Source organism: Gossypium arboreum, chromosome 3 (assembly GCF_025698485.1).
Source record: "Gossypium arboreum isolate Shixiya-1 chromosome 3, ASM2569848v2, whole genome shotgun sequence".
NCBI classification, from domain to species: domain Eukaryota; kingdom Viridiplantae; phylum Streptophyta; class Magnoliopsida; order Malvales; family Malvaceae; genus Gossypium; species Gossypium arboreum.
Window position 1 is genome coordinate 120173957 of NC_069072.1, and position 72089 is coordinate 120246045.

Consider the following 72089-nt stretch of genomic DNA (forward strand, 5'->3'; position numbering starts at 1 on the left):
ATTTTAATTATTTGAACTTTTAATTAATGTATCAAATATAAACATATTCTTACTAACATCCACACTAAATAAAATGGCCTATTTTCCTTATAAGTCCACTCATATTTCCTAATAAAATCATTTAATTATTATAATTTAATAGTGATGAAGTTTTACATTTATTACAGTTAAGTCCTTTTTCCTTAATTAACTAGTCAAACATTAAAATTTCTGAATCGAACCTATTAGACCAATATGATAACTCTGTAAATATTTAATACAATAAAATATTTACGAGTACAGTTTATAGAAACGAGATCTCGATACCTCATTTTTCAGAACCACTTGACTTTAAGGATAAACCACTTATACATAACTATGTGTTCAATTAATTAAAACTTATCAAATCAAAATTCAATATAAACTATATTTGGCTCAGATAAAATAAATAAAATTATAGACTCATTGTCGATTTGTGGTCTCGAAACCATGTTTGAAACCATCAAAATAGGTTGTTACAACCACCGTCAATGGGCTCTTGAGTTATACTCCAACTCGTGTCCGTACATTAACACTCGTCAAAATACGAGCCGTAGTTATACTTCAACCTGTGATTGTATAAACACCACAAAGTCTGATCTCGAGTTGTAATGTGATGGGCTTCTATGGCAATGGTTCCATCCCAACATGGTAGATGAAATGTATGGGTCTCTGGGCACCACCGCATCATCATGAACTCAAACACATATTAAAGCTAGCATATTGTGTAACAGCCCATTTTTAGGGTTAACCGGAACAGTGGTTTCGGGGCCACCAAATCCGACAAGTAGGTTTGTAAATATTATATTTAATATTTACGAGTTAATTGTGTTTTTAAAATGTTTTGATATTGTGATATTTGTTTTATAAGTGATTTATTAAGTTCAAGTGGTATGACCCTAAGGTCAAGTGGGTTTAGGAAATGAGGTATCGGGACCTCATTTATATAATCCGAGTCGTAAATATTTTTATAAATATTTACGAGTGGCAAAAGATGGTATTAAAGTTTCGTTGAAAAATTTTATCGTTTCGATAGTTAATTAAGCAAAAAGAACTAAATCGCGTAAAATGAAAAAGTTACATTCTAATTGTTTAAGTGTTTATTTTCCATGATTTACTAAAGTATAAGTCCCTATTTATCAATTAAACCATTACTTTATGATAGTGGAGATTGGTGGTTTGGCATATATGAAATTATGTATTATTATAAAGGACAAAAGGTAAATGGAATATTAAAATGTATTAAATAAAATAAAACATAAAATGGCCATGCAAATTTTATCTCTTGGCTGAATATGGACGAGAAAAGAAAGCCATTGAAGCTTCCTTAGTTTCGCATTTGCATGAAGTGATTTAGGTATGTTTTGTGTTCGGTTTTGATAATTTTATGTTTTTGAGATCGTTGCTTCAATTCTAGCTAGCTTTGTATCTCGATTTCAAAAGCTGTTAAAGTATTTGAATGCTGCCATTGTTGAGTGCATGAGTATTTTGATAGTTGATGATGGAAAATAAATTATTGTTGTTGGATATACATGTTTTGTAAAGTGAATTTTGGTAAAATGTCAATTTTGGATTAAATTGTGAATTATTGAAATTATGTGGTTGAAAGTGTGAATAAATGAAAATATGGGCTGTTATGAAGTAGTAGTAAATTTGTCTAGGCGTGGGTTTGGCCAAAATTGAATGAATTTAATTTTTCGAGCTTAGGGACTAAATTGTAAAGAAGTTGAAATATCGGGGCAAAATGTAATTTTGCCATAAAGTAATTTATGGGCTGTTTTAATACCATGAATATTCGGTTAAGCTTAATTATGGTTAAAATAGTTAATTTGCATTTTTTGAGCTCAGTGACTAAATTAAATAAAAGTAAAAGTTTAGGGGTAAAATAGTAATTTTACCAAAATATGAAATTGAGTTAAAATGAATACAATATGAATTGTAATAGTTGAATTTGATTGATTAGATCAAGTTAAGTCTCGTACGAGTCTATATCGAGGAAAAACGAAGTATCGATTCGTCGATCTAATTTATCGTTACCATGAACGAGGTAAGTTCGTATGCAATAAGCATTGTTAAATTTATGTTTCTAATGCTTTAATATCGTATAAATTGTATATACGTGAATATTTTAACGTCTGATGACATAGCGACAAAATATGAAACTTAGTGTGCGGGGCAATCAAATATGGTACTTAGTGTACGAAATATTGAGAATGGCACTTAGTGTACGAAATATTGAGAATGGCACTTAGTGTGCGAGATATTGAGAATGACACTTAGTGTGCAAAATATTGAGAATGGCACTTAGTGTGCGAGATATTGAGAATGACACTTAGTGTGCAAAATATCGAATGATTCAAAGGGAAATTATAAATTGTGATTGAATGATTAAATAGAGCAAAGTGAACAGGTATACATGCTACATTATATAAATTGTTTATGAGACGACTTTATAATGGTGATATTTGGGCTTTGAGCCTAGCAAGCTTTAAGCTGGTGAATAATATTATCGGGTTTAAAACCTAGCAGGCTAAATGCCGGTGATTTGATAAAAGTCTAAGACTATGAGACCTTGTGTTAAATCGGCAATTGAATTTGTTCAATACATTAAGTTGGCCAGGTATGTGATATATTCTTATGCATGTTAGATCGATTGGAATTGAATCATGAGCGTGAAATGAGAAGTATAGGTGAAAATACCTATGTCATATACGTGAGTAAGGGCAAAACCATCGTAAATTATCGATAAGGGTGGACTATGTGCAGAATCATCTTATAATTGCTAATTTGAACGATTATGCGATTGTGTGCGAATCATTGAGCATGATGTATTGTATTGAGATTATGTTTGAGTGAAATTATAGATATGTGATGAAATTGATTGGTGATATACATGTTTAAATAATGTGAATGCAAAGAATGTGTGAAAGAGTAAATTTGTAATAAATCGCTTGGGACAAGAAGAAGAACGTGATTTTGGAAAATCACCATAAATTTTGGAGTTGAGTTAGAAGCTAAATAAATTATTTAATTAAAGATTAATGAGTCTCATTTCTTATAAAAGAAACAGTGTAAGCAAAAGAATTGCTGATAATGAGATATTTGAAGTGGCGTGGGATAGAGTCAAATGACTTCGGGGTCCCCTGTTCTGTTTTTAGAAAATCATAATAATTTGTACAAAAATGGTTATAAGAGAAAATTTATATGCTTAGACTCCTTAATGATTCTAGTTTCAAATTAAATCAAATAGAACATATTTTGAATTCTGTACAATGAGAAATTTGATTCGTAGTGAAGAGTGGTCAGATTAGTCAAACAGTGAAACAGGGGAAACTTTAAGAAATATCTGGTATTGATTGGCTAAACCTAAAATTCTGAAAATTTTATAGATGGAAGATATATGAGTCTATTTTCAGGGAAAATTAACGGCAATTGATTTGGAGTTTTGTAGCTCCAGTTATAAATAATTTAGTGACTATTGCTCAGGAAGACAACTTGTAGTGAATTTGTGATTATGTTGTAAACATTGATAAAACTTGTTAATGAGTTGCTTATTGTTTTCTTATGAACTTACTAAGCGTAAAGCTTACTCCCTTTTCTTTCCCAGATTCCCTAGGGTTGCCAAAGTTAGCTCAAAGTTGGAGGCCGTCGGAGATATTATCACATTGTCAAGTCTACGCTATCGGCGTAAATAAATCTTAGTGTTTGAGTCTATGGCATGTATAGAGTTGTAAAGTTGAGTAAGTAAATGATACAAGACTAAGATCTTGGTAAATATTTAATAATGCCTCATGAATATTTTGGGCCTTGTAAGCCCGATTAAAGGATAATATACGTGTGTATGAAAAGTTTAAAATTGATCAAAAATTTTTACTATGCGGTTTTATATAAATGGATGAGTTTAAATCGGTAGCACCTCGAACCTGTTCCGACGAGGAGACGGGTGAAGGGTGTTACATTTTATTGGTATCAGAGCCATGGTTTAGTCGGTTCTAGGACTACCATGGCGTATGTGAGTCTAGCTGTACATGCCATATTTGACCTGCGATAGTGTGATATCTCCTGACTTTGACGAAATTTTTTTGAATAGGACAGATAAGTCTTTCAATCAAGCTAATTTTAATAGTATAGAATATGTACTCAGATGTTCGAATGAAATTGTGTTCTATACTGATTTGATTAAATTAAAGTTGGCTCTGAAATGTTTAAGTGTTCATGAATATATGAATCCAAAGTTAAATGAAATGATATGTTCAAAGTGCACATATGTGATGTTTTATAGACTTGGTTAAGTCACTTCAATGTGCAACAACAAGTGAACATAGGCACTGTGTGTGTGAGTTCCGTAATCGAGCACTGTGTGTGCGAAATCGGTTGTTGAGGCACTGTGTGTGCGAGTTTCGTAACCAAGCACTGTGTGTGCGAGATCGGTTGTTGAGGCACTGTGTGCGCGAGTTCCGTAACCGAGCACTGTGTGTGCGAGATCGGTTGTTGAGGCACTGTGTGTGCGAGTTCCGTAACCAAGCACTGTGTGTGCAAGATCGGTTGTTGGGGCACTAAGTGTGTGAAATGAGATCATGTAAGACCTCGGCCAAGACGAAGGCATTGATTTGAAGTAGTGTATAAGAACGTGTCTGGGACACTGGCATCACTTATGATTCGTGTAAGACCCTGTCCGAGACAGTGGCATCGATATTGAATAAACTTGGTCAGATGTATGTAGTCCATGTGAAAATGAGACGTGATAAATAATGAGATAAATATATGCTATATGTGCTTGACATGTGTCCTTGTGGTTCCATGAATCAAACAGGAAAAATATGACATGTTTTGGTTGGTATGTATTGGATATGTGCAAGTTTTGTTCATACGAATGAATTGACAATTATCACACAATTTAAAATCATAGTCATAAGTTATTAGTAAATATAAATAAGTGAGGCTATTTAATAAGGTTATATGAACTTAAGAGTACTATGAATGTATATGCAATTGAGATTATTTTTCAATTCGGATTAGTGATATGGAATTTTCATAATCATTGAAATGATTTATTTGCTTAAGGCTTACTAAGCTTTCAAAGCTTATTCGTGTGTTTTCATAAGATGATATGCTTTCCAACCGAGCTAATTCGATAGTACGAATGTTATACTCAAACGTTTGAGTGAAAATGTGTTGGTGATGAGTTGAAACTCATAAAAAGGTATGAATTAGAATGCATGATATTCTGCTATTGATAAATATTATAATTATATGAGTATATGAGTTGTGATGTTGGGTATATGATTGTTGTGTGAATATTTTGATTTGGAATTTATGATTTGATTTAGCGTATGAGCTATGTGTTAAGTACCAAGTGATCATAAGTAAATGATTGCTAGATGTTTGAGAATGCGGAATTAGTAATTAACTGTTCGTTCATAATAGTATGTATGATGTGCATGCTTACGTAAGAGTTAAAATTGTTGGCTTTACAACCCTCACCCCCTCATTGGTAAAGCATTATAATGAGATCCGTACTATATGGCTTAAATAAGCTTACAAGTGTGGAATGACAGAGTCTCGTGATTGAAGGATTAATATTGTGATCAGATAAGAGAATGAGTCCGCAAGTGAAGACGATGATGAAAAAGATATTGGATCGTGTTGAAGGCCATTTGTAATATGTAAAGTCACCGTTAAAAGAAAAGTTGAATTAGATGAAACCAAATATTCGGTATGATATTTAAAAATATATTAACTAGAAGTTCTTCGAATTGGCCTCCGTTAGTGTTGGGATAATGAGAAATTAGTGATGTCAGAGATAGACAGTAGAATCATATTTGAATTATAAAGATATTTGAGCACATCAATTATAGTCGAATGGTTTACGAGAACTCTTTTGGGTATTCTATGTGTTCAATTATCCTCAGAGGTATGTGAAGCTGTATATTTTCAGATGAAATTCTTATCATATGAGAACGTTATCTATATATATTGATATATGAAAGCATTGTTGGGCTGTTCGGGTTACAATCAGCATTATTATATCTTTCTCTGGTATTCTATTTCATTTTATTGAAAGAAAAGATCGACGATTAAATCATGTGATGTTGGTATTCGCTCCCTCTTGGTTGTTGATCCGCTTAGTATACATGAAGATTATATTATGTCTCATTCTTGTTGATTCCGGTGCATATGAGTGATGCTTTACTACGGATTTCCTCTGAAACATCATTGAGGTATCTCATCATCCGATATGGGTGCTTTCTTAAAAAAGATTAGTATAGTGATATATTAGAAATTACATTATCTCGCTTTCTTATGATTCTATATGGTTATCTCGTGAAAATATCTATTGAATGACCGTAACTATATTTCAATTTCTCTTATGTTCAAAATGCATTATTGATAATTGGGATATTATATATCTATACGGTTGAAATGTCGACCTTATTATGGCACTATGATTTTAAATTATCTGATGGTTGTGGCTTCAGTATGGTTCAAAGCTTCGTTGATTAATAATTGAAAAGTTATTACTTGACAGTCGAGATCGATTCAGTTGTCTAGCTTGATTAGATTAATTGCTTGAAGGATTAATCGAGTTACTTGTATCTGAATTTATCCACAGGGTGGAAATAAAGTTTGAATGTTCACGGATAAATAGATGAATATTCTGAATGCATGATTCATATTCTAGAAGATATGATACAGAATTATATCCATCAGAACGATTTTATTGAGAAATGTTCTTATAGATCGCGATTGGGAAGTCTGAATGATGTGATAATTATCAATAAAGTGGTAAACAGTTGAAGAAATTGTTAATTGAAGCGTCAGTTCTCAGGTGAAGAGTTATTTGACACAAGAATTAAAGATGGTTTGAACTGTTGAAAGATTATGAGTCAGCGATTGATTATCAATCTGGACCAATGATTATAGTCTCGGGGTTCGGCGAGAATCTTTATGTGTTTTACGGCCGATAATCATGTGATTAATCTTATCAAATGATGAGTAGTTATTGGTGAGCTTGAAACTAAATTGATGTTTAATTAGCAAATTTGTGAGGTTAAGAGGTGTGTCGTTGAATTACAAGTTAAAAAGGGTACAACGTAAATTGATTTCGATTTAGAATTTGATTGGAACCTACAATTGTTCGTTATGTCGAGATAGAGTTCGTGTATTGAGAAATCCAGAGATTTTACAACAATTGTGACATCTAGCACGATGGTAATTATCTGTCCGCACGGGAGTACTAAAAGAGTGCTAGTTTTCATTGTTCAAATGGAGACACGAGGATTATATCGTGTTACTAAAATAAACTACTATGAGCTTTGGGTATGGAATTACTTTGTAACACCGTGTTCTAGAACTTGAAAGCAACCGAGAAAGACATTTATTGTTGGTTAAGTTTGCATATAATAATAATAGTTATGAGATGAATGTTAAGATAGCATTGTATGAGTGTGGTATGGTTGCAATTACTGAAATTCGTTGTATTGAATTGAATTTTTATAAAAAGAATTTCGGGGTCGATGTGATTGGAAAGACTGAAGGGAAATGAAAGTAATTCATGACCGTCTAAAAACGATTTGATTCTGAGAAAATATATGTGGGCTTGATGCGTAAAAACATTGAATTTTCAATTAGAAAATTGAGTATTTGTGAAAGTATTATAGTGGGAATAGAATTTCTCGATTTAGCTATAAAGAGAAGTTGAGGTCACAATTCATCGGACTGAATGAGATTATTATCAGAACTTGAGAAGAACCGTAATGTGTTTCTTATATATATGATGTGATGATACAAATAAGATCCTTTATCTATAGTATCTCTTACAGAAGTAGAAACTCAACTTGTTATGATGTATAGCAAAGAGCAGATCATAATCTTAGCTCATGAGATTGAGAAATCTGAGGCTAGGTGAAAAATTGTTGAGGTTGGTGAAAGAAAATCACTAATTTATTCTTTGGTAAGATTTTCGGGGACGAAAATCCCTAAGGGGGGAAGAGTTGTAACAACCCATTTTTAGGGTTAATCGGAACAGTGGTTTCGGGGCCACCAAATCTGACGAGTAGGTTTGTAAATATTATATTTAATATTTACGAGTTAATTGTGATTTTAAAAATGTTTTTGATATTGTGATATTTGTTTTATAAGTGATTTATTAAGTTCAAGTGGTATGACCCTAAGGTCAAGTGGGTTTAGGAAATGAGGTATCAGGACCTCATTTATATAAACCGAGTCGTAAATATTTTTATAAATATTTACGAGTGGCAAAAGATGGTATTAAAGTTTCGTTGAAAAATTTTATCGTTTCGATAGTTAATTAAGCAAAAAGAACTAAATCGCGTAAAATGAAAAAGTTACATTCTAATTGTTTAAGTGTTTATTTTCCATGATTTACTAAAGTATAAGTCCCTATTTATCAATTAAACCATTACTTTATGATAGTGGAGATTGGTGGTTTGGCATATATGAAATTATGTATTATTATAAAGGACAAAAGGTAAATGGAATATTAAAATGTATTAAATAAAAATAAAACATAAAATGGCCATGCAAATTTTATCTCTTGGCCGAATATGGAGGAGAAAAGAAAGCCATTGAAGCTTCCTTAGTTTCGGCATTTGCATGAAGTGATTTAGGTATGTTTTGTGTTCGGTTTTGATAATTTTATGTTTTTGAGATCGATGCTTCAGTATTCTAGCTAGCCCGTATCTCGATTTCAAAAGCTGTTAAAGTATTTGAATGTTGCCATTGTTGAGTGCATGACTATTTTGATAGTTGATGATGGAAAATAAATTATTGTTGTTGGATATACATGTTTTGTAAAGTGAATTTTGGTAAAATGTCAATTTTGGATTAAATTGTGAATTATTGAAATTATGTGGTTGAAAGTGTGAATAAATGAAAATATGGGCTGTTATGAAGTAGTAGTAAATTTGTCTAGGCATGGGTTTGGCCAAAATTGAATGAATTTAATTTTTCGAGCTTAGGGACTAAATTGTAAAGAAGTTGAAATATCGGGGCAAAATGTAATTTTGCCATAAAGTAATTATGGGCTGTTTTAATACCATGAATATTTAGTTAAGCTTAATTATGGTTAAAAATAGTTAATTTGCATTTTTTTGAGCTCAGTGACTAAATTGAATAAAAGTAAAAGTTTAGGGGTAAAATAGTAATTTTACCAAAATATGAAATTGAGTTAAAATGAATAGAATATGAATTGTAATAGTTGAATTTGATTGATTAGATCAAGTTAAGCCTCGTACGAGTCTATATCGAGGGAAAAACGAAGTATTGGATTCGTCGATCTAATTTATCGTTACCGCGAACGAGGTAAGTTCGTATGCAATAAGCATTGTTAAATTTATGTTTCTAATGCTTTAATATCGTATAAATTGTATATACATGAATATTTTAACGTCTGATGACATATCGACAAAATATGGCACTTAGAATGCGGGGCAATCAAATATGGTACTTAGTGTACGAAATATTGAGAATGGCACTTAGTGTACGAAATATTGAGAATGGCACTTAGTGTGCGAGATATTGAGAATGTCACTTAGTGTGCAAAATATCGAATGATTCAAAGGGAAATTATAAATTGTGATTGAATGATTAAATAGGGCAAAGTGAACAGGTATACATGCTAAATTATATAAATTGTTTATGAGACGACTTTATAATGGTGATATTTGGGCTTTGAGCCTAGCAAGCTTTAAGCTGGTGAATAATATTATCGGGTTTAAAACCTTGCAGGCTAAATGCTGGTGATTTGATAAAAGTCTAAGACTATGAGACCTTGTGTTAAATCGGCAATAGAATTTGTTCAATACATTAAGTTGGCCAGGTATGTGATATATTCTTATGCATGTTAGATCGATTGGAATTGAATCATGAGTGTGAAATGAGAAGCATAGGTGAAAATACCTATGTCATATATGTGAGTAAGGGCAAAACCATCGTAAATTATCGATAAGTGTGGACTATGTGCGGAATCATCTTATAATTGCTAATTTGAACGATTGTGCGATTGTGTGCGAATCATTGAGCATGATGTATTGTATTGAGATTATGCTTGAGTGAAATTATAGATATGTGATGAAATTGATTGGTGATATACATGTTTAAATAATGTGAATGCAAAGAATGTGTGAAAGAGTAAATTTGTAATAAATCTGCTTGGGACAAGAAGATAACGTGATTTTGGAAAATCACCATAAATTGTTGGAGTTGAGTTAGAAGCTGAATAAATTATTTCATTAAAGCTTAATGAGTCTCGTTTCTTATAAAAGAAACCGTGTAAGCAAAAGAATTGCTGATAATGAGATATTTGAAGTGGCGTGGGATAGAGTCAAATGACTTGGGGTCCCCTGCTACATTTTTAGAAAATCATTATAATTTGTACAAAAATGTTTATAAGATAAAATTTATATGCTTAGACTCCTTAATGAGTCTAGTTTCAAATGAAATCAAATAATTTTGAATTCTCTACAATGAGAAATTTGATTCGTAGTGAAGAGTGGTCAGATTAGTCAAACAGTGAAACAGGGGAAACTTTAAGAAAAATTTGGTATTGATTGGCCAAACCTAAAATTCTGAAAATTTTATGGATGGAAGATATATGAGTCTATTTTTAGGGAAAATTAACGGCAATTGATTTGGAGTTTTTTAGCTCTAGTTATAAATAATTTAGTGACTATTGCTCAGGAAGACAACTTGTAGTGAATTTGTGATTATGTTGTAAACATTGATAAAACTTGTTAATGAGTTGCTTATTGTTTTCTTATGAACTTACTAAGCGTAAAGCTTACTCCCCTTTTCTTTCCTATATTCCCTAGGGTTGCCAGGTTAGCTCGGGTTGGAAGCCGTCAGAGATATTATCACATTGTTAAGTCTACGCTATCGGTGTAAATAAATCTTAGTGTTTCGAGTCTATGGCATGTATAGGGTTGTAAAGTTGAGTAAGTAAATGATACAAGACTAAGATATTGGTAAATATTTAATAATGCCTCATGAATATTTTGGGCCTTGTAAGCCCGATTAAAGGATAATATATGTGTGTATGAAAAGTTTAAAATTGATCAAAAATTTTTACGGTCTTGTTTTATATAAATGGATGAGTTTAAATTTGGTAGCACCTCGAACCCTGTTCTGACGAGGGATACGGGCGAAGGGTGTTACATATTGTCTCCTTCAAACACAAATAAATCTTTCCATAAAAAAAATTCAGCATTTAAAAAAAATTGAGGGGAGAATATTTTAAGGTTGGGGGGTGGTAGCCTAGAGAGTTTATGGAGTAAGGGGAGGAAGCCCTCCTTTATATAGGCAGCTAGATGGGCAAGAACACATAAAATTAGTGCTAAATTAGTTTATCATATACTTCATGCTCTTTCATGATTCAATTAAAACCATTCATATAAATATATCTACATTTCATTACCTCAATACCATAATGAAACATTCTCGCATACATTTTATTACCTCAATACCATAATGAAACATTCTCGCATAATCATTCTTTAATACAAAACTTATAATAGATAAACATCAGAACTATCAAATCATTTTAACATTACATTTTAACATTAGTCACAAATTTTTGTAGCCTGATGAACTATAGTAACATGACTCGGATACTTGGGTAACCCAATCACATCATACAGCACCAAAGTGTAAATAGAGACACTGAAGTGCAAACTCGCATTCCAACCCTATTAGCATGCCAAACATATCCTAATCGTTTACTACGTTCAAATGGGCATTTAGTAGATTGTATCACATTAATAAATCAAAGGAACTTCCACATAAGTGATCCGTATACTGTAATAATTCATATTCATTCAAAAATCATATGATTCATATTTCTCAATATTCTACGATTCCCAAATCGTTACTTTCTTTATTGCACTTAATTGTAAATGATTTATAATTTGAATCTATTATCAACAACTCAACCACAATATAATTAAACCAAATCATAATAACGCAAGATAAAAATACATACATTCATCTATACTATGAACTTGCCTAATATATATACGACTATCGGTTGACTCGCAGGGACTAATATGTGATTTTTTTTTCTTTTCTTCGATAATCCTCTGTACTATTCAATTCTTGATATATATAATGATTAAATTCAATTGATCAAATTCAAATACATTATCGCACTTATTTTTATGCATATGACTATTTAAATTTTACACTTCATTCAATTTAATCTCTAAAAGCTGAAACTATTTAAATTTTTACATTTAACCCTAATACTCAAAACCAATTCTTATTACATCCATAATCAGCCTTCAAACACTTAAAATTACATGATTTTCATGCTAAATTTTACTTATTTTCATTTTAGTCCCTAAACTAAAACTAATCAAAATTCCTTTACAAAATAGTCTTAATTTAGCAACCAAGTTTACAAATTCATCATTTAATCTCAAGAATGCCTAGAATTCATCAATGTAAAGTTTCAAAGTTTTTAAAATTTTACAAAATTGTCCCAGTGTTAGCTAAATTAAGCTACAACTATCTCAAAAATATAAAATTTACAAGAAATGGATAAGAAAATCACTTACATGCAATAGTCTAAGCTTGGATGAATTGAGCTTTATAAATGGAGGTTTTAAGTTTGGCTTTTGGTGGAACAAAAAACAAAGAAGATGATGTTAATTTTTTAATTTTTGCTGTTTTATTTACTTATTTTAATTATTTGAACTTTTAATTAATGTATCAAATATAAACAAATTATTACTAACATCCACACTAAATAAAAATGGCCTATTTTCCTTATAAGTCCACTCATATTTCCTAATAAAATCATTTAATTATTATAATTTAATAGTGATGAAGTTTTACATTTATTACGGTTAAGTCCTTTTTCCTTAATTAACTAGCCAAACATTAAAATTTCTGAATCGAACCTATTAGACCAATATGATAACTCCGTAAATATTTAATACAATAAAATATTTACGAGCCCAATTTACAGAAACAAGATCTCGATACTTCATTTTTCAGAACAACCTGACTTTAAGGATAAACAACTTATACATAACTATGTGTTCAATTAATAAAAACTTATCAAATCAAAATTCAATATAAACTATATTTGGCTCGTATAAAATAAATAAAAATTATAGACTCATTGTCAGATTTGTGGTCTCGAAACCCCTGTTTCAACTCCACTGAAATTACGTTGTTACAACCACCGTCAACTGGGCTTTTGAGTTATACTCCAACCCGTGACCGTACATTAACACTCGTCAAGTACGAGCCGTAGTTATACTTCAACCAGTGATTGTATAAACACCACAAAGTCTGATCTCGAGTTGTAATGTGATGGGTTTCTACGGCAATGGTTCCATCCCGACATGGTAGATGAAATGTATGGGTCTCTGGGCACCACCGCATCATCATGAACTCAAACACATATTAAAGCTAGCATATTGTCTCCTTCAAACACAAATAAATCTTTCCATAAAAAAATTCAGCATTTAAAAAAAAATTAAGGGGAGAATATTTTAAGGTTAGGGGGTGGTAGCCTAGAGAGTTTATGGAGTAAAGGGAAGAAGCCCTCCTTTATATAGGCAGCTAGATAGGCAAGAATTGGAAAAAATACAAAACATGTATCAGGAGTATCTAAAATTATCTCGGGATTCCTGGGATGTCTAAAAATTGAGGACGGGGATGCCCGATTTCTGGAAAGTCTTCACAGCTTGGAGGGTTGGTTGAAAAAAGGAGGGGTGAAAATGTTCCCCACAAGATTCATTTTCAACTAAGATGGCAGAAACTCGCTAAAAACGAACCTTGGAAGACACATTTTCTCCCCTCCCTTTTTCAACAAAATCCCCAACTCCTGAAAACTTTCCAGAAATTAGGAATCCCCGCCCTCAATTTTCAAACATCCCGAGAATCTTAGGATAATTTTAGATACTCGAGGTACATGTTTTGTTTTGTTTTTTTAATCTAAACACTTCTAACAATACACTTTTTTTTTCAAATACCCACTCAGACTTGTCATGTCCAATTTTTTCGAACTGTTAAAGTTATGTTTGATATTCGAGGGTAGTATTTGGTATAAAATGAGTGCCTATTCTATTCGAGGTCTTTCATAATGAAAATTTGAGCAAACTGTAGTTATAATAAGATTTGTGTGAGGATAAGAATGTTTACGTTAAAGAGCCTAATTTCAAAAATTGACCTAACACACTAATTTAGATTAAGTTTCATGGTTGTTGTTATTGGATAATATGTACTCCTCTTTTCTACATAATGTTTTCATTTTAAACATGTGAGATAGGTTATCCAGTTGAAGATGAGTCGACGAGTTAAAGTCGTTACACTACAGGAAAATAAGGCTTTAGCGGCGTTTTATTAAAAAACGCCGCCAAAATTTTAAAATTCAGACCAATAGCGGCGTTCTAAAAAAAACGCCAGTAAAAACAGAACAAAAGCGACGTTTTTTACTAAAACGCCGCTAAAAACAGGGCATTAGCGGCGCTTTAGGTAAAACGCCGCTAAAAACCAGAGCATTAGCGGCGCTTTGGGTAAAACGCCGCTAAAAGCCAGAGCATTAGCGACGCTTTTGGTAAAACACCGCTACAAATTCAATAACCCCTAAACCTCAAAAAGAATCATAAACACTAATCTCTAACCTCTAAAACAATAATTATTAAAATTTATGATTATACAATATATTAAATATTTTCTTATATAATCATAAAAGAGATAGTATTGAATTTAAAATATTGAATTAATTATCATTATAGTTTAAGGTTTATGGTTTAAGATATATGGTTTAAGCAGGTTTAATTATGATCGTTAACTATGGTTTAAGGTTTAGGAGTTAACTAGTATTTGAAGGTTTATGATGAATTTGGGGTTTATGGATTATGATTTAGGGTTTAAAGGTTAGGGTTAAAGTTTAGAATGGGACAATTATTAACTTCTTAAGAGATAATTTCCTTTCTAGATTCTTACTTGGGATGCTATTAAGAAAGGGTGATTTTGAATGTGGAATTAGCATTTGTTGAACTATGTATAAATTCCAAGCTTATATAACATAGAAATAACTATGTATAAATTCAAAGTTATGTAACTTTGTATAAATAATAATGCTATTGTGTGTTTTAATTATCTATTTTTTGTTTAAATATATTTAGATTAAATAGAATGTCTGAAATAAAATATGTTAAAAATTAAGTTTAGGTTAAGGGTTTAAGGAAATGATACTATTAGCTAGAAATTAACTGAAGAACATTTGGATTTTACTAAGATTCATGTTATTTTGTATATACGTACTCATAATATTATTTAATATAAGAATATAAACATATATATATATATATATATATGTGTGTGTGTGTGTGTGTGTGTGTGTTTTAATTTGTACTACACTAACATTGGCCACATGAATTCCCAAAAATATGTTTATTATGGTTTAGGGTTAACAGTTTTTTAGAGTACTTTATAGTTTGGGCTTTATGGTCTAGGAGTTATGGTTGGTTTAGGGGTTACCGAATGGTTTTGGGGTTTAAAGTTTGGGGTGAGGGGTTTTGTGTTTGTGGTCTAAGGTTTAGGGTTTAGAGTACCAGGTTTAAGGTTTTAAATTTAGAGTATAATTTTGGATTTTAATTTAGAAGATAAATGTATATAAGATAAATATATAAAAATATTATTTTAAAATATATATAAATATATATATGAAAAGTGGTTTAGTGTGCAATTGTGTACATGAACTGTAATTTGATCTAGATCTTGTAAAATATTTACGTTATTGATATAATAAATGACATCATGTTTTTATTTAATTAATTTATATGCATACATAATATGTATTTTAAAATGTGTATTAAATCAAAATTAAAGTTTCAACTATAGTTAGGGTTTTAGGGTTTATATATAATTTAAAAGAAATTCTAAATATATAGTTTTAAATTTTGATCAATTTCTATAAAATATTCAGTATTAGTGGCGTTTATACATAAAAGCGCAAAAAGATAGAAAATAGCGGCGTTTTTTAGAAAACGCATACAAAATTCATTATACATTAGAGTAAAAGCGTCTTTCCTCTGAATAGTAGTGGCTTTAGCGGCGTTTCTATAATAAACGCCACAACGCGTATTAGAACGGCGTCGTTTTATAGTGTAGATAAAATAGGTGTTACTGGTGCTTTGCTGAAAACGCCGCAAAAGGTCTTATTAACGGCGCGTTAATGAAAACACCACAAATTTTTCTTATTTGAAACGGCGTCATTTTTTCTCTCCTGAGGTTTATGCCCTTTACCCGAAATCGAATTCATTTTTTTGCTAAGTCATTTTCCCCCATCTCGTCTTCCTTCCCGAAATCCCTAAAACAAACACCTCTTTCTTTTTCCCCAAATCATCCCCTAATTCCCCAAACCCGAAATCCCTAACATTTTCCCCAAGTCCCCTTTTTTTCCCTTAATCTATTCCCCCATTCCTGAAATCCCTTACTATTTTCCCTTTCCTCTCGTCGACGGTCAGATGCTTCATGGGTTTGAAATGGTTAGTTTTTTAGTCCCCTTTAGATTAATGTGTAGTTACTGTATTACTTGGCTTTTATTTTTTATTTTTGGAATTAAGCTTAATTGACTGAACTTGCTATTTTGAACAACCACTTCCTTTCTTGATATGTAGTGTATGCTGGAATTTTCTTACGTCTTCTTCTCTTGTAGACTTTTCTGTCATTCGTGTAATTAAATGTTATTCATGGAGAACTTGCAACTCGTTTTTAGCACATTACCTCTGCTCTGATTTGTTCAGTTGCTATAGTAGTCTGGGAGTGATTATGCTCTGGCCATGTTGCTTTGGCTTTTAATTATATCCTCCAATGGCAGCACTGGAAAACTTTTCCTTTATTTCCAAACATATTGCTCTTTATCTCTCTCCTTCCAATAAAGCATCCAAAAACGTTGACCCACCACGGATCGATTGCTTTTTCTTGACCCTTTCAAAATCCATTCCATTCAATTCAATTCCTCCCAATTCTTTGTAAGTTTTTTAATCGTTACATTCGATTTTTTTCTGAGAGATCTTCACAAAGTTTCAAGCTTCTTAAGCATTTCTTTGATCTAGAATGGATAGTAATTATTCAGCTATACCCAAAGGCTCATTTGTAGAATTACAAATGCATAATGAACACCACGACTTTAGATCCCAACAAAAATCGCTCATCTCTGATGATGGGAACCGGGTAAATCATCCCAAGGTTATTGATGATTTTGATGATCTTAATGATGATGATGATGTTGATACTGATGTTGATGTTGATCTCGATGATTATACCCTTGTTTTAAGTAAACCCAATACCGGGTCTGGTGTTTCTGGTGCTGTTTTTAACTGAACCACCACAATTATTGGTGCTAGAATCATGGCTTTACCTGCTACTATGAAGGTTCTGGGGCTTGTTTTAGGGATTCTCGATCAGTGGTTAGGACTGGTTCGGTTCGTAATGTCTGGGTGATGTTATTTCTGGTTCGGTTCGTCATATTGGGGTTCTCGATCAGTGGTTAGGACTGGTTTTGGGGATCATAGGAAGTTATTGGTTTTGGTTGTTATGGCTGTTTTTCTTGCTCCACTTTGCGTGTTAGATAGGATTAATTCATTGAGCATGACTTCGGCTGCTTCGGTAGCTCTCACTGTTGTAACACCCCGAACCCGAGACCATCGCCGGTGTTGGACACGAGGGGTTAACAAACCAAGTTCACTTGTTTTGCCCACCAATTTGACATTTCCAGTCAGGCTGGAAAACTGCATCACCATCGCCTTAAAAATCATATCTCGAGTTTCAAAACTCGGAAACTGGTTTCGTAAATTTTCCCTAAATTTAGACTCATGTATCCATCCATGGATTTATTTCTAGAATTTTTGGTCGGGCCAATTGGTACAGTTTATTAGTTAAAGTCACCCATGTTACAGGGATCGACTGCTCTGACCTTCGCGCGTTACAACTTGAATATCTCACTGTACAGAACTTTAATACTGGTGCCGTTTGTTTCTAATGAAACTAGACTCAAAATGGAATCTGTACATATAAGGCATGACTCCTAATTATTTCTGGATAATTTATAGCAAATTTTTAAAGTTGCGACAGGGGACCCAGAAACCGTTCTGGCCCTGTCTCACAATAGCTTTAATATCTCTTAACATGTAACTCCTATGACCATTTCGTTTCTTCCATATGAAAATAGACTCATCAAGGTTCATTTACATAGCTTATTCACTATTTAATACCATTCCTACAAATTTTGGTGATTTTTCACATTCACGTCACTGCAGCTGGCAGCATCTGTTTTTAAGGTAGGTCTTACCTATTTGGTAGTCTCCATGAACCAACTAGTCTTGCCATACATAGGTTCATATATGATCATTTTAACCATGCCAATGGCTGATCATGTGACCAACATTCCCATTTCCAATCCATGGTCACATCATGACACCAAATATATGCATATACAAACCGCAAATAGTCTAAGTCGATACTTCACTTTTACGAGCCATTTTCGCATGGCCGTACACAAATACATCACAACATATTTAACCAACAAGGGTAGTCCTATACATGCCATTTCAAAGTTCAACCAAAAATTTATACCAAAATAGAGACGTTGATAGTGTGGATGACTTGACTTTATTGATCCCGAATCCGATTGCTATCGAGCGAAATCTATAAAAGAGAGCCAAAGTAACGGGTAAGCATTTTTATGCTTAGTAAGTCTCAAGGAATATAATCAACTCTAATTACAGCAATACATTCACATAGCCAAATCGTCATTTCATTAATACACATTCTTACTTCACACTTCATCATTATATACTTTCACAAAGTATCAATCAATTCAATAACTGAAATTCATTAGTCGATTGAGCGAATGTTGCTCAAACATGTCGACTTTCAATGCACATATAAACGCATACCTTATTCTTTGGGCTTCTCGAGTGTACTAATTGAATTTATTACAGCAACCAACACTCACCTCCAGCCCAAGATTCTTGAATATAACCGGATATAAGCATGTGCACAAATGCCTTGGTCTTAGCCGGATAGAATGACTTCATACGAATGCCTTGGTCTTAGCCGGATATAGCCGCTAGCACAATTGCCTTCGGTCTTAACCGGATATAATTTCAACATAATTGTCTTGGGCTTAGCCCGATATCATTCAATTTCTCATGCACACATACATCAATAATCATTGGACATACATATTTCATTTTCGTTACTAAGGCTCAAACACAATTATAATCATTAGCATAATCGCCTTGGGACTTAGCCCGGTAGAATTCAATACTCATACACACATAAATCAATAATCAATACATCCATATTTCATTCCACATAATTCAATTAAGGTCACTTCTTGAGGACTTACCTCGGATGTTGTCGAGCGGCTTTTACGGCTATTCGATCACTTTTCCTTCCCTTGTCCAATTGTGGCCCTCTTAGCTCTTGAGCTAATTCAAACAAATTCAATCTATTAAAACCTCATTGTGCTAGCTTATGGCGAATATGACAAGGAGTTTAAATGGTCATATGGCCACTCTTTAGCTTGAATACACAATGGTCATGCACATTTTATACTACATCAAGCAATTCAATACAATTTATTCGAGCATCAAGGAAAAGCTAAGGCCTTCAATAGGCTACCCAAGGCCGAATATTCATGTACATGTTGAGGCCAATTATGCACTTAATACCTCACAAAAACAGCATGCATTTTACTAGTTAATGCTTTGCATATTGTTGCTCAAAACTTATAATATAGCATCGAGCACTCATATGTGTGCTAGGCGAATGTGCTTGCAATTTCACATTCATTCTTCAACATCTTCTTCTTTAAACAAACATATTCATCACTTAGTTCATAACCAAACATCATGTGCAAACATATATATACATATATGAGCATGGCGAATTTCAAGGTGTCCATAGCCATCCAAAACACAAATTTTAACTAACATGCAAGAAGCATGAACCATGCTTATGAATGCATCATGGCCGAATATGACAATCATGCTCCTTTTCAACTTCAATCATGATTAAACAAAAGGAAAACTCAAAATCTTACTCAAGAGTAGACAATCCATCATTGCATGCATCATCATCAAGCTTTACACTTAGCATGCAATGGCTTTATCACCATAACAACTTTGGCCAAATACCATTTCCATGGCATAACAAGGATTTGAGCCATGGCTAACATGCACATCAAGTTAGCAACCAAAACATGCTTGAAACTCCTAACGCAACCTCATACATACCTTAATCTTGATGCAAACTTAGCCAAATCTCCTTCTAGATCTCTTCCAACCCAAGCATGAAGCAAAAGTCCTCCCCCTTTTTCCTTAGTATTTTCGGCCAAGAAGTGAAAATGGATGAACACAACAAAAATTTTTTTCTTCCTTCTTTCTCAACTCACGGCAAGGGGGCATCCAAGCTCATCTTTCTCTTTTTTTTTTTTTTCATTTTTTATGCTTATTTTTATTATAATACTTCCTACATGACTCACTAGCCAAACATGTTGGAAACATGTTTTCCCTTGCCCATCATGCCCACCTTGGCGGCCATTATAGTCAAATTTGGGAATTTGACATGCAAGGACAACATTTTCCTAATGTGCATCAATAGGCCTCTTCAACATTTGCCTATCTCATTTCTAAGTTTTCTCACACAAGTCCTTTCTAGTGAAATTCACCTTTATAACACTAAATCAATCATCATAAAATGTCATACATGAGCACGCACATATTATAGGTATCAAAATAAATTTTTAATTATTTTTATGCTTCGGTTTTGTGGTCCCGAAACCACATTCCGACTAGGGTCAATTTTGGGTGTCACAACTCTCCCCACTTAAGAAATTTTCGTCCCGAAAATCTTACATAAATAGGTTTGGATATCGCTCTTTCATAGAGTTCTCGGTCTCCCAAGTAGCTTCTTCTATCCCGTGCTTGAGCCATAACACTTTCACTAGCGGAACCCACTTGTTTCGCAACTCTTTCACTTCTCGTGATAGGATACGAATCGGTTCTTCCTCATAACTCATATTAGCTTGAATTTCAATTTCTGATGGACTAATCACGTGCGATGGATCGGATCTATAGCGTCGAAGCATCGAAACATGAAAGACATCGTGAACCTTTTTGAGTTCAGGGGGCAAAATCAAACGATATGCCCTTTGGACCGACTCGCTCGGATATCTCATATGGCCCAATGAACCTCGGGCTCACTTGCCATTACGGCGAATCGAGTATCTTTTTCCAAGGCGATACCTTGAGAAACACTTTATCACCCACGATACTCGATATCCTTACGCTTCAGATCCGCGTCACGACTTCGACGATCGGAGGCTATCTTCGACTTTCACGGATTACTTTCACTTTCTTCAGCATCCCTAATCAAATCCACCGAAAATCTTGCTTTCACCAAGCTCGGTCAAAACAATGGTGTACGGCATTTACGACCGTACAAAGCCTCGTAGGGTGCCATCTTAATACTTGATTGAAAGCTCATTGTTGTGGCGAATTCAATCAACGGCAAATACCGTTCCCATGAACCACTAAACTCGAGGACGCAACATCTTAACATATCCTCAAGTATCTGAATTATCCGCCGAGATTGACCATCGGTTTGGGGGTGAAAGCGGTCTTTGAAATGCAACTTGGTACCCAAAGCTTCTTGCAACTTTTTCCAAAATCGTGAGGTAAATCTCGGATCTCTATCCGACACGATGGAAATAGGCACCCGTGTAATTTCACAACTCGAAAACGTACAATTCGGCTAATTTGTCCATTGAAAAATCCGTGCGTCGACGGGGACAAAGTGGGCCGACTTAGTCAATCGATCTACCACGACCCAAACCGCATCCTTCTTACTTGCGACAATGGCGGTCCGGATACAAAGTCCATTGTGACTCGATCCCATTTCCACTCGGGTATCGTGATTGGTGAAGTAATCTCAAGGCACGATGTTCGCTTTCACTTGTTGACATATTAAACAACTCGAAACAAAGTCGGAGATGTCTCGCTTCATACCATGCCACCAAACCGGCGTTTCAAATCATTGTACATCTTCGTACTCCCGGGTGGATTGCCATTCGGCTACAATGGGCTTCATTCGAATTATCGAAATGAGTTCAATTCTTTGGAACGCACAGATGACTTTTGAACCTCAAACAATCGTCATCATCGATTTGAAATTCGAGTCCTTGTTCGGCACACACTCAGCCGTTTTGCGCCAACTCGTCGTCGACTTTACGAGCTTCTCGAATTTGATGTATCAACGGTGGTTTGGCTTTCAATTCAGCTACTAATACACTATCGGATCGAATGCAGACAAGTGCACGTTCATCGCCGTAAAGCGAATAATGATTTACGACTCAAGGCATCCGCAACCACATTCGCCTTTCCGGGTGATAGTCAATGATCACTCATAATCCTTTAACAGCTCGAGCCAACGTCTTTGTCGCAGATTTAAGTCTCTTTGGGTCATCAAATATTTGAGACTTTTGTGATCCGAGTACACATGGCACCTTTCACCAAATAAGTAATGTCGCCATATCTTTAAGGCGAACACAATGGCGACCAATTCGAGATCATGGGTGGGATAATTTTTCTCGTGTGGCTTTAATTGCCTCGACGCATAGGCCACAACTCGACCTTCTTGCATCAATACGCAACCTAACCCAAGGAGGAGGCGTCACTATAGATGACAAACTCTTTGCCGATTCGGGTTGCACTAAAATTGGGGCTTCATCAAATAAGTTTTCGATTGATCGAAACTTTTTGGCATTTCTCCGTCCATTCGAACTTAACATCCTTTTGGAGTAGCCGTCATCGGCGTGGCTATCGTTGAGAAGCCTTTACAAATCGTCGGTAATAACCTAAAGCCCCAAAAGCTCGAACCTCAAGTAATATTTCTGAGGCTTCCAATTAAGTATGGCTGAAATTTTATTCTGTCGACTCGAATACCGTCTGAATACCACATGACCCAAGAAGCTAACCTCTCTTAACCGAACTCACACTTGTTGAACTTAGCATATAATTGCTTATCCCGTAAGATTTGCGGCACTAACCGCAGTGTTCAAAGCATGTTCGGTCTCATTTCTTGAATAGACCAAGATGTCATCAATGAACACGACTACTAATCGATCCAAATATGGTCTCAAGATCCGATTCATTAAATCCATAAATACCATAGGGCATTAGTGAGCCCAAACGGCATCACTAGGAACTCATAGTGACCATATCTCGCTCAAGGCGGTCTTGGAGTGCGTCCGAATCTCGGATTCGCAATTGAAAATAGCCCGATCTCAAATCTATTTTCGAGAACACCGATGCTCCTTCAGTTGATCGAACAAGTCATCAATACGTGGCAGCGGATATTTGTTCTTTATCGTCGCTTTATTAAGGCGACGATAGTCGATCTACAACCGCATGGTTCCATCCTTCTTCTTCACGAACAACACCGCCGCACCCCAAGGCGAAAAACTCGAGGCGAGCAAAACCTCTATCCACCAATTCTTGCAACCGAGCTTTCAACTCCTTTAATTCCGTTGGTGCCATACGATCACGGAGCTATCAAAATTGAGTGGTACCGGTACCAATTCGATGCCAAATTCTATTTCCGACAGTGGTAAACCCGGCAATTCTTGGGGAAAACATCCGGTATTCACAAACTACGGACACAGATTCGGGTTTCTTTTACGATTCCTTGTCATCGAAAGCACGTCGCAAGGTACGCTTCGCACCCTTTTCTTACATATTTACGGGCCACCATCGCGATATTATCACCGGCAACCCCTTTAAGTCCGTAGACTCAACCCGAATTATTTCATTATTCGCGCACCTCAAATCGATAGTCTTGCTCTTGCAATTTACAACCGCATCGTGCATGGTCAACCAATCCAAACCAAGAATAACGTCGAACTCATCGAACGGCAAAAGCATCAAGTCCGCCGGAAAACAAGAACCTCGGAACACTAGGGGACTTTTCTTGCACACTTTGTTGACAAGCACGTAATGACCCAAGGGTTTGACACCGAATTACAAACTCGAGAGACTCAATAGGCGAGTCTTCTTGGATGCTAAGGTTTCATATATATGAATGAGTAGAACCGGGGTCAATCAAAGCAATCACATTTGTATTGAAAAGAGTGAAAGTACCGTAATGACATTTGGGGAGGCAGCATCCTCACGTCGCGTATGGCATAAGTCCTTGCGAGAGCACGAGCCTCGGATCGATGGTAGCATCTCTAGATCCTCTCGACCGCCATCGACATTGCCCATATTTCTAGGTGGCCTACCTCGGCGATGGTAGCACCGGGTTTCCACTCGACTTACATTACTGTTCATGCATCCTCGGGCAATCCTTCATAAAGTGGTCGGCCGACCCACACTTATAGCGGAGCGATCACGAAACCAACAGCTCCCGAATGCCATTTGCCACAATGTGGACACTCGCCCTCTCTCGGCGATCATTTCCACCATCAGCGTCGAAGTGACTCGTGTGGTCACGGGGTCGATCGCGTCCTCGTCTAGAAAAGCCCGAACGCCTCTAGACCGGCTCGCATCATCTCGAAATCTCTTCGATGCTTGTTGAAGAGACTTTCCGAGGACCTCTTCGAATTCTCCGGTTCCCACATCACTTTTTGTTTCTCCTTTCTAAGCTCTTGACTTTACAAGCTCGCTCAACAAGTACTACGAACTCTCGTATCTCGAGAATGCCAACGAACATCCTTATATCATCATTCAGCCCATCCTCGAAGCGTTTACACATAATGGCTTTGACGAAATGCATTCTCGCGTCTGGCTAAGCCTCACAAATTTTCGTTCGTGATCGATGGCGACATAGAACCTTGCTTAAGGTCAAGGAATTCCCTTCGCTTTTGGTCGATGAATCTCGATGATATACTTTTTTGAACTCGGTTTGAAAGAATTCCCAAGTCACTTGCTCTCTAGGTACCACGAAGTCGAGTACTCCACCAATAGTAGGCGGACTCACGTAGCAAGGAGATGGTACACTTTAAGCACTCATCGGTTATGCAGGATAGCTCATCGAGCACCGGATAGTGTTATCCAACCAAAATTCAGCTCGCTTCGGCATCATCATCATCCGTAGCCTTAAATTCAGTGGCCCCATGTTTTCGAATCTCGTCGATTGGGGCTTACTTGACCTTATTTGGTCAGTCACTAGAGGTATTGTAGGTGCGGGGTTGCATTTTTCGGAATGGAGGTTGTGGAGCAGTAGTGTTAGTTCGAATGTATTGATTAAACCATTCGTTCATCACACTATAAAAGGCTTGCCTAGCCTCATCATTCGGATTGCTGGCCATAGGTTGAGAGTCCGCGGCGCTGTCCCTTCTTGCGCGGGAGCAGGCGCCACACTCTCCACATCATCAGCTATCGCTTCGGTTGGGATCGGGATCCATTGCTATAAACAAACACAAAGTCAAATTGTCAGAAATCACCACACTATCGATTCATCATTTAATGGCATGTATAGCTAGACCCCAAACACATCACGGTAGTCCTAGAATCGACTAAACAGTGGCTCTGATACCAATAAAATTGTAACACCCCGAACCCGAGACCATCGCCGGTGTCGGACACGAGGGGTTAACAAACCAAGTTCACTTGTTTTGCCCACCAATTTGACATTTCCAGTCAGGCTGGAAAACTGCGTCACCGTCTCCTTAAAAATCATATCTCGAGTTTCAAAACTCGGAAACTAGTTTCGTAAATTTTCCCTGAATTTAGACTCATGTATCCATCCATGGATTTATTTCTAGAATTTTTGGTCGGGCCAATTGGCACAGTTTATTAGTTAAAGTCACCCATGTTACAGGGATCGACTGCTCTGACCTTCGCACGTTACAACTTGAATATCTCACTGTACAGAACTTTAATACTGGTGCCGTTTGTTTCTAATGAAACTAGACTCAAAATGGAATCTGTACATATAAGGCATGACTCCTAATTCTTTCTGTATAATTTATAGAAAATTTTTAAAGTTGCGACAGGGGACCCAGAAACCGTTCTGGCCCTGTCTCACAATAGCTTTAATATCTCTTAACATGTAACTCCTATGACCATTTCGTTTCTTCCATATGAAAATAGACTCATCAAGGTTCATTTACATAGCTTATTCACTATTTAATACCATTCCTACAAATTTTGGTGATTTTCACATTCACGTCACTGCAGCTGGCAGCATCTGTTTTAAGGTAGGTCTTACCTATTTGGTAGTCTCCATGAACCAACTAGTCTTCCCATACATAGGTTCATATATGATCATTTTAACCATGCCAATGGCTGATCATGTGACCAACATTCCCATTTCCAATCCATGGTCACATCATGACACCAAATATATACATATACAAACCGCAAATAGTCTAAGTCGATACTTCACTTTTACGAGCCATTTTCGCATGGCCGTACACAAATACATCACAACATATTTAACCAACAAGGGGTAGTCCTATACATGCCATTTCAAAGTTCAACCAAAAATTTATACCAAAATAGAGACGTTGATAGTGTGGATGACTTGACTTTATTGATCCCGAATCCGATTGCTATCGAGCGAAATCTATAAAACAGAGAGCCAAAGTAACGGGGTAAGCATTTTTATGCTTAGTAAGTCTCAAGGAATATAATCAACTCTAATTACAGCAATACATTCACATAGCCAAATGCGTCATTTCATTAATACACATTCTTACTTCACACTTCATCATTATATACTTTCACAAAGTATCAATCAATTCAATAACTGAAATTCATTAGTCGATTGAGCGAATGTTGCTCAAACATGTCGACTTTCAATGCACATATAAACGTACCTTATTCTTTGGGCTTCTCGAGTGTACTAATTGAATTTATTACAGCAACCAACACTCACCTCCAGCCCAAGATTCTTGAATATAACCGGATATAAGCATGTGCACAAATGCCTTGGTCTTAGCCCGGATAGAATGACTCGCACGAATGCCTTGGTCTTAGCCCTGATATAGCCGCTAGCACAATTGCCTTGGTCTTAACCGGATATAATTTCCAGCATAATTGTCTTGGGGCTTAGCCGGATATCATTCAATTTCTCATGCACACATACATCAATAATCATTGGACATACATATTTCATTTTCGTTACTAAGGCTCAAACACAATTATAATCATTAGCATAATCGCCTTGGGACTTAGCCCGGGTAGAATTCAATACTCATACACACATAAATCAATAATCAATACATCCATATTTCATTCCACATAATTCAATTAAGGTCACTTCTTGAGGACTTACCTCGGATGTTGTCGAGCGGCTTTTACGGCTATTCGATCACTTTTTCCTTCCCTTGTCCAATTGTGGCCCTCTTAGCTCTTGAGCTAATTCAAACAAATTCAATCTATTAAAACCTCATTGTGCTAGCTTATGGCCGAATATGACAAGGAGTTTAAATGGTCATATGGCCACTCTTTAGCTTGAATACACAATGGTCATGCACATTTTATACTACATCAAGCAATTCAATACAATTTATTCGAGCATCAAGGAAAAGCTAAGGCCATTCATGTACATGTTGAGGCCAATTATGCACTTAATACCTCACAAAAACAGCATGCATTTTACTAGTTAATGCTTTGCATATTGTTGCTCAAAACTTATAATATAGCATCGAGCACTCATATGTGTGCTAGGCCGAATGTGCTTGCAATTTCACATTCATTCTTCAACATCTTCTTCTTTAAACAAACATATTCATCACTTAGTTCATAACCAAACATCATGTGCAAACATATATATACATATATGAGCATGGTCAATTTCAAGGTGTCCATAGCCATCCAAAACACAAATTTTAACTAACATGCAAGAAGCATGAACCATGCTTATGAATGCATCATGGCCGAATATGACAATCATGCTCCTTTTCAACTTCAATCATGATTAAACAAAAGGAAAACTCAAAATCTTACTCAAGAGTAGACAATCCATCATTGCATGCATCATCATCAAGCTTTACACTTAGCATGCAATGGCTTTATCACCATAACAACTTTGGCCAAATACCATTTCCATGGCATAACAAGGATTTGAGCCATGGCTAACATGCACATCAAGTTAGCAACCAAAACATGCTTGAAACTCCTAACACAACCTCATACATACCTTAATCTTGATGCAAACTTAGCCAAATCTCCTTCTAGATCTCTTCCAACCCAAGCATGAAGCAAAAGTCCTCCCCCTTTTTCCTTAGTATTTTCGGCCAAGAAGTGAAAATGGATGAACACAACAAAATTTTTTCTTCCTTCTTTCTCAACTCACGGCAAGGGGGCATCCAAGCTCATCTTTCTCTTTTTTTTTTTTTTTTTTATGCTTATTTTTATTATAATACTTCCTACATGACTCACTAGCCAAACATGTTGGAAACATGTTTTCCCTTGCCCATCATGCCCACCTTGGCCGGCCATTATAGTCAAATTTGGGGAATTTGACATGCAAGGACAACATTTTCCTAATGTGCATCAATAGGCCTCTTCAACATTTGCCTATCTCATTTCTAAGTTTTCTCACACAAGTCCTTTCTAGTGAAATTCACCTTTATAACACTAAATCAATCATCATAAAATGTCATACATGAGCACGCACATATTATAGGTATCAAAATAAATTTTAATTATTTTTATGCTTGGTTTTGTGGTCCCGAAACCACATTCCGACTAGGGTCAATTTTGGGCTGTCACAACTCTCCCCACTTAAGAAATTTTCGTCCCGAAAATCTTACTGTAAATAGGTTTGGATATCGCTCTTTCATAGAGTTCTCGGTCTCCCAAGTAGCTTCTTCTATCCTCGTGCTTGAGCCATAACACTTTCACTAGCGGAACCCGCTTGTTTCGCAACTCTTTCACTTCTCGTGATAGGATACTGAATCGGTTCTTCCTCATAACTCATATTAGCTTGAATTTCAATTTCGATGGACTAATCACGTGCGATGGATCGGATCTATAGCGTCAAGCATCGAAACATGAAAGACATCGTGAACCTTTTTGAGTTCGGGGGCAAAATCAAACGATATGCCACCGGACCGACTCGCTCGGATATCTCATATGGCCCAATGAACCTCGGGCTCGGCTTGCCCTTACGGTAGAATCTCGAGTATCTTTTCCAAGGCGATACCTTGAGAAACACTTTATCACCCACGATACTCGATATCCTTACGCTTCAGATCCGCGTCGACTTCGACGATCGGAGGCTATCTTCGACTTTCACGGATTACTTTCACTTTCTCTTGACATCCCTAATCAAATCCACCCAAAATCTTGCTTTCACCAAGCTCACCAAAACAATGGTGTACGGCATTTACGACCATACAAAGCCTCGTAGGGTGCCATCTTAATACTTGATTGAAAGTTGTTGTAGTAGCGAATTCAATCAACGGCAAATACCGTTCCCATGAACCACTAAACTCGAGGACGCAACATCTTAACATATCCTCAAGTATCTGAATTATCCACTCGGATTGACCATCGGTTTGGGGGTGAAAGGCGGTCTTTGAAATGCAACTTGGTACCCAAAGCTTCTTGCAACTTTTTCCAAAATCGCGAGGTAAATCTCGGATCTCTATCCGACACGATGGAAATAGGCACCCGTGTAATTTCACAACTGAGAAACGCATAATTCGCTAATTTGTCCATTGAAAAATCCGTGCGTCACGGGGACAAAGTGGGCGACTTAGTCAATCGATCTACCACGACCCAAACCGCATCCTTCTTACTTGCGATAATGGCGGTCCGGATACAAAGTCCATTGTGACTCGATCCCATTTCCACTCGGGTATCGTGATTGGTGAAGTAATCTCAAGGCACCGATGTTCCGCTTTCACTTGTTGACATATTAAACATCTCGAAACAAAGTCGGAGATGTCTCGCTTCATACCATGCCACCAAAACCGACGCGTTTCAAATCATTGTACATCTTCGTACTCCCGGGTGGATTGCCATTCGGCTACAATGGGCTTCATTCAATTATCGAAATGAGTTCTGAATTCTTTGGAACGCATGAGACGACTTTTGAACCTCAAACAATCGTCATCATCGATTTGAAATTCGAGTCCTTGTTCGCACACACTCAAATTTCGCTTTTGCGCCCAACTCGTCGTCGACTTTACGAGCTTCTCGAATTTGATGTATCAACAAGGTTTGCTTTCAATTCAGCTACTAATACACTATCGGATCGAGCATGACAAGTGCACGTTCATCGCTCGTAGCGAATAATGATTTACGACTCAAGGCATCCGCAACCACATTCGCCTTTCCCGGGTGATAGTCAATGATCACTCATAATCCTTTAACAACTCGAGCCAACGTCTTTGTCGCAGATTTAAGTCTCTTTGGGTCATCAAATATTTGAGACTTTTGTGATCCGAGTACACATGGCACCTTTCACCAAATAAGTAATGTCGCCATATCTTTAAGGCGAACACAATGGCGACCAATTCGAGATCATGGGTCGGATAATTTTTCTCGTGTGGCTTTAATTGCCTCGACGCATAGGCCACAACTCGACCTTCTTGCATCAATCGCAACCTAACCCAAGGAGGAGGCGTCACTATAGATGACAAACTCTTTGCCGATTCGGGTTGCACTAAAATTGGGGCTTCATCAAATAAGTTTTCAGTTGATCGAAACTTTTTGGCATTTCTCCGTCCATTCGAACTTAACATCCTTTTGGAGTAAGCCGTCATCGGCGTGGCTATCGTTGAGAAGCCTTTACAAATCGTCGGTAATAACCTGAAGCCCCAAAAGCTCCGAACCTCGAGAATATTTCTGGAGGCTTCCAATTAAGTATGGCTGAAATTTTATTCGGTCGACTAGAATACCCGATGCAGATACCACATGACCCAAGAAGCTAACCTCTCTTAACCGAACTCACACTTGCTTGAACTTAGCATATAATTGCTTATCCCGTAAGATTTGCAAGACTAACCGCAGTGTTCAAGATGTTCGGTCTCATTTCTTGAATAGACCAAGATGTCATCAATGAACACGACTACTTAATCGATCCAAATATGGTCCAAGATCCGATTCATTAAATCCATAAATACCATGAGGGCATTAGTGAGCCCAAACGGCATCACTAGGAACTCATAGTGACCATATCTCGCTCAAGGCGTCTTGGAGTACGTCCGAATCTCGGATTCGCAATTGATAATAGCCCGATCTCAAATCTATTTTGAGAACACCGAGGCTCCTTGATTGATCGAACAAGTCATCAATACGTGGCAACGGATATTTGTTCTTTATCGTCGCTTTATTGTCGACGATAGTCGATGCACAACCCGCATGGTTCCATCCTTCTTCTTCACGAACAACACCGCTGCACCCCAAGGCGAAAATCTCGGCAGCAAAACCTCTATCCACCAATTCTTGCAACCGAGCTTTCAACTCCTTTAATTCCGTTGGTGCCATACGATACGGAGCTATCGAAATTGAGTGGTACCAGTACCAATTCGATGCCAAATTCTATTTCCGAACAGTGGTAAACCCGCAATTCTTCGGGAAAACATCCGGTATTCACAAACCACGGGCACAGATTCGGGTTTCTTTTCTGATTCCTTGTCATCGAGCACGTACGCAAGGTACGCTTCGCACCCTTTTCTTACATATTTCTGGGCCACCATCGCTGATATTACCGCTGGCAACCCCTTTAAGTCCGTAGACTCAACCCGAATTATTTCATTATTCGCGCACCTCAAATCGATAGTCTTGCTCTTGCAATTTACAACCGCATCGTGCATGGTCAACCAATCCAAACCAAGAATAACGTCGAACTCATCGAACGGCAAAAGCATCAAGTCCGCCGGAAAACAAGAACCTCGGAACACTAGGGGACTTTTCTTGCACACTTTGTTGACAAGCACGTAATGACCCAAGGGTTTGACACCGAATTACAAACTCATGAGACTCAATAGGCGAGTCTTCTTGGATGCTAAGGTTTCACATATATATGAATGAGTAGAACCGGGGTCAATCAAAGCAATCACATTTGTATTGAAAAGAGTGAAAGTACTGGTAATGACATCCGGAGAGGCAAGATCCTCACGTCTTGCGCGTATGGCATAAGTCCTTGCAGAGCACGAGCCTCGGATCGATGGTAGCATCTCTAGATCCTCTCGACCGCCATCGACATTGCCCATATTTCTAGGTGGCCTACCTCGGCGTTGGTAGCACCCGGGTTTCCACTCGACTTACATTCTGTTCATGCATCCTCGGGCAATCCTTCATAAAGTGGTCACCGACCCACACTTATAGCGAGAGCGATCACGAAACCAACACTCCCGAATGCCATTTGCCACAATGTGGACACTCGCCTCTCTCGGCGATCATTTCCACCATCAGCGATCGAAGTGACTCGTGTGGTCACGGGGGTCGATCGCGTCCTCGTCTAGAAAAGCCCAAACGCCTCTAGACCGGCTCGCATCATCTCGAAATCTCTTCGATGCTTGTTGAAGAGACTTTCCGAGGACCTCTTCGAATTCTCCGGTTCCCACATCGCTTTTTGTTTCTCCTTTCTAAGCTCTTGACTTTACAAGCTCGCTCAACAAGTACTACGAACTCTCGTATCTCGAGAATGCCAACGAACATCCTTATATCATCATTCAGCCCATCCTCGGCGTTTACACATAATGGCTTGGACGAAATGCATTCTCGCGCGTCTGGCTAAGCCTCACAAATTTTCGTTCGTAGTCGATGGCGACATAGAACCTTGCTTAAGGTCAAGGAATTCCCTTCGCTTTTGGTCGATGAATCTCGATGATATACTTTTTTCTAACTCGGTTTGAAAGAATTCCCAAGTCACTTGCTCTCTAGGTACCACAGTCGAGTACTCCACCAATAGTAGGCGGACTCACGTAGCAAGGAGATGGTACACTTTAAGCACTCATCGGTGTACAGGATAGCTCATCGAGCACGGGATAGTGTTATCCAACCAAAATTCAGCTCGCTTCGGCATCATCATCATCCGTAGCCTTAAATTCAGTGGCCCCATGTTTTCGAATCCTGTCATTGGGGCTTACTTGACCTTATTTGGTCATCCAACGGAGGTATTGTAGGTGCGGGGTTGCATTTGTCGGGAATGGAGGTTGTGGAACAGTAGTGTTAGTTCGAATGTATTGATTAAACCATTCGTTCATCACACTATAAAAGGCTTGCCTAGCCTCATCATTCGGATTGTTGGCCATAGGTTGAGAGTCCGCGGCGCTGTCCCTTCTTGCGGGAGCAGAGGCCACACTCTCCACATCATCAGCTATCGCTCGGTTGGGATCGGGATCCATTGCTATAAACAAACACAAAGTCAAATTGTCAGAAATCACCACACTATCGATTCATCATTTAATGGCATGTATAGCTAGACCCCAAACACATCACGGTAGTCCTAGAATCGACTAAACAGTGGCTCTGATACCAATAAAATTGTAACACCCTGAACCCGAGACCATCGCCGGTGTCGGACACGAGGGGTTAACAAATCAAGTTCACTTGTTTTGCCCACCAATTTGACATTTCCAGTCAGGCTGGAAAACTGCGTCACCGTCGCCTTAAAAATCATATCTCGAGTTTCAAAACTCGGAAACTAGTTTCGTAAATTTTCCCTGAATTTAGACTCATGTATCCATCCATGGATTTATTTCTAGAATTTTTGGTCGGGCCAATTGGCACAGTTTATTAGTTAAAGTCACCCATGTTACAGGGATCGACTGCTCTGACCTTCGCGCGTTACAACTTGAATATCTCACTGTACAGAACTTTAATACTGGTGCCGTTTGTTTCTAATGAAACTAGACTCAAAATGGGATCTGTACATATAAGGCATGACTCCTAATTCTTTCTGTATAATTTATAGAAAATTTTTAAAGTTGCGACAGGGGACCCAGAAACCGTTCTGGCCCTGTCTCACAATAGCTTTAATATCTCTTAACATGTAACTCCTATGACCGTTTCGTTTCTTCCATATGAAAATAGACTCATCAAGGTTCATTTACATAGCTTATTCACTATTTAATACCATTCCTACAAATTTTGGTGATTTTTCACATTCACGTCACTGCAGCTGGCAGCATCTGTTTTTATGGTAGGTCTTACCTATTTGGTAGTCTCCAAGAACCAACTAGTCTTGCCATACATAGGTTCATATATGATCATTTTAACCATGCCAATGGCTGATCATGTGACCAACATTCCCATTTCCAATCCATGGTCACATCATGACACCAAATATATACATATACAAACCGCAAATAGTCTAAGTCGATACTTCACTTTTACGAGCCATTTTCGCATGGCCGTACACAAATACATCACAACATATTTAACCAACAAGGGGTAGTCCTATACATGCCATTTCAAAGTTCAACCAAAAATTTATACCAAAATAGAGACGTTGATAGTGTGGATGACTTGACTTTATTGATCCCGAATCCGATTGCTATCGAAATAAATCTATAAAACAGAGAGCCAAAGTAACGGGTAAGCATTTTTATGCTTAGTAAGTCTCAAGGAATATAATCAACTCTAATTACAGCAATACATTCACATAGCCAAATCGTCATTTCATTAATACACATTCTTACTTCACACTTCATCATTATATACTTTCACAAAGTATCAATCAATTCAATAACTGAAATTCATTAGTCGATTGAGCGAATGTTGCTCAAACATGTCGACTTTCAATGCACATATAAACGCGTACCTTATTCTTTGGGCTTCTCGAGTGTACTAATTGAATTTATTACAGCAACCAACACTCACCTCCAGCCCAAGATTCTTGAATATAACCGGATATAAGCATGTGCACAAATGCCTTGGTCTTAGCCGGATAGAATGACTTCATACGAATGCCTTGAGCTTAGCCGGATATAGCCGCTAGCACAATTGCCTTGGTCTTAACCGGATATAATTTCAACATAATTGTCTTGGGGCTTAGCCGGATATCATTCAATTTCTCATGCACACATACATCAATAATCATTGGACATACATATTTCATTTTCGTTACTAAGGCTCAAACACAATTATAATCATTAGCATAATCGCCTTCGGGACTTAGCCCGGTAGAATTCAATACTCATACACACATAAATCAATAATCAATACATCCATATTTCATTCCACATAATTCAATTAAGGTCACTTCTTGAGGACTTACCTCGGATGTTGTCGAACGGCTTTTACGGCTATTCGATCACTTTTTCCTTCCCTTGTCCAATTGTGGCCCTCTTAGCTCTTGAGCTAATTCAAACAAATTCAATCTATTAAAACCTCATTGTGCTAGCTTATGGCGAATATGACAAGGAGTTTAAATGGTCATATGGCCACTCTTTAGCTTGAATACACAATGGTCATGCACATTTTATACTACATCAAGCAATTCAATACAATTTATTCGAGCATCAAGGAAAAGCTAAGGCCTTCAATAGGCTACCCAAGGCCAATATTCATGTACATGTTGAGGCCAATTATGCACTTAATACCTCACAAAAACAGCATGCATTTTACTAGTTAATGCTTTGCATATTGTTGCTCAAAACTTATAATATAGCATCGAGCACTCATATGTGTGCTAGGCAGAATAATGCTTGCAATTTCACATTCATTCTTCAACATCTTCTTCTTTAAACAAACATATTCATCACTTAGTTCATAACCAAACATCATGTGCAAACATATATATACATATATGAGCATGGCGAATTTCAAGGTGTCCATAGCCATCCAAAACACAAATTTTAACTAACATGCAAGAAGCATGAACCATGCTTATGAATGCATCATGGCCGAATATGACAATCATGCTCCTTTTCAACTTCAATCATGATTAAACAAAAGGAAAACTCAAAATCTTACTCAAGAGTAGACAATCCATCATTGCATGCATCATCATCAAGCTTTACACTTAGCATGCAATGGCTTTATCACCATAACAACTTTGGCCAAATACCATTTCCATGGCATAACAAGGATTTGAGCCATGGCTAACATGCACATCAAGTTAGCAACCAAAACATGCATGAAACTCCTAACACAACCTCATACATACCTTAATCTTGATGCAAACTTAGCCAAATCTCCTTCTAGATCTCTTCCAACCCAAGCATGAAGCAAAAGTCCTCCCCCTTTTTCCTTAGTATTTTCGGCCAAGAAGTGAAAATGGATGAACACAACAAAAATTTTTTTCTTCCTTCTTTCTCAACTCACGGCAAGGGGGCATCCAAGCTCATCTTTCTCTTTTTTTTTTTTTTTCATTTTTTTATGCTTATTTTTATTATAATACTTCCTACATGACTCACTAGCCAAACATGTTGGAAACATGTTTTCCCTTGCCCATCATGCCCACCTTGGCCGGCCATTATAGTCAAATTTGGGGAATTTGACATGCAAGGACAACATTTTCCTAGTGTGCATCAATAGGCCTCTTCAACATTTGCCTATCTCATTTCTAAGTTTTCTCACACAAGTCCTTTCTAGTGAAATTCACCTTTATAACACTAAATCAATCATCATAAAATGTCATACATGAGCACGCACATATTATAGGTATCAAAATAAATTTTAATTATTTTTATGCTTGGTTTTGTGGTCCCGAAACCACATTCGACTAGGGTCAATTTTGGGTGTCACAACTCTCCCCACTTAAGAAATTTTCGTCCCAAAAATCTTACACAGTAAATAGGTTTGGATATCGCTCTTTCATAGAGTTCTCGGTCTCCCAAGTAGCTTCTTCTATCCTGCGTGCTTGAGCCATAACACTTTCACTAGCGGAACCCGCTTGTTTCATAACTCTTTCACTTCTCGTGATAGGATACTGAATCGGTTCTTCCTCATAACTCATATTAGCTTGAATTTCAATTTCGATGGACTAATCACGTGCGATGGATCGGATCTATAGCGTCGAAGCATCGAAACATGAAAGACATCGTGAACCTTTTTGAGTTCGGGGGCAAAATCAAACGATATGCCACTTTGGACCGACTCGCTTCGGATATCTCATATGGCCCAATGAACCTCGGGCTCGGCTTGCCCTTACGGTAGAATCTGAGTATCTTTTTCCAAGCGATACCTTGAGAAACACTTTATCACCGAACTCACACTTGCTGAACTTAGCATATAATTGCTTATCCCGTAAGATTTGCGGCACTAACCGCGGTGTTCAAATGTTCGGTCTCATTTCTTGAATAGACCAAGATGTCATCAATGAACACGACTACGAATCGATCCAAATATGGTCTCAAGATCCGATTCATTAAATCCATAAATACCGTTAGGGCATTAGTGAGCCCAAGCGGCATCACTAGGAACTCATAGTGACCATATCTCGCTCAAGGCGGTCTTGGGTACGTCCAATCTCGGATTCGCAATTGATAATAGCCCGATCTCAAATCTATTTTCGAGAACACCGAGGCTCCCTTCAGCTTGATCGAACAAGTCATCAATACATGGCAACGGATATTTGTTCTTTATCGTCGCTTTATTAAGTCGACGATAGTCGATCTACAAACCGCATGGTTCCATCCTTCTTCTTCACGAACAACACTAGCGCACCCCAAGGCGAAAAACTCGGCGAGCAAAACCTCTATCCACCAATTCTTGCAACCGAGCTTTCAACTCCTTTAATTCGTTGGTGCCATACGATCACGGAGCTATCGAAATTGAGTGGTACCAGTACCAATTCGATGCCAAATTCTATTTCCCGAGCAGTGGTAAACCCGGCAATTCTTGGGAAAACATCCGGTATTCACAAACTACGGGCACAGATTCGGGTTTCTTTTACGATTCCTTGTCATCGAAAGCACGACGCAAGGTACGCCGCACCCTTTTCTTACATATTTACGGGCCACCATCGATATTACTCACCGCAACCCCTTTAAGTCCAGTAGACTCAACCCGAATTATTTCATTATTCGCGCACCTCAAATCGATAGTCTTGCTCTTGCAATTTACACCGCATCGTGCATGGTCAACCAATCCAAACCAAGAATAACGTCGAACTCATCGAGCGGCAAAAGCATCAAGTCCGCGGAAAACAAGAACCTCGGAACACTAGGGGACTTTTCTTGCACACTTTGTTGACAAGCACGTAATGACCCAAGGGTTTGACACCGAATTACAAACTCGATGAGACTCAATAGGCGAGTCTTCTTTGGATGCTAAGGTTTCACATATATATGAATGAGTAGAACCGGGGTCAATCAAAGCAATTACATTTCTATTGAAAAGAGTGAAAGTACCGTAATGACATCCGGAGGCGGCATCCTCACGTGCGGCGTATGGCATAAGTCCTTGCAGAGCACGAGCCTCGAGATCGATGGTAGCATCTCTAGATCCTCTCGACCGCCAATCGACATTGCCCATATTTCTAGGTGGCCTACCTCGGCGGTGGTAGCACCGGGTTTCCACTCGACTTACATTCTGCTCATGCATCCTCGGGCAATCCTTCATAAAGTGGTCGGCCGACCCACACTTATAGCGAGAGCGATCACGAAACCAACAGCTCCCGAATGCCATTTGCCACAATGTGGACACTCGCCCTCTCTCGGCGATCATTTCCACCATCAGGCGATCGAAGTGACTCGTGTGTCACGGGGGTCGATCGCGTCCTCGTCTAGAAAAGCCCAAACGCCTCTAGACCGGCTCGCATCATCTCGAAATCTCTTCGATGCTTGTTGAAGAGACTTTCCGAGGACCTCTTCGAATTCTCCGGTTCCCACATCAGCTTTTGTTTCTCCTTTCTATGCTCTTGACTTTACAAGCTCGCTCAACAAGTACTACGAACTCTCGTATCTCGAGAATGCCAACGAACATCCTTATATCATCATTCAGCCCATCCTCAAGCGTTTACACATAATGGCTTGGACGAAATGCATTCTCGCGTCTCTGCTAAGCCTCACAAATTTTCGTTCAGTAGTCGATGGCGACATAGAACCTTGCTTAAGGTCAAGGAATTCCCTTCGCTTTTGGTCGATGAATCTCGATGATATACTTTTTGAACTTCGGTTTGAAAGAATTCCCAAGTCACTTGCTCTCTAGGTACCACGAAGTCGAGTACTCCACCAATAGTAGGCGGACTCACGTAGCAAGGAGATGGTACACTTTAAGCACTCATCGGGTGTACAGGATAGCTCATCGAGCACGGGATAGTGTTATCCAACCAAAATTCAGCTCGCTTCGGCATCATCATCATCCGTAGCCTTAAATTCAAGGGCCCCATGTTTTCGAATCACGTCATTGGGGCTTACTTGACCTTATTTGGTCGATCACCGAGGTATTGTAGGTCTTGGGTTGCATTTTTCGGGAATGGAGGTTGTGGAACAGTAGTGTTAGTTCGAATGTATTGATTAAACCATTCGTTCATCACACTATAAAAGGCTTGCCTAGCCTCATCATTCGGATTGTTGGCCATAGGTTGAGAGTCCGTCAAGACTTTGTCCCTTGCGCGGGAGCAGCGCCACACTCTCCACATCATCAGCTATCGCTCGGTTGGGATCGGGATCCATTGCTATAAACAAACACAAAGTCAAATTGTCGAAATCACCACACTATCGATTCATCATTTAATGGCATGTATAGCTAGACCCCAAACACATCACGGTAGTCCTAGAATCGACTAAACAGTGGCTCGATACCAATAAAATTGTAACACCCGAACCCGAGACCATCGCCGTTAGTCGGACACGAGGTTAACAAACCAAGTTCACTTGTTTTGCCCACCAATTTGACATTTCCAGTCAGGATGGAAAACTGCGTCACCGTCGCTTTAAAATCATATCTCGAGTTTCAAAACTCGGAAACTAGTTTCGTAAATTTTCCTTGAATTTAGACTCATGTATCCATCCATGGATTTATTTCTAGAATTTTTGGTCGGGCCAATTGGTACAGTTTATTAGTTAAAGTCACCCATGTTAGAGGGATCGACTGCTCTGACCTTCGCGCGTTACAACTTGAATATCTCACTGTACAGAACTTTAATACTGGTGCCGTTTGTTTCTAATGAAACTAGACTCAAAATGGAATCTTTAAATATAAGGCATGACTCCTAATTCTTTCTGGATAATTTATAGAAGATTTTTAAAGTTGCGACAGGGGACCCAGAAACCGTTCTGGCCCTGTCTCACAATAGCTTTAATATCTCTTAACATGTAACTCCTATGACCATTTCGTTTCTTCCATATGAAAATAGACTCATCAAGGTTCATTTACATAGCTTATTCACTATTTAATACCATTCCTACAAATTTTGGTGATTTTTCACATTCACGTCACTGCAGCTGGCAGCATCTGTTTTTAAGGTAGGTCTTACCTATTTGGTAGTCTCCATGAACCAACTAGTCTTGCCATACATAGGTTCATATATGATCATTTTAACCATGCCAATGGCTGATCATGTGACCAACATTCCCATTTCCAATCCATGGTCACATCATGACACCAAATATATACATATACAAACCGCAAATAGTCTAAGTCGATACTTCACTTTTACGAGCCATTTTCGCATGGCCGTACACAAATACATCACAACATATTTAACCAACAAGGGGTAGTCCTATACATGCCATTTCAAAGTTCAACCAAAAATTTATACCAAAATAGAGGCGTTGATAGTGTGGATGACTTCGACTTTATTGATCCCGAATCCGATTGCTATCGAGCGAAATCTATAAAACAGAGAGCCAAAGTAACGGGGTAAGCATTTTTATGCTTAGTAAGTCTCAAGGAATATAATCAACTCTAATTACAGCAATACATTCACATAGCCAAATCGTCATTTCATTAATACACATTCTTACTTCACACTTCATCATTATATACTTTCACAAAGTATCAATCAATTCAATAACTGAAATTCATTAGTCGATTGAGCGAATGTTGCTCAAACATGTCGACTTTCAATGCACATATAAACGTACCTTATTCTTTGGGCTTCTCGTGTACTAATTGAATTTATTACAGCAACCAACACTCACCTCCAGCCCAAGATTCTTGAATATAACCGGATATAAGCATGTGCACAAATGCCTTGGTCTTAGCCCGGATAGAATGACTTCATTTAATGCCTTTGGGTCTTAGCCCTGATATAGCCGCTAGCACAATTGCCTTGGTCTTAACCCGGATATAATTTCAACATAATTGTCTTGGGGCTTAGCCGGATATCATTCAATTTCTCATGCACACATACATCAATAATCATTGGACATACATATTTCATTTTCAGTTACTAAGGCTCAAACACAATTATAATCATTAGCATAATCGCCTTGGGACTTAGCCCGGTAGAATTCAATACTCATACACACATAAATCAATAATCAATACATCCATATTTCATTCCACATAATTCAATTAAGGTCACTTCTTGAGGACTTACCTCGGATGTTGTCGAGCGGCTTTTCGGCTATTCGATCACTTTTTCCTTCCCTTGTCCAATTGTGGCCCTCTTAGCTCTTGAGCTAATTCAAACAAATTCAATCTATTAAAACCTCATTGTGCTAGCTTATGGCGAATATGACAAGGAGTTTAAATGGTCATATGGCCACTCTTTAGCTTGAATACACAATGGTCATGCACATTTTATACTACATCAAGCAATTCAATACAATTTATTCGAGCATCAAGGAAAAGCTAAGGCCTTCAATAGGCTACCCAAGGCCGAATATTCATGTACATGTTGAGGCCAATTATGCACTTAATACCTCACAAAACAGCATGCATTTTACTAGTTAATGCTTTGCATATTGTTGCTCAAAACTTATAATATAGCATCGAGCACTCATATGTGTGCTAGGCCGAATGTGCTTGCAATTTCACATTCATTCTTCAACATCTTCTTCTTTAAACAAACATATTCATCACTTAGTTCATAACCAAACATCATGTGCAAACATATATATACATATATGAGCATGGCGAATTTCAAGGTGTCCATAGCCATCCAAAACACAAATTTTAACTAACATGCAAGAAGCATGAACCATGCTTATGAATGCATCATGGCCGAATATGACAATCATGCTCCTTTTCAACTTCAATCATGATTAAACAAAAAGAAAACTCAAAATCTTACTCAAGAGTAGACAATCCATCATTGCATGCATCATCATCAAGCTTTACACTTAGCATGCAATGGCTTTATCACCATAACAACTTTGGCCAAATACCATTTCCATGGCATAACAAGGATTTGAGCCATGGCTAACATGCACATCAAGTTAGCAACCAAAACATGCATGAAACTCCTAACACAACCTCATACATACCTTAATCTTGATGCAAACTTAGCCAAATCTCCTTCTAGATCTCTTCCAACCCAAGCATGAAGCAAAAGTCCTCCCCCTTTTTCCTTAGTATTTTCGGCCAAGAAGTGAAAATGGATGAACACAACAAAAATTTTTTTCTTCCTTCTTTCTCAACTCACGGCAAGGGGGCATCCAAGCTCATCTTTCTCTTTTTTTTTTTTTCATTTTTTATGCTTATTTTTATTATAATACTTCCTACATGACTCACTAGCCAAACATGTTGGAAACATGTTTTCCCTTGCCCATCATGCCCACCTTGGCCGGCCATTATAGTCAAATTTGGGGAATTTGACATGCAAGGACAACATTTTCCTAGTGTGCATCAATAGGCCTCTTCAACATTTGCCTATCTCATTTCTAAGTTTTCTCACACAAGTCCTTTCTAGTGAAATTCACCTTTATAACACTAAATCAATCATCATAAAATGTCATACATGAGCACGCACATATTATAGGTATCAAAATAAATTTTAATTATTTTTATGCTTGGTTTTGTGGTCCCAAACCACATTCGACTAGGGTCAATTTTGGGTGTCACAACTCTCCCCACTTAAGAAATTTTCGTCCCGAAAATCTTACTGTAAATAGGTTTGGATATCGCTCTTTCATAGAGTTCTCGGTCTCCCAAGTAGCTTCTTCTATCACGTGCTTGAGCCATAACACTTTCACTAGCGGAACCCGCTTGTTTATAACTCTTTCACTTCTCGTGATAGGATACGAATCGGTTCTTCCTCATAACTCATATTAGCTTGAATTTCAATTTCGATGGACTAATCACGTGCGATGGATCGGATCTATAGCGTCGAAGCATCGAAACATGAAAGACATCGTGAACCTTTTTGAGTTCGAGGGCAAAATCAAATGATATGCCATCGGACCAACTCGCTCGGATATCTCATATGGCCCAATGAACCTCGGGCTCGGCTTGCCTTTACTACGAATCGAGTATCTTTTTCCAAGGCGATACCTTGAGAAACACTTTATCACCCACCGATACTCGATATCCTTACGCTTGAGATCCGCGTCGACGACTTGACGATCGGAGGCTATCTTGAGACTTTCACGGATTACTTTCACTTTACATTCAGCATCCCTAATCAAATCCACCGAAAATCTTGCTTTCACCAAGCTCAGTCCAAAACAATGGTGTACGGCATTTACGACCGTACAAAGCCTCGTAGGGTGCCATCTTAATACTTGATTGAAAGCTGTTGTTGTAAGCGAATTCAATCAACGGCAAATACCGTTCCCATGAACCACTAAACTCGAGGACGCAACATCTTAACATATCCTCAAGTATCTGAATTATCCGCTTGGATTGACCATCGGTTTGGGGGTGAAAGGCGGTGCTGCAATGCAACTTGGTACCCAAAGCTTCTTGCAACTTTTTCCAAAATCGCGAGGTAAATCTCGGATCTCTATCCGACACGATGGAAATAGGCACCCCGTGTAATTTCACAATCTGAGAAACGTACAATTCGGCTAATTTGTCCATTGAAAAATCCATATGTACGGGGACAAAGTGGGCCGACTTAGTCAATCGATCTACCACGACCCAAACCGCATCCTTCTTACTTGTCGACAATGGCGGTCCGGATACAAAGTCCATTGTGACTCGATCCCATTTCCACTCGGTATCGTGATTGGTGAAGTAATCTCAAGGCACCGATGTTCCGCTTTCACTTGTTGACATATTAAATATCTCGAAACAAAGTCGGAGATGTCTCGCTTCATACCATGCCACCAAAACCGACGTTTCAAATCATTGTACATCTTCAGACTCCGGGTGGATTGCCATTCGGCTACAATGGGCTTCATTGAAATTATCGAAATGAGTTCAATTCTTTGGAACACACAGACGACTTTTGAACCTCAAACAATCGTCATCATCGATTTGAAATTCCGAGTCCTTGTTCGGCACACTCGGCCGCTTTTGCGTACCAACTCGTCGTCGACTTTACGAGCTTCTCGAATTTGATGTATCAACAGTGGTTTGGCTTTCAATTCAGCTACTAATACACTATCGGATCGAATGCACAAGTGCACGTTCATCGCTCAGAAGCGAATAATGATTTACGACTCAAGGCATCCGCAACCACATTCGCCTTTCCCGGGTGATAGTCAATGATCACTCATAATCCTTTAACACTCGAGCCAACGTCTTTGTCGCAGATTTAAGTCTCTTTGGGTCATCAAATATTTGAGACTTTTGTGATCCGAGTACACATGGCACCTTTCACCAAATAAGTAATGTCGCCATATCTTTAAGGCGAACACAATGGCGCCAATTCGAGATCATGGGTCGGATAATTTTTCTCGTGTGGCTTTAATTGCCTCGACGCGCATAGGCCACAACTCGACCTTCTTGCATCAATACGCAACCTAACCCAAGGAGGAGGCGTCACTATAGATGACAAACTCTTTGCCGATTCGGGTTGCACTAAAATTGGGGCTTCATCAAATAAGTTTTCATTGATCGAAACTTTTTGGCATTTCTCGTCCATTCGAACTTAACATCCTTTTGGAGTAGCCGTCATCGGCGTGGCTATCGTTGAGAAGCCTTTACAAATCGTCGGTAATAACCTAAGAAGCCCAAAAAGCTCGAACCTCGATAATATTTCTGAGGCTTCCAATTAAGTATGGCTGAAATTTTATTCGAATTCGACTCGAATACCGATCTGAATACCACATGACCCAAGAAGCTAACCTCTCTTAACGAACTCACACTTGCTTTGAACTTAGCATATAATTGCTTATCCGGTAAGATTTGCAAGACTAACCGCAGTGTTCAGATGTTCGGTCTCATTTCTTGAATAGACCAAGATGTCATCAATGAACACGACTACGAATCGATCCAAATATGGTCTGAAGATCCGATTCATTAAATCCATAAATACCGCAGGGGCATTAGTGAGCCCAAACGGCATCACTAGGAACTCATAGTGACCATATCTCGTTCTGAAGGCAGTCTTGGGTACGTCCGAATCTCGGATTCGCAATTGATAATAGCCCGATCTCAAATCTATTTTCGAGAACACCGAGGCTCCCTTCAGTTGATCGAACAAGTCATCAATACGTGGCAACGGATATTTGTTCTTTATCGTCGCTTTATTAAGCTGACGATAGTCGATGCACAGCCGCATGGTTCCATCCTTCTTCTTCACGAACAACACTGGCGCACCCCAAGGCGAAAAACTCGGGCGAGCAAAACCTCTATCCACCAATTCTTGCAACTGAGCTTTCAACTCCTTTAATTCCGTTGGTGCCATACGATACGGAGCTATCGAAATTGGAGTGGTACCAGGTACCAATTCGATGCCAAATTCTATTTCCCGAACAGGTGGTAAACCCGGCAATTCTTCGGGGAAAACATCCGGGTATTCACAAACTACGGGCACAGATTCGGGTTTCTTTTCTGATTCCTTGTCATCGAGCACGTACGCAAGGTACACTTCGCACCCTTTTCTTACATATTTCTGGGCCACCATCGCTGATATTACCGCTGGCAACCCCTTTAAGTCCGTAGACTCAACCCGAATTATTTCATTATTCGCGCACCTCAAATCGATAGTCTTGCTCTTGCAATTTACACCCGCATCGTGCATGGTCAACCAATCCAAACCAAGAATAACGTCGAACTCATCGAGCGGCAAAAGCATCAAGTCCATGGAAAACAAGAACCTCGGAACACTAGGGACTTTTCTTGCACACTTTGTTGACAAGCACGTAATGACCCAAGGGTTTGACACCGAATTACAAACTCGAGAGACTCAATAGGCGAGTCTTCTTTGGATGCTAAGGTTTCACATATATATGAATGAGTAGAACCGGGGTCAATCAAAGCAATCACATTTGTATTGAAAAGAGTGAAAGTACCGTAATGACATCCGGAGAGCAGCATCTTCACGCATGCGGCGTATGGCATAAGTCCTTGCAGAGCACGAGCCTCGGATCGATGGTAGCATCTCTAGATCCTCTCGACCGCCATGACATTGCCCATATTTCTAGGTGGCCTACCTCGGCGATGGTAGCACCGGGTTTCCACTCGACTTACATTCTGTTCATGCATCCTCGGGCAATCCTTCATAAAATGGTCGGCCGACCCACACTTATAGCAGAGCGATCACGAAACCAACAGCTCCCGAATGCCATTTGCCACAATGTGGACACTCCGCCCTCTCTACGATCATTTCCACCATCGGCGATCGAAGTGACTCGTGTGGTCACAGGGGTCGATCGCGTCCTCGTCTAGAAAAGCCCAAACGCCTCTAGACCGGCTCGCATCATCTCAAAATCTCTTCGATGCTTGTTGAAGAGACTTTCCGAGGACCTCTTTCGAATTCTCCGGTTCCCACATCAGCTTTTTGTTTCTCCTTTCTATGCTCTTGACTTTACAAGCTCGCTCAACAAGTACTACGAACTCTCGTATCTCGAGAATGCCAACGAACATCCTTATATCATCATTCAGCCCATCCTCGAAGCGTTTACATAATGGCTTGGACGAAATGCATTCTCGCGTGCATGGCTAAGCCTCACAAATTTTCGTTCGTGATCGATGGCGACATAGAACCTTGCTTAAGGTCAAGGAATTCCTTCGCTTTTGGTCGATGAATCTCGATCGATATACTTTTTTTGAACTTCGGTTTGAAAGAATTCCCAAGTCACTTGCTCTCTAGGTACCACGAAGTCGAGTACTCCACCAATAGTAGGCGGACTCACGTAGCAAGGAGATGGTACACTTTAAGCACTCATCGGTGTACAGGATAGCTCATCGAGCACCGGATAGTGTTATCCAACCAAAATTCAGCTCGCTTCGGCATCATCATCATCCGTAGCCTTAAATTCAGTGGCCCCATGTTTTGAATCACATCATTGGGGCTTACTTGACCTTATTTGGTCGATCCACGGAGGTATTGTAGGTGCGGGGTTGCATTTTTCGAATGGAGGTTGTGGAACAGTAGTGTTAGTTCGAATGTATTGATTAAACCATTCGTTCATCACACTATAAAAGGCTTGCCTAGCCTCATCATTCGGATTGTTGGCCATAGGTTGAGAGTCCGCCGCATTGTCCCTTTGCGAGCAGGCGCCACACTCTCCACATCATCAGCTATCGCTCGGTTGGGATCGGGATCCATTGCTATAAACAAACACAAAGTCAAATTGTCGAAATCACCACACTATCGATTCATCATTTAATGGCATGTATAGCTAGACCCCAAACACATCACGGTAGTCCTAGAATCGACTAAACAAAGGCTCGATACCAATAAAATTGTAACACCCGAACCCGAGACCATCGCCGATTATCGGACACGAGGGTTAACAAACCAAGTTCACTTGTTTTGCCCACCAATTTGACATTTCCAGTCAGGCTGGAAAACTGCGTCACCGTCGCCTTAAAAATCATATCTCGAGTTTCAAAACTCGAAAACTAGTTTCGTAAATTTTCCCTGAATTTAGACTCATGTATCCATCCATGGATTTATTTCTAGAATTTTTGGTCGGGCCAATTGGTACAGTTTATTAGTTAAAGTCACCCATGTTAGAGGGATCGACTGCTCTGACCTTCGCGCGTTACAACTTGAATATCTCACTGTACAGAACTTTAATACTGGTGCCGTTTGTTTCTAATGAAACTAGACTCAAAATGGAATCTGTACATATAAGGCATGACTCCTAATTCTTTCTGGATAATTTATAGAAAATTTTAAAGTTGCGACAGGGGACCCAGAAACTGTTCTGGCCCTGTCTCACAATAGCTTTAATATCTCTTAACATGTAACTCCTATGACCATTTCGTTTCTTCCATATGAAAATAGACTCATCAAGGTTCATTTACATAGCTTATTCACTATTTAATACCATTCCTACAAATTTTGGTGATTTTTCACATTCACGTCACTGCAGCTGGCAGCATCTGTTTTAAGGTAGGTCTTACCTATTTGGTAGTCTCCATGAACCAACTAGTCTTGCCATACATAGGTTCATATATGATCATTTTAACCATGCCAATGGCTGATCATGTGACCAACATTCCCATTTCCAATCCATGGTCACATCATGACACCAAATATATACATATACAAACCGCAAATAGTCTAAGTCGATACTTCACTTTTACGAGCCATTTTCGCATGGCCGTACACAAATACATCACAACATATTTAACCAACAAGGGTAGTCCTATACATGCCATTTCAAAGTTCAACCAAAATTTATACCAAAATAGAGACGTTGATAGTGTGGATGACTTGACTTTATTGATCCCGAATCCGATTGCTATCGGCGAAATCTATAAAACAGAGCCAAAGTAACGGGTAAGCATTTTTATGCTTAGTAAGTCTCAAGGAATATAATCAACTCTAATTACAGCAATACATTCACATAGCCAAATCGTCATTTCATTAATACACATTCTTACTTCACACTTCATCATTATATACTTTCACAAAGTATCAATCAATTCAATAACTGAAATTCATTAGTCGATTGAGCGAATGTTGCTCAAACATGTCGACTTTCAATGCACATATAAACGCGTACCTTATTCTTTGGGCTTCTCGAGTGTACTAATTGAATTTATTACAGCAACCAACACTCACCTCCAGCCCAAGATTCTTGAATATAACCGGATATAAGCATGTGCACAAATGCCTTGGTCTTAGCCCGGATAGAATGACTCGCATACGAATGCCTTGGTCTTAGCCGGATATAGCCGCTAGCACAATTGCCTTGGTCTTAACCGGATATAATTTCAACATAATTGTCTTGAGGCTTAGCCGGATATCATTCAATTTCTCATGCACACATACATCAATAATCATTGGACATACATATTTCATTTTCGTTACTAAGGCTCAAACACAATTATAATCATTAGCATAATCGCCTTGGGACTTAGCCCGGGTAGAATTCAATACTCATACACACATAAATCAATAATCAATACATCCATATTTCATTCCACATAATTCAATTAAGGTCACTTCTTGAGGACTTACCTCGGATGTTGTCGAGCGGCTTTTACGGCTATTCGATCACTTTTTCCTTCCCTTGTCCAATTGTGGCCCTCTTAGCTCTTGAGCTAATTCAAACAAATTCAATCTATTAAAACCTCATTGTGCTAGCTTATGGCGAATATGACAAGGAGTTTAAATGGTCATATGGCCACTCTTTAGCTTGAATACACAATGGTCATGCACATTTTATACTACATCAAGCAATTCAATACAATTTATTCGAGCATCAAGGAAAAGCTAAGGCCTTCAATAGGCTACCCAAGGCCGAATATTCATGTACATGTTGAGGCCAATTATGCACTTAATACCTCACAAAAACAGCATGCATTTTACTAGTTAATGCTTTGCATATTGTTGCTCAAAACTTATAATATAGCATCGAGCACTCATATGTGTGCTAGGCCGAATGTGCTTGCAATTTCACATTCATTCTTCAACATCTTCTTCTTTAAACAAACATATTCATCACTTAGTTCATAACCAAACATCATGTGCAAACATATATATACATATATGAGCATGGCGAATTTCAAGGTGTCCATAGCCATCCAAAACACAAATTTTAACTAACATGCAAGAAGCATGAACCATGCTTATGAATGCATCATGGCCGAATATGACAATCATGCTCCTTTTCAACTTCAATCATGATTAAACAAAAGGAAAACTCAAAATCTTACTCAAGAGTAGACAATCCATCATTGCATGCATCATCATCAAGCTTTACACTTAGCATGCAATGGCTTTATCACCATAACAACTTTGGCCAAATACCATTTCCATGGCATAACAAGGATTTGAGCCATGGCTAACATGCACATCAAGTTAGCAACCAAAACATGCATGAAACTCCTAACACAACCTCATACATACCTTAATCTTGATGCAAACTTAGCCAAATCTCCTTCTAGATCTCTTCCAACCCAAGCATGAAGCAAAAGTCCTCCCCTTTTCCTTAGTATTTTCGGCCAAGAAGTGAAAATGGATGAACACAACAAAATTTTTTCTTCCTTCTTTCTCAACTCACGGCAAGGGGCATCCAAGCTCATCTTTCTCTTTTTTTTTTCATTTTTTATGCTTATTTTTATTATAATACTTCCTACATGACTCACTAGCCAAACATGTTGGAAACATGTTTTCCTTGCCCATCATGCCCACCTTGGCGGCCATTATAGTCAAATTTGGGGAATTTGACATGCAAGGACAACATTTTCCTAGTGTGCATCAATAGGCCTCTTCAACATTTGCCTATCTCATTTCTAAGTTTTCTCACACAAGTCCTTTCTAGTGAAATTCACCTTTATAACACTAAATCAATCATCATAAAATGTCATACATGAGCACGCACATATTATAGGTATCAAAATAAAGTTTTAATTATTTTTATGCTTCGGTTTTGTGGTCCCGAAACCACATTCCGACTAGGGTCAATTTTGGGCTGTCACAACTGTTGTTTTCATTGTGGTTTGCTTTGTTGTTGCATTCATTAAGCTTATTGAAGGGAAGATAGAGGCTCCAAGGAGGAGCCCAGATTTTGGATCGAAAATGGCAATTTTGGATTTACTAGTAGTTATCCCTATTATGACTAATGCATATGTTTGCCATTTCAATGTTCAACCTATATACAATGAGCTCGAAAGTGATGTTTTGACCAATTTTGATAGGAATCTGGGAATTCGTTTTAGCACTGCTTTGAATTATATTTGCTCTTCATTTGGTTCGGTTTTCCTTATTATTCACTTTTCTCTCTGACCGTGGATAACTTGGTGTTTGAGGATCACTCCTCTCACGGAGAGTAAAAAAGGTCTTTGGCATTAATGATAATATTATTAGTGCTTATATATATTGGATCTACTATGATCCCAAATATATGGACAACTTTCAAATTCTTTGGAGCAACAACGACTTCTTGTCTTTTAATATGTATACAATGTAACTTACTGTCTTTTAATGGTATTGAGCTTGGTCCTATTTCTCCTGTTAATGTTATACCAAATTGCTGGCTGTTTTTTTTTAATCATTTTATTTGTTTATTCCCATCTGTTATTATGCAATATAATTAATATTATACCAATCATTAAATGTTGTTTATTTTAAAACTCATTTGATTGTTTTGTCGACTGTAAATGCACTTTTGTTCTTCAAATGCAATGAGTAGGGAAGTCTCTCGACATTATTAGAGATCAATCCCAAGCATCTCTAAATAAACCCTTAAGAAAACATTTCCATTTCAATCAAGGTAACATGTTTTTCCTAACATTTATGTTTCTTTCAACATGTTTTTCCTTTTATGTTTTCAATGTTTAATTAACATTTAATTACATTCCTAAATTTTTAATGTTTTTCCTAACATTTAAATAATATTTTAATTACATTCCTAAATTTTAAGCTTATTTCATCCACTCTTTTTTGTGTTTTGTCTCAATTTGGCTTCCTTCGTTAAGTTTCCTGTAGAAGCTTACTTATCTTTAATTTTCAAGAAATGATTTAGGTAATGGAAGATGTATGCTCGTGTGTTTGTGTCTCTATATATGTATGTATTTGGTACTAGATGAAAGCTTTATTCCAGTTTTGAAATATAGACCAAGTTTTGCATACATTGATCAATATCTGGCTCTTTTCCTTTGAATACATGGTTCTCTTGATACTAAATACTCAGGTACTTTACGCATATTTTGTAATTCTTATTAGATAAGTTATATATCAATGCTTATGTTAGTTTCCATCAAGGCCTCTGTAAACATAAAGTTGGTATTCGGTTAGGAGAAGTTAATGTTTATGAGTTTTGTGGAGTATGATTCGCACATGCAAAGTTGGTTTGTTTCAATCATGCATTTTCATGTTTACATAATAATGGTGATTCCATTTTGGTTATTTAGATGTTCTTTTGAGTGCATTTTCATGTTTCTATCCAACTTATGTGTTTAGTGTGGACTTAGATTGATTTAAGAGTTTAATGCTATCTTGTTGCTCACGTTTTATATAATAAAATTGTTATATTTTGTTTGAAAATGCTTTTCAATTTCTAATTATAAAATGAGATGTCGATTGAAGGTAATAAATGCTATGGTGAAGGAAGAAAATGGCACTGATAATGGTATTTAGAATGGCAAGCTTATATTGGATTTAGTAAATTGCAGCAAGACTCAATATATTATGATGTTTTTCATGGTCATTGGCAAATTCTAGTTGATTGGGGTTGAAGCAATTGCTTTTAATATTTAATATTTAATATTTTTAAATGTCTTTAAAAGTTATAACTAATTTTATCAAAATAGTATTAATTATTATTTGAAGTATGAATAAGTATGAATAAGTTTTATATTTTGGTTCAACTTAAGTATTATTTGATTCAACTTAAGTATGAATTAATTTTATTACCATATATGTAGCTTGCTTGTCCATTCCTTATTTTAAATATTTTAAAGATTCAAAGTATATAGGTTTGGAAACTGACGGGTTGCCTTATATCGAGTGCAAGATATAATGGATCCTCCTAGGTGTAACAATGCCATGTATGATGAATCTTAAAAAATCAAAAGAATTGAAAAAGTTCTATCGCTATTGAATATTTATATAACCTTAATTTATTTCCAATTTACTTATAAAAATTAAACTATGATTCTTTCTTGATATTATTATATTCAAATTACTATTTTGTTATATTAAACATGTTTGATTTTAATATTTAATATTTTTAAATGTCTTTAAAATTTTGTTATATTAATAAGATTTCCAAAAAGTTCTATGGAGCTTATAAATAATTCTATTGACCTTAAAAAGAATTAAAAATTTTAACGATTGAATGGCCAATTATAAATTATTTTATCAACATAACATTATTGATCATTGTTTAAATATATTATAACTAATTTTTATCAAAATAGTATTAATATTGATCATTACTTAAATAAATTACATAACTCACATAACATACATAACAACTTACATAACTTAACTAATACATGTAGTTTAATCTAATAATTTCCTTAAAAGCATATAGTTTAAAAGTTCAAATTTCATAACTTACATAATCTACATAACTTACATAAAACATAAATATATATCATATCAAGACTTACATAATAAACAACTTACCCGTGAAACTTATTGCCAACTTTAGACTTCAACAACTACGAAATGGGTAGGACTTGGATGAATTTTTCAAGGGCAAGCAACAAGTATCAAAATGGAGTGCAATCTTTTTTAGATTTTGCATTTCACAATTCAAGCCAAGAGAATATGATTCTTTGCCCGTAAGAAGTGTGGCAATATCTATTGGCATTATTGTGAAGTTGTCTACGAACATCTAATTGTTGATGGCTTCATTCGGGGGTATAAAAAATGGATTTTCCATGGAGAGTGTACAACTAGTGGAGCCTCTTCGACGATTAATCCGGGTTATCCTTATAGTGGTTACCGTTAGCATGTTAGAGAAGATGACATGCAAGGTATGATGCGGGATGCATTTAATATACGGAGTGAAAGTTTCCAATCATTTCCACCAAACTATGTTGCATCTGATGATTATAATATCGGTGGGAATACTTTTATGGAAACGAGAAGAAGTGTCTGGATGAACAACCGAATGAAGAAGCGGCGAAGTTCTACACGTTACTTGGTGAAATGAATGAAGAACTTTATGAGGATCAAAATTTTCAAAAATGTCTTTCTATATTCGCCTTTTCCACTTAAAATGTTTGGGAGGGTGGACCGAAACTCTTTGACAATCTTTGTTAGAGCTTTTGAGAGAAATGTTCCCATTTGCAAAATCCTCAATCATGTAAAGACATGAAGAAAGTGATAAAAGATTTGGGCCTTGGGTACAACAAAATTCATAGTTGCCCAAATGATTGCATGTTGTATTGGGGTGATCGGAGAAATCAACACTCTTGTCATGTTTATGGTAAATCTCGTTGGATGAATAGAGATGCGAAGATGTTAATGAGGATGAATATGGGCCACAGTCAAGAAGGAAGTGAACAAGATTTTGCGATATTTCCCGCTAATCCCAAGGCTTCAAAGGCTATTCATGTCGTCAAAGACAGCTGAGTTTATGACGTGGCATCATGATCAATGAACGGATGATGGATTATTAAGGCATCCTGCAGATTCTTTTGCATGGAAATCATTTGACAATAAATTTCCAAGCTTTGCAAGTGATCCTCGGAGTGTAAGGCTCGGGTTAGCATCTGACGGATTTAATCCTTTTAAAATCAGGAGCACCTCGTACAGTACTTGGCCTGTGGTCATTGTTACTTATAATTTGCCTCCATGGCTCTGCATGAAGCAATCTTCTTTGATATTATCTATGATTATCCCCAGAGAGAAAGGCCCCGGAAATCATATTGACATATATCTGCAGCCACTTATTGAAGAGTTAAAACAATTATGGGCGGGTGTTGAGACGTATGATGTATTGAGAAAGGAGAACTTTTACCTACGTGTTGCTTTGATGTGGACAATTAATGATTTCCCGGCATATGCAAATTTATCGGGTTGGAGTACCAAAGTACGTTATGCTTGTCCTTGTTGTGCTGCTCAAATGTGTTCACAATGGTTATATAATGGGAAGAAGTTCTGCTATATGGGACATCGTCGGTGGTTAGATGAAAATCATAGATATAGATTTCAGAAGGCTTTATTTGACGGTACTGAAGAGTTGAAAAAAGCTCCTGAGCAGACCATTGGATCTGAAATCTTATTCATGTTAAAAGATATGGATTTCAGTTACGGGAAGCTGAATCAACCATCTAACAGGCAAACAAATAGACGATCGAGGGATGAATCTAATGATGAATCTGACGAGGAGGATGACCCTAATGAGGCGGACTTGTGGAAGAAAAGAAGTATTTTTTTGAGTTGCCTTATTGGGAGCATCACATATTACGCCACAATCTTGATGTGATGCATATTGAGAAGAATGTCTGCGAGAACATCATCCGGACAATTTTGAACGTCGATGGTAAATCAAAAGATAATCTTCAAAGTCGACTTGATTTAGTTCACATGGGAATTAGGCGTGATCTTCATCCCCAAGTACTTCCTAATGGAAAATATTGGTTGCCGCCTACAATTTTTGTAATGTCAAAGGAAGAGAAAGAAATGTTCTGCACGGTGTTGAAGGATATAAAGGTTCCGGATGCATATTCATCAAATATATCTCGATGTGTAAGTATTAAAGATCGAAGACTATATTCATTAAAATCACATGACTATCACATCCTCGATGCAAGATCTACTTCCGGTTGCTTTTACGGTGTTGTATGTCAAAGAAGGTAACGTCTGTATAATTGAGTGTCCAATATAATGAAAGCAATTTGTGGTAAAGTTCGAATGTTGAAGAACTTGAAAAGTACAAGATCGAGCCGCTTTGACATTATGCAATTTGGAGAAGATCTTTCCACCTTCCTTCTTCACTATTATGGTGCACCTTGTCATTCATCTCCTCGTGAAGCAATAATTGGTGGGCCGATTTTCTATCGTTGGATGTATCCAATTGAAAGGTGCTAATTTATTTCAAAGGCATTCACCTTTATACCTATAGTTACCAGTTTGATAATATTGTATATGGTGTTTAGGTTCCTAAGCAAATTGAAGTCTTATTGCCGTAACAAGCGTTATCCTAAGGGTCAATTCTTTGAAGGCTACTTAGCGAGGAGTGTATGACATTACATTCTAGATATTTAGATGTTGAAACAAGATTGAATAGACCAAGTAGAAATGCGGACTCAATGATCCTAACTTGGACAAAACTTATTTATTTCAAAGTTATGGAGAACCAATCGGCAAAGTTGAAATTGTAGAATTAGATGACCGATCTTGGATACAAGCACATAGATATGTTCTTTTCCACCACGATGCACTTGAACAATTACGCAAGTAAGTTCTAGAATATGATAAATATTCTTCTTTTTTGATTTGTTTATTTTTAACGAATTAAACATGTGTTTAACATAGTGAGTACAAACAAATCTTAAGATCTCGTCCACGCTCACGAAGATTACAACATCGCGAGATTAATAGGTTATTCGCAGAATCTTTTCATGAATGGTTAAGCCAAACGGTATGCAACTCAACATTTTGTTGACAAATAATAATGTTTTCTCATAACATTTATAATTACTCAATTTACTTTCGATTCAATAGGTTTGGAGTGGGAATATCATTAATGACGGTTAAATGGCTTTCCCAAGGTCCGAATCGAGTAGTAAAAAGATATAGTGGCTTCATCATGAATGGATTCAGATTTCATACCAAATATCGCGAGAGATTGAGGAGAACTCAAAATTGTGGAGTAGTTGTTAATTCTTTAATTACAAGTTACGCTAGTGCTAGGGACAGTAATCCTGTCGAGGGAAATGTGGAGTATTATGGACTTCTAACCGACATTATTGAGTTGGATTATTATGGAAAATGGAAAGTTGTCTTATTTCGATGTGATTGGGATGATGCTAATCGCTCATGGAATTAAAAATGATCGTTTGGTTTTACAATGGTGAATTTCTCTCGATTAATTCACACTGGAGAACATTTGATAGACGAGCCGTATGTATTTTCTTCTCAAGTTAAACAAGTTTTTACTCGAAAGATCCAATTGATGAGGGTTGGTACGTTGTACTCAAACACCCCTAGAGACTTGTTTGACATGGGGAATGGAAATAGAGATGACATCGGTGAAAGATCGAAACTTTGCCTTTTCGAAACAAGACTTAGATGAAAATATCCTAGTACTAGTACACAATTTCAATGGGTTCGTCGGATGTAGACGAAGATATTTACGATTTATGATGTAGTAAGATTTTATGATTTTTATTTATATGTAATGTTACAATATTAACATTGGTCATGTTATAGAATTTAACTATTTTATATTTACTATTGTTGTTATTTCTTACTAAAATTTTATCTATTTTATGTGTTGCGGAAAAATGCCTAGAAGAAGATTAAGAGATCTTAGTATTGTATAGAATACTACAAATTCGGAAGAAGTAAGTCTTGAACAATGCATAGTTGTTGGATCTTCAAACGCGTCTTAGACACTTGACGAGTCTGTGGAAATTCAAAGTAATGTTAAGTTTATTTTACAAATTGTATTAAATTTTATTCTTGATTTATTTTAAATTTCAATATAGTAATAATTTATTATTTTCAGCTGAAAATGGTGGGACGCCAGAGAGAGTCGAGGACGACGCTCCTAATAGATTTATATAACTTAAATTCATCGAGCGTGTCAAAGTAACTAGAAACTGACCATGGTCGACTGTTGGACAAGAAGCTCGACTTTTAGCAGGCTATTTGGGCATTATAGCACGAAATGCCAATATGTTGCCCATCAACTACGAATAATGGCATAACATGCCCGATAGCAATAAAATCAAGCTCTCTCTAATATTAAGGTAACAAAACGTTAATGTAATTATAATACTTTTGTTTAAGTTTCATTTATATTTACTTCCTAAACTTGTGTTTTTTAGGATAGGTTTGCTTCAGAAGTCTCTGATGCCTATATCAAGAAGGCATTGGGTAAAAAATGGAGAGACAATAAAAGCATTTTGAAAAAAGAATATTTTAAAAAACCCATAAGCCTCGAAGAAAAATTGCAAAATGTCCCACCGGGAATGCTGAGGTACCAATGGGAAAATGCGGTTCAATTTTGGAATTCGAAGAAAGGAGAGGTATTATGTACTTGCAAACTCTTATAAAATTTTCAGTTTATAGTATTTACTATATACGTAATAATAATTTCATTATGTAGGACCGTGAGCGAGTTGGAACAAGCAGCAGGCAAAAACAAAAATTTATGCACACGGCAGGGTCGAAAAGTTTTGCTTGTGTAGCTCAGGCCGAGGTACTATGGATTTATTAAATCTATCAAGTATTAATAACTTTTTACTATTAAATAATATTTTTACTACTATATTGTAGGAAGCCTCGTCTGGTCAAAAAGTTGGACGCCTTCAACTTTTTGACATTACGCACAGGAAAAAAGATGGAACTCCGATGTCATCTGAGGTTGCAGAAATTATGGTATATTTACTTAATAAAAATTGATTCATTATAAATATTTATAATATTTAATTATAATGTTTTAATTCGTCGTTCTTGTTAGTGTAATTTAAATAATGTTATTTTGTATTCCTTTTTATTGTATATTTCGTTTCTAACTCTTTAGCTGATTTATTAGGAGAAACTAAAAGATAAGAAGGCAACGTATGAAGTGACTGCTTCGACTGATAGTTCTGTTAATTTTGAGGATATTGATAACAGAATTATTAATGAAGTTTTGGGTCCTGAAAGGTATGGTCGGGTTAGATTTCAAGGATCTGGTGTTAACCCGACCCAATATTTTAGATCCACCTCGCACCAATACATGCCTTCCGGAGTCAAAGTCAAGTCAAGTTCGAGGTTAAAAGATCGATAGTTCGATACAAGCTAGCACAGATGAGCAAATTTCTCAACTTAAAGCGGAGGCAAGAGCGAGGAGGCAGAGCGAGCAGAAATACAATGAACTCCAAGCAGCAGCTTGATCTATGATGACTATGTTCCACCAATTTCAAAATCCGCCATCATAGACATGTTTTCTTGTAACTTTTAACATTATTTTACTGAATATTTTGAATATTCATTTCAATTTATATAATATATTTTTCAGATAATTTTGTATTATTTAAATTTGCGTGTTTTGGTTGGGTTGGATTTCATGGTATATTTGTTGTTTTTATTGAATTTCTTGCGGAGGGTTGGATATAGGTGTAAAAATACATATTTCAAAACTGGGCAAATTAGCGGCGTTTTTTATAAAAGCGCCGCTAAAGTTCTTGGTCTATAGCGGCGTTTTTTTACAAAAAGCGCCGCTAAAAGTATAGGTCTATAGCGGCGTTTTTTATAAAAGCGCCGCTAAAAGTATAGCTCTATAGCGGCGTTTTTTATAAAAGCGCTGCTAAAGGTCCTGGTCTTTACCGGCGCTTTATAAAAAACGCCGCTAGAGGTCCTGGTCTTTTGTGGTGTTTTTTTAAGGGCGCCGCTAAAGGTCCTGGTCTTTAGCGGCGCTTTTATAAAAAACGCCGCGAACTTTTGTGGCGCTACATATAGCGACGTTTTTTGCGGCGCTTAGAAACGCCGCTAAAAGCAAAAAAAAATGCCGCTAAAAGTCTGTTTTCCTGTAGTGTTATTTATTATGATGGAGAAATTTATAATACTGAATTTGGGGTCGTTTTTGCATCTACAAAGACAACAGATTTGGCTTTCAACCAGGCCATACATGTAACAGCTCGGTTTAGACCCTAGTCAGAACAGTGGTTTTGGGACCACAAATTCGAGTTAGAAAAATATTTTTAATATTATTTTCCGTGTTTACAGTATGATATATGATATGTGTGAAAATTTCGTATGAAAATTTTACCGTTTGTGTGTTCGATGTGATAAAAACGGCTAACTCGTAGAAAATGAAAAAGTCGCCTTCTATTTGATTAAGTACCGAATTGATGTGTCTTATTAAATGTAAGGTCCTTAAGATGTCAATGGACCATTGGAATTATGCATGGACAAAGTTGGACATTACTTACTGGTTTTTAAATGAAAATAGTAAGGTTAAATTAGTAAATGGCTTATTAATGTTATATTAATTAAAATAAAAAAAAATGGTGATCATTTGTGTTCATCTTTGCACTGAAAATAAAAGAAAAAGATAGGGTTGAATGCTTAAACTGTTCGACCATTGATAAGCTTAATTAAGCTATATGTTTTTGATCGATTTTCGATAATTTTTATGTTTTTGAGATTGTTACTTAGTAATCTATCAAGCCCATGTCTCAATTTCTGAATTTGATGATGAATTTGATTTATGCCATTGATGAAATTGTAACTTTTGTGATGTTAGTTGATCGAAAATGAAAGATATGTGTTGGGTTAATATGTTTTGTATTTGAATTTTTGATGAATTTGAGTATTTTGAACTAATTTGTGAAAATGAGAAATTGGGGGGATAAAATATGAAATAAATGATATATGTGGGCCTATATGAGTTAAAGGAAAATTCGGCTAAGCATGTGTATATGGAAATTTTGTATATTTTGTGATTTTTGTGATTAAGGACTAAAGTGTTAAATGTGAAAATATGAGGGCTAATTTGAAAATTCCCTAAATATATGTATATGTATATGGATTGAATTGAATGTTTTGTTGAATAAAAGAGTTAAATTTGAATTTATATAGATCAAGAACCAAAAAAAAGGGAATTAGATTAGGGAAAGTCGAAAGTCATTGATTAGCCGATTTCATCCATTCGAATAAGTACGAGGTAAGTCGATGTACAAATAAATGTGTTTGAATTGAATTATTACTGCTTATATGCTAATGAATAGTGATGAATGGCTATTTGAGTTGAATATGAAAAATCCGATAAAGTTCCGATAATGTGACGATGTAACACCCCAAACCCGACCTAGACGTTATGGTCGAATCTGGTGTGTCACATAAAAGTGTTTTTCGTAAGTAAACCTCTTAAGTAAAAACCCGTTCCTGAGTATAAGTCTTTTTATGTCATTTAAAAATGGTTCTTGTCAAACCTTTACCAATTTACTTAGACTTTGGTACATTATACAATTTAAATCGCGGAAGCTTCTTGAAAACTTTATTGATAAAAGCTCGTGTTCATTAGAAAACCGTGACTATTTGAAAACCTGTTTTTCCTAGACTAGCAGTTTATGATAGAAATTCAAAAGCCCAATTAAAATTTAAAACCACCATTGGCCTTATTACATAAATAAAACCCTAAAATAAAACTTAAATAATTAAAGTTATATGTAGAACATCAGCAATCGTGTGGCCACCTCTGAGTCTCTTGCAGCACCAAACCGCCTAAGGCTGGGGATTACCTGCACAGTTGAAAAGAAAAAGGGTGAGCTTAAGAAAACTCAGTGTGTAGTCCCCTATCGGTCAAATAGTAAACAATACATGTCGTAACAATCTGGGCCTGGATCCTATTAAGTATCAGTACAGTCTGGGCCTTAGCCCTATACAATAATAGTGTGGGCCTAAGCCCAACTCAGTATCAGTACTGTGCAGTCATGTAACCCACCCCACCCCAATCCAACCAACACACCACTGGTACCAACCAACACACCATGTGGGGATTAAATCGACCCACCCAACTAACACACCAACATTGCAGCGAAGCTGCTAACAGTAACATAGCAAAGCTGCTAATAACAGTAAACGTGGCAAAGCCACCAGAGCAGTAATTACATGGCAAAGCCACTAATACAGTACTTCTTCCAAATCATAAACCCAACCCCATGCAGTATGTCGTGTTATAAATATTACATGAATGCAGTATGTCATACTCAAACCAGTCATATAATTGTTATGCATATATCAATTAACCTACCACTAAGGGTATAATGGTCATTTCATCGATTAGGGGAAAAATAGTAACTTTACCCTTCAGGGGTATTTCAGTCATTTAACCTATTTTGGGTTCACGTATAGATAATGACCCTTTAAAAGGTCTACAGTTGTCTCAAACGACTCAGATAGCCCATCTGACCAAAACAGTGTAAATGGGCCTAAGGCCCATTACTCGGCCCAAGTAGGCTCACACACTCGTGTGGCCCATTTAGCCCAAATCCAGTAACGACTATGCAATCACCATAGCCTACTCCATTATCTGACACTTATCGTAACTTCCATCCGTGTGGGGCCCACGAGCTCACACGGCCCAATGGGGCCCATAACAGCCCAAACCCACGAGAACGCTCGGGGCAGCCTCTACTGTCTGTCGCCCATGATTTGTAAGCTTAGTTTGCCCCATAAGCGCTCGCGTGCTTGTGAGGCGTCAAATGCCGAAGTTTCAGCTTTTCGGCTTTTGCCGATTCGTAGTAAAGTAGGGGTGTAAATACACACCTATTCTGATTTTCTGACAGTAACGATTTACGGTGTACAGTTACACGCTTACTATGGATTGTAGTTGAAACGCTTCACAGATTAAACACGTATGAAACAACAACCCCATCAATAGTCTCAACCTCTCGTTAATCCATCACCATAATATTGAAACGTTTTAATCAAACTAACACTACTTACCAATCAGCAACCGCAAACACCTCTAGCCCCCAAAACCCCGTATTCTTTTCAATGCTATTACCTTCACAAAAACCATTAACCAACTCATAAGAATCTACAATCCCAAAAGAATACATAAACTATGATTAAAACACTTACCATGAATCGAAAGATCCCTTGCAGGGGAAAAGTAATCGGCCTACACCTTAGTTAAGGAAAATGAGTCCCTAGCAACATTCAAACGAAAAAGAAAGTGTTAGAAGAACTTATCCTTATGGAAAACAAAGAGAAAATTGCCCTTCGGCCCAAGAGATACCGAAAATCGAGCATAAAGAACAAAGCCAACCAAGATTCGGTTAGAGTAACCACTTACCCAAAAATTGAAGAGATGAAGAAACGGTTAGAAACGAAGAGCATTCAGCTATCTTGAAAAGAAATGAACAATGAAAGGGGAAAAAAAAAGTTGGGTTCGGCTTAATCAAACTTTAAGAACAAGAGAAGAAATGCTGAGAACAAGAGAATAATAGGTTCGACTAGAAAAGAAAGGAACAGGCAACTGAGATTCGGCTAATGAGTGATTCGTCAGCTTTTGAAACAAAGAAAAGAGAAAAAGTTTGAGAAGAAACGACACAAGACTTTTGGTAAATTGACACTTACAATTCGACACAAAAGACTTGCACTAAAAAAATCCCGAAGAAACACAAATGATTACCAAAGAAATCGGCACTAGAGAGAAAATCAACCAAAAATGTAAAAACCTCAAAATGCCTAAAGGAAATTCTGCCCCTACTCAAACACCATTTGCCGAAAATGCACATCCCAACCCATTAGCCGAATTTTACACCAACAAGCACCCATTTCTGCTACAACTCTTCCTAATCTCAAACTCCTAGAAAATCTCCATGATACTCTCCTCTTATCCTTCCTTGATATCCTATAACTATCCCACAAGACCAATTCAAACTCCCCATCACCAGAGTTCAGATCCAACTCCAACTCTTCCCGTCCCCTGGTAGCAAAATAAATGCTCATTGCTTACCATGGGATTTGAACCCTTGCTCACACAATATGCATGTCACGCCACCACCATCAGGGCACAAGCTCCTTTGTGACATAAAATCTCACACACTTAAACATAAACTCCCACTGCTAACAGCCAATCTCACTTAAGAACAAAATTAATAATTTTACTGAGGCCCAGACTCGAACCCAGGCTTTCTGAACACCCCTAAACATACCCAAATGTCACAGCCAATAAAGCAAACAAGAAATTTGTGTCAAAGCGTAAAACATTATAGACCCTACATTTTTGGGGCGTTACAACTCTACCCCCTTAGAGAAATTTTGGCCTCGAAATTTAACTGGTCAAAATAAGTGAGGGTATTGCTGTTGTATTGCTTCCTCTGGTTCCCACGTGGCCTCTTCTGAACTGTGCTTACGCCAAAGCACTTTGACCAGTGGAATAGATTTCTTTCTCAATACTTTAAGATCATGATCCAATATCTACACCGGTTCTTCCTCGATAGTTAAATCAAGCCTAACCTCGATTTCCTCAACTGACACTATGTGCGAGGGATCAGAGCGGTATCACCTCAGCATTGAAACATGAAACAAGTCGTGAATTCTATCCAACTCTGGAGGCAATTCAAGTTGATACGCGACTGATCCTACACGCTTAAGTATTCGGTAAGGCCCAATAAACCTAGGGCTAAGCTTCCCTTTCTGCCCAAACCTCAAAATTTTCTCCCATGGTGAGACTTTAAGAAAGACATAATCCCCTACCGAGTGCTCGATTTCTTTACGCTTTAAGTCGGCATAAGACTTTTTCCTATCAGATGCTTCCTTTAACCAATCTCGAATTAGTTTTACCTTGTCTTCAGTATCAGAAATTCATTTTGGCCACAAAATTTGCTGCTCACCCAACTCAGTCCATTAGGTAGGAGTATGACACCTACGACCATATAATGCCTCGTATGTTGCCATTTGAATACTAGACTGGTAGCTATTATTATACGCAAACTCTGCTAGCGGTAGATAGTCCTCCCAACTGCCTCTGAAATCAATTACACAACTTCTTAACATGTCTTCCAGTATCTGAATCACCCTCTCTGACTGCCCATCTGTCTAAGGGTGAAACGCAGTACTGAAATCCAGTCTTGTACCTAAAGCCTCATGTAACTTCTTCCAGAACCGAGATGTGAATCTAGAATCTCTATTAGTTATGATAGAAACTGGTACACCATACAGTTTCACAATCTCGGCCACATACAACTTGGCCAACTTCTGCAATGAAAAATCAGTGGGAACCAATATAAAATGGGCAGATTTCATCAATCGGTCTACAATCACCCATATCGGATCCTTCTTAGTAGGTGTTAAGGGTAGCCCACTCACAAAATCCATGGTTACCCTCTCCCACTTCTAGAGTGGAATTTTAACTGGTTGCAGTAACCCAGAAGATAGTTGATGCTCAGCCTTAACTTGCTGCCATGTCAGGCACTTACTCACATAATCAGTAACTTCGTGTTTCAACCATCGCCACCAGTACAGCTCACGAAGATCTTGATATAACTTGATTCCGCCAGGATGCATAGCATATGGACTACTATGCGCCTCTTGTAGTATAGACTGCCTCAGATCAGAATCCCTCGGTATACAAACTCTTTCACGAAAACATAATACTCCTTCACTATTTAGTCAAAAATCCGTAGTCTCACCATTCTCGACTTGTCGAAAACGAGGAACTAGAAACTCATCCAACAATTGTTTCTCCTTAATTTGATCAGTCCAGGTCAGTCTCACTTGCAGTTCAGCAAACAAGCTACCAACATCGAACAAGCTGAGACAAGCAAACATTGCTCTCAAATTAGATACAACCCTACGGCTGAGTACGTCAGCTACCACATTAACTTTACCAGGGTGGCACTCAATTGAACAATCATAATCCTTAAGTAACTCTATCCATCTTCGTTGCCTAAGATTCAGCTCCTTCTAAGTAAGGAGATACTTGAGGCTTTTATGATCTGTGAAAATAATAGACTTTTCACTGTATAAGTAATGCCTCCAAATCTTCAATACGAATACCACCGCAGCTAACTCCAAATCATGAGTGGGGTAATTCGCCTCGTGAGGCTTAAGCTGACGAGATGCGTAAGCAACCACCTTACCCTCTTGCATCAACACACAACCCAAACCAATGTGCGACGCATCACTGTAGACAGTAAATTCCTTCCCGGACTTCGGCTGCATAAAAAAAAGGGGCCTTAGTCAGAACATCCTTCGGTTTCTCAAAATTCTCTTGCTGTTTATCAGTCCAATTGAACGGTACCCCTTTACGCAGTAACTTGGTCAGAGGTGCAGCAATCAGTGAAAACCCTTCAACAAAACGTTTGTAATACGTAGCCAGACCTAGAAAGCTTCAAATTTTAGATACCGTTTTTGGTGGTTTCCAATCCATTACAACTTCAATTTTTCGAGGATCCACCCGAATCCCCCCGGCAGACACTATCTGACCCAGAAATGTCACTTTTTGCAGCCAGAACTCACACTTGCTAAACTTTGCGTAAAGCTGCTTTTCTTTCAGAATTTGTAAGACAATTCGAAGATGTGCATCATGATCCTCTTCGATTTTTGAATACACCAGGATGTCGTCTATAAACACAACTATGAACCAATCTAAGTAAGGCTGGATACTCGGTTCATCAAATCTATAAAAGCTGTTGGTGCATTTGCCAACCCAAACGGCATCACTAAAAACTCATAGTGACCATAACTAGTCCTAAACACAGTCTTATATACATCAGCCTCCTTAACCTTTAGCTGATGGTACCTAGATTGAAGATCTATCTTGGAGAAAATCGTAGCTCCTCACAGCTGGTCAAACAGATCATCTATCATCAGTAAAGGGTACTTGTTCTTGATAGTCAGTTTGTTCAGTTGACGATAATCGATGCACATGTGCATGGATCCATCCTTCTTCTTCACAAACAACACTGGTGCTCCCCACGGGGACACACTCGGTCAAATGAATCCTCGGTCTAGTAGCTCTAGAATTTAAGCTTTTAACTCCACCAGCTCCTTCGGTGCCATCCTATAAGGGGAGATGGACACCAGAGCTATTCCAGGTAGGAGTTCAATGCCGAATTCGACCTCACGATTTGGAGGCAACCCAGGAAGCTTTTCAGGAAATACATCCGAAAATTCCTTAACAGTTCTGACATCTCCAAAAAAAGGACCTTTAGAATCAGAAATGCTAACATAAGCTAGGAACTTTTCACAACCCTTGTGAACCAGCTTCTCAGTCCTTAATGCAGAAATCACATTAGACAGATAGTCTCTTCGCTCTCCTATCACAGTTACCTCTTCATCCTCCGTAGACTTCAACACCATACACTTAACAGCACAATCTAATTTCGCATGGCGTTTCACTAGCCAATCCATGCCCAATATAATATCAAGTTCCCCAAATGGCAGTTCCATCAAATCCGCTGGAAAAACCACCCTTTGGACCTCTAGGGGCAAGTCTCTGAACAAATCGACTATCCCAGTGGACTCAGCACAGTCATCTCACTAACAGTATCTTCAAACTGAATACCTAGCGTCTCAGACACAGTGCATGCAACATACAAGTGTGTAGACCTAATATCAATTAAAGCAGTGTATGGTGCATTATAAATTAAGAAGGTACCCATTATGACATCAGAAGCGTCACCATCCTCTCGACGATGAGCAGCATAGACCAGCGTAGTCTGCCTCGCCTCAATGCTACCAACACCTATGCCTAAAGTTTCACGACCTCATCCCAGACCATTTCCACCTCTGCCCTGACCACGGCTTCTCGGTGGCTGCTGACCACCTCTCTCTGGTTGAACATAGACCTGACCTACAGCTTGCATCTGAATAGGCCTCTGGGTACAGTTCCTAACCTGATGATCCATAGACCCACATTTAAACCACGCGCCAGTTCGTTTCCAGTACTTACCTTGGTGAGCTCTCCTATAATCAGCACAAGGCTACGGTTTTGCAGCAACAACAGGAACCCCAGGTCGAACTGGCCCATCAAATCTAGGCTTCTTCTTAGGCCCAACAAAAGAAATTGAGGGCCCAAAATCCCTCTTATTTCTGCCCCTATCTCTTTCACGGTTCGGGCGCTCAGAGCGTTTTACATCTTCAGCAATTTTTTCCTTTTCCACAAGGGCAGCATAATCTCACTCCTTTTTCGGAGCTATCAGCACACGCAACTCATATCGGAGACCATCCTCAAAATGCATACAACATTCATACTTAGTCGCTACTATACCACGTGCATAACGACTTAGCTGTAGAAACTCTGCCTCGTACTCTACCATTGTCTTATTCCCCTGGGTCAAGTTCAGGAATTCCTTCCTTCGGGCGTCCACATAAGTTGTGCCTACATACTTCCCTGAAAAGGCTACTTTGAAGAAATCTCATGTCAAACAGTCAGCCTGTGAACCTTCCCTCACAGTGAGCCACCATTGGTAGGCCTCATCTCGCAGTAAAGACACCGGTCCTTTTAATTTTTGCTCCACAATATAGTCAAGGTCATCCATTATCTGCTCGGTAGCCTTCAACCAATACTCTGCCACATTTGGGGCTACACTAGAAACCCCCTTTGAAGATCTCCGCTCCGTTAGATCGGAGTCGCTCAGAAATTGACTCTCGGCCACTGATCCAGTACTCGCTCTAGCAACCCTTTAAAGAACATGTAACATTGCTTGAAATAGGGCATCATCCCCAACTGCTCGGTCATGAGACCCTGTCTCAATTACTGGTGAGGCTGGTACCTCCCTAATAGGCATGTGACCCGATGCTGAAGACCCAGCTCTAGCACTACCCCGGCTTCTATCCCGGCCTCGTGTACCCCTTGCACGAGTACCCCTTGTGCTCATTTCAATAGCGAATTATCTATTTAAAAGTCTTATGTATCAGTTTATAATTTTAGTGATTATTTACAATGTGTTATGAACGACAGTAATTAAGGTTTGTTTCTACAGAACAAAGTCTGACTACAGTTCTCAGTCTTCTATAGTCTCAATTTACTATAACCAAAGAGTTTCAGTATAGTACTACTATCTATAGCAGTTTCTCAATATAACAATTCAGTCCATAGCAGTAAATAATGGCAGAGAATTTACAGATTTGGCACCGAAGACTCGGTGTGCCATGCTTCCAGTAACGTCGTTTCAAAAACAATTTAAATTCCTTTGAAATCATCTTTTCCAAAACCAAATTTTAGGAAAACTTCCCAATACTCTAATTTTGAGAAAAATTTTCAAAAACCCATTCCACAGCCGAGTTTTACAAACCTAGCTCTGATACTAGTTGTGAGTAAAAGATTCTGATATTCTGAAAACTACTTTCAGAACGAGGTATGGGCGTTATGAATTTTTAGTTATGCCTTTTGGATTAATGAATGCACCTGCTATTTTTATGGATTTGATGAATAAAATTTTCAGACAGTATTTAGATCAATTTGTTGTTGTATTCCTTGATGACATATTGATTTATTCACGAGATAAATCTGAACATGCCAAGCATTTGAGAATAGTGCTACAGGCTCTGCGAGATAAACAGTTATATGCAAAGTTCAGTAAATGTGAATTCTGGTTGTGAGAAGTTGGTTTTCTGGGTCATATTGTATCAGCTTCTGGTATTCGGGTTGGTCCGAGTAAGAATTCATCTATTTTGGATTGGAAGCCTCCGAGGAATGTATTTGAAGTCCACAGTTTTCTGGGACTTGCCAGTTACTACAGACGATTTGTAAAAGATTTATCTGTGATAGCAACTCCGTTGACAAAATTGCTTCAAAAAGATGTGAAGTTTGAATGGTTTGAGAAATGTCAGAAAAGTTTTAAACAGTTAAAAGCTCTGTTAGCTAAAGCTCCAGTGTTGGTACAACCTGATTCAGGAAAAGAATTCGTTGTTTTCAGTGATGCTTCGTTGAATGGACTAGGTTGTGCTTTAATGCAAGAAGGAAAAATTGTTGCTTATGCTTCGAGACAGTTGAAGCCACATAAGAAGAACTATCCAACATACGACCTTGAGTTGGATGCCATTGTATTTGCTTTAAAGATCTAGCGTCACTAACTGTTTGGTGAGAAATGTCATGTGTTTTCTGATTATAAAAGTCTGAAGTATTTAATGACGCAAAAAAAGTTGAATTTGCAACAGAGAAGATGGTTAGAATTGCTAAAAGACTAATTATCATCCGGGCAAAGCTAATGTTGTTTCTAGTGCTCTAAGTAGGAAATCGTTGTCTACGTTGTGTGCTATGAACGCTCATTTAGCACTGCCTAATGATACCTTGGTTTGTGCTGAATTGAAAGCAAAACCCTTATTTTTACAATAGATTATCGAAGCTCAGAAGGTTGATAAAACAAACTCAGTGTAATTCTGATTCTGATTCTGAATTCTGGATAGATGTTGGTGACTGTCTGAGGTTCAGAAATAGACTTTGTGTTCCGAGAAATCCGGAGTTGATTCTGATGATTTTGAATGAAGCTTACAGCAGTAGATTTTCTGTACATCTGGGAAGTACGAAAATGTATAATGATTTGAGACAACTATATTGGTGGCCGAGAATGAAAAGAGATATCTCTGACTTTGTTTCGAGATGTTTAATATGTCAACAAGTTAAATCTGAGCATCAGGTGCCATCTGAGTTATTACAACCGATTATGATTTCAGAGTGGAAATGAGATCGAGTGACCATGGATTTTGTTTCAGGTCTGCCTCTATCTCCGAAAAAGAAAGATGCAATTTGGGTTGTAGTTGATCGTTTGACGAAATCAGCTCATTTTATTCCTATTCGGTTTGATTATTCGCTTGATAAGCTAGCTGAGTTGTATATTTATGATATTTTGAGATTGCATGGTGTGCCATTGTCAATAGTGTACCATAGAGACCCAAGACTTAAATTGCGATTCTGGAAGAAATTGCAAGATACTCTGGGAACTAAATTGCATTTTAATACTACTTTTCATCCGAAAACAGATGATCAATTAGAACAGATTATTCAGATACTCGAGGATATGTTGAGATGTTGCATTCTTGAGTTTGAAGGTACGTAGGAACAGTATCTACCCCTAATTGAATTCGCTTATAATAATAGCTTTCAATCGAGCATCAAAATGGTACCATACGAAGCCTTATATGGTAGAAAGTGTAGAATTCCGTTATACTGGTCTAAGCTCAGTGAGAATAAGATTTATGGTATTGATCTGATAAAAGAAACAAAACAGAAAGTGAAAGTAATCCGAGATAGTCTGAAAACTACCTCCAATCGTTAGAAATCTTACGCGGATTTAAAACAAAAAGATATTGAATTTGAGGTCGGTGATAAAGTGTTTCTGAAAGTATCTCCGTGGAAGAAACTGTCCCGATTTGGTAAAACGGGGAAATTGAGTCTGAAGTTCATTGGACCGTATGAAATCACTGAGCGAGTTAGGTCGGTTGCTTATAGATTGAGGCTACCATCTGAGTTGGAAAAGATACATAATATATTTCACGTATCAATACTTAGATGGTACAGATCTGATCCGTCCCATATGATATCCACTTCTGAAATGGAGATTCAATCTGATATGACTTACGAAGAAAAGCCGATCCGTATTTTAGCTTGAGAGATTAAATAATTGCGAAACAAGAAAATTTCGTTAGTTAAAGTGATGTGGTATCGACATGGTGTTGAAGAGGCTACGTGGGAGCCTGAAGATTCAATGAGGCAACATTATCCGAATCTGTTTAACGGTAATATTTTCGAGGACGAAAATCCCTAAAGGGGGAGAATTGTAACGGTCCGGTTTTGACCTTAGTCGGAATAGTGGTTTTGGGACGACAAATCCGAGTCTAAAAAATATTTTAATATTATTTTCTGTGTTTTTTATATGTGAATTTACATCTGTGAAAATTTCTATGATTTAATTTGTTTGTTTCTGTGCACAATTATACAAAAAGGATTTAATCGCAAAAAAAGTGAAATTAGCATGCTACATGTTTAAAGTATGTATTTGAAATGGCTTTGGACTAATGGGTCCTTATGTGGTTAATTGACCATGTAATGTATTAAATGACCTTGTTGGACATTAGTAAATGGTTTATTAATGTTTAAATGCAAGGGTATTTTAGTAAATGTCTTAATAAATGTAATTATAATAAAATAAAGCATGAAATGGTTTTGCATGTTCATCATTTTGGCCGAATATTACCATGGAAATAGGGTTTGAATGCTCAAAATAATTCGGCACTTTGAGGAAGCAATTGTAAGTCTATTTTGACTCGATTTTTTTGTAATTTTTATGTTTTTGTGATCGTTGCTTCGTGTTCTTCAAAGCCCATGTCTGAATTTCTGTTTCTGTTAAGGATTTCATGAGATGCCATTTTTAATATCATGAGTTTTGAAATGTTTTTAGATGAATTATGAAGGCTTGGTAGATGGGTTATAAGTTTTGTCTTTGAATTTTGATGTAATAGAGTCATTTGGACTAATTTGTGAAAATGAGGTTTTGAAGGACTAAATTATGAATTAATTATGTAATTTAGACTTGTATGGAAGTTATGTATATTTGGCCAAGCTATAGTATTAGTGAATTTTGCAT

General features: G+C 37.6%; 1 pseudogene; it reads left to right on the forward strand.

Annotated features, from left to right (window-relative positions):
- Positions 1-17112: 17112 nt before the first annotated feature.
- Positions 17113-51470, forward strand: LOC128290594 (amino acid transporter AVT6E-like; annotated as a pseudogene).
- Positions 51471-72089: the final 20619 nt, after the last annotated feature.